At 35.4% G+C, this 72,089-nt stretch overlaps 3 protein-coding genes across 4 annotated transcripts; 1 reads left to right on the plus strand and 2 right to left on the minus strand.

Moving 5' to 3' along the window:
* Positions 1–26,842: 26,842 nt before the first annotated feature.
* LOC115706082 (cell division cycle protein 27 homolog B) lies at positions 26,843–34,814 on the plus strand. 2 transcript variants are annotated; one of them, XM_030633598.2, is made up of 16 exons: positions 26,843–27,107; positions 27,935–28,007; positions 28,116–28,225; positions 28,467–28,513; positions 29,032–29,129; positions 29,832–30,145; positions 30,734–30,901; positions 31,308–31,515; positions 31,713–31,915; positions 31,996–32,061; positions 32,406–32,525; positions 32,849–32,925; positions 33,080–33,199; positions 33,350–33,569; positions 33,659–33,940; positions 34,321–34,814. In XM_030633598.2, the coding sequence occupies exons 1-16, from the start codon at positions 27,003–27,005 to the stop codon at positions 34,369–34,371; spliced, it is 2,262 nt and encodes a 753-aa protein (XP_030489458.2). In that variant the 5' UTR covers positions 26,843–27,002; the 3' UTR covers positions 34,372–34,814. The 2 variants fall into 2 exon arrangements, with proteins under 2 accessions (XP_030489458.2, XP_030489459.2); XM_030633599.2 differs by having other exon boundaries at positions 30,734–30,889.
* A 7,678-nt stretch (positions 34,815–42,492) lies between these two features.
* On the minus strand, positions 42,493–44,850 carry LOC133033670 (formin-like protein 1). Its single transcript, XM_061108695.1, has 2 exons — positions 43,127–44,850; positions 42,493–43,040 (listed from the first exon to the last, which is right to left on the minus strand). The coding sequence occupies exons 1-2, from the start codon at positions 43,396–43,398 to the stop codon at positions 42,872–42,874; spliced, it is 441 nt and encodes a 146-aa protein (XP_060964678.1). The 5' UTR covers positions 43,399–44,850; the 3' UTR covers positions 42,493–42,871.
* A 1,262-nt stretch (positions 44,851–46,112) lies between these two features.
* On the minus strand, positions 46,113–48,504 carry LOC133033669 (uncharacterized). The gene is made up of 2 exons (XM_061108694.1): positions 47,919–48,504; positions 46,113–46,693 (listed from the first exon to the last, which is right to left on the minus strand). Exons 1-2 carry the CDS (start codon positions 48,346–48,348, stop codon positions 46,422–46,424), a joined length of 702 nt encoding a protein of 233 aa, XP_060964677.1. The 5' UTR covers positions 48,349–48,504; the 3' UTR covers positions 46,113–46,421.
* Between the last annotated feature and the right edge of the window lie 23,585 nt (positions 48,505–72,089).

The raw sequence follows: 72,089 nt of genomic DNA on the forward strand, positions 1-72,089 counted from the left end.
TGAGATCATGTTACTCTAAAAATTTTGACAAAACAATTTAAGATTACCCCAGGTACCCAATTTAGATAAACAATTAAGCACGCTTACAAAATAATACATAGAAAATTGATTAGCATACTAAATAAATTAAAGTTAATAAATTTATATAGGAAAAATCAATCAATCAATCAAACAAATTAAAGTTAATTGTTATAAATAGTATTAATTACGTGGATGTCCAAATCTTTTATTTATTACCATTAATGTAATCAACATTCCTTTTTTCTTAGTTTCCCTTTTTTTTAGTTTCTTAATATTTGACTCTTGTATGTGTATAAATAGGAGATCACCTATTGGAATAAAACACTCAGAAAATTCTCATCTCTTCTCTATTTTCTTTCTCTAAATTATAATATTACATAATACAAATATTTCATAATACGTTATCAGCACGAGCCTCTAACCAAGGTATGATAATGTTTTTGTTATGTGATCTCAAATTGCTTAAAAGTCATGATACACTAAATATATATATGTATATATATACTCATCTGACTGAAACACATTCGAGTTAGCCATTTTTTTTAATGAATTAATATTTATACAATATATGTCTATGCTTATATATATCTATATAGATGCTTATATATTATATATGTGTGTTGATTTGTTTATCATATTATATTGTTTAATCTTATTATCTTATTCTATATTGTACTATATTTTGTTGTATTTTTTTCCAAAATTTATGTATATGTCTAATAATTTAAACTTTATATTGATATAGTTTTTTCCATGGCAAACCTTGCAAAACTTGATTTTGTGGCACTTGATATTTCTGGAAAAAACTATTTGTCATGGATTCTTGATGCTGAAATCCATTTAGATGCTATGGTCTTGGAGACACCATCAAAGATCAAAATACTGAAACAAAACAAAATAAGGCCAAGGCTATGATTTTCCTTCGCCATCATCTCCATGAGGGGTTAAAATCTGAATATTTAACCGTAAAAGATCCTCTTGTGCTTTGGCAAAATTTGAAAGAAAGATATGACCATCAAAAAACTGTCATATTGCCAAAGGCTAAGAATGATTGGTTGCACCTGAGGTTGCAAGATTTTAAATCAGTAAGTGATTATAACTCTGCAATGTTTAATATCACTTCTAAATTAATGTTGTGTGGAGAAAAGGTTACTGACTATGAAATGTTAGAAAAAACATATACTACTTTTCATGCCTCTAATGTGCTCCTGCAGCAGCAATCTAGAGAGCGAAATTTTAAAAAATATTCAGAATTGATTTCATGTCTTCTAGTAGCTGAGCAGAATAATGAACTTTTGATGAAAAATCATGAATCTCGCCCAACTGGGTCTGCTCCATTCCCTGAAGTGAATGCTACAATTGCTGACAATCATAATTATAGTCATAGTCGTGATCATAATCAAAGTAATAGACGTGGTCGTGACCATAATCAAAGTCGCGGTCGTGGTCGCGATCGCGGTCGAAGCAATATTTGGCATCGTAATAGTCAAAATAAAAATTCATATACTCCAATCAAAAGCACAACTACTGAGAACAAGGGAAAAGGTCCTCAAAATAATAATCATAGAAATTCTGAAAATTTATGTTCCATATGTGGAATAAAAGGACACTGGGCACGTGCCTGTCGTACAGCAAAACACCTTGCTGATCTTTATCAAGCATCTGTGAAAGGAAAGGAGAAAATAGAAACAAATTTTGCCTATCAAGATGATGGTTTTCTCAAAGAGCCTTTGGATATTACGCACTTAGATGTTGCAGATTTTTTTAATAAAGATCTCATTAATAACAACATGAATATCGATAATGGAGATGGGAATGTCCACAATTAGTCACTTTTCTTTGTTATGTTTTTTTTTATTATTATCATTTATTTACTTTAAGGTATTTATTTTATTTGGCATGTTTACTTATTATGTTTTTTTTTGTTAATGAAGTAATGGACATTTGTCATTCTATACATGATTCTACAAATAATGGTGATGATATATGTTTGGTGGATAGCGCAACCACTCATACAATACTTAGAAGTGATAAATATTTTTCAAATTTATCAAGAATGAAAGCAAATGTTAATACCATATCAGGCACTGCAAATTTAATTGAAGGCTCCGGAAGAGCCATTATATTGATGCCTAGAGGAACAAAAATTATTATAGATGATGCCTTATTATCCACCAAATCAAAAAGGAATCTGTTGAGTTTCAAAGATATACGTCGTAATGGATATCATATTGAGATAATAGATGAAAATAATTTTGAATATCTTTGCATTACATCTATTGTTTCAAGAAAAAAATGCATATTAGAAAAATTACCTGGTTTGTCTTCAGGTTTGTATGTTACACGTATAAGTACAATAGAAACTCATGTTATTGTGAACGAGAAGTTCACAAACCAGAAAAATTTATTTGTTATTTGGCATGACCGGTTAGGCCATCCTGGTTCAACTATGATGCGTAGAATAATAGAGAACTCACATGGTCATCCATTGAAGAACCAAAAGATTCTTTTATCCAGTGAGTTCTCATGTGCTGCTTGTTCTCAAGGAAAGTTAATCATTAAGCCCTCACCGGTAAAGGTTGGAATTGAATCCCCTGGATTTCTTGAATGAATTCAGGGCGACATATGTGGGCCTATTTGCCCACCATGTAGACCATTCAGATATTTTATGGTATTGATAGATGCATCAACTAGATGGTCACATGTTTGCTTATTATCTACTCGTAATGTAGCATTTGCAAGATTGCTTGCTCAAATAATCCGATTACGAGCACAATTCCCAGACTATGCAATCAAGACAATCTGCCTTGATAATGCTGGTGAATTTACATCACAGACTTTTAATGATTATTGTATGTCAATAGGGATAAATGTTGAACATCTTGTTGCTCATGTACATACACAAAATGGTCTAGCAGAATGATTTATTAAGCGCCTCCAATTAATCGCAAGACCATTACTTATGAGAACAAAACTCCCAATTATAGCTTGGGGACATGCTATTTTACATGTTGCGGCACTTGTACGCATTAGGCCAACATCATATCACAAATTCTCCCCACTACAATTGGCTTTTGGTCAGGAGCCAAATATTTCCCATCTAAGAATCTTTGGTTGTACAGTATATGTTCCGATTGCTCCACCACAACGAACAAAGATGGGTCCTCAAAGGAGGCTGGGAATATACGTTGGGTATGAATCTCCATCTATCATTAATATCTCGAACCCACAACTGGAGATGTATTTACAACACGTTTTGCTGATTGTCATTTTGATGAGACAAGTTTCCCAGCTTTAGAGGGAGGGGAAAAGAAACAGCTGGAAAAAGAAATTATATGGAATGCACAATCATTATATCAATTTGATCCTCGTACAAATCAATGTGAACTTGAAGTTCAAAGAATAATTCATTTGCAAAATATTGCAAATCAATTACCAAATGCATTCACTGACCTAAAGAAAATTACAAAATCACATATTCCAGCTGAAAATGCTCCAATTCGAATTGAAGTCCCAGAAGGACAATTAATTAATGATTCTAAAGTACGTTTGAAACGTGGTAGACCATTCGGTTCCAAAGATAGAAATCCTCGAAAAAGAAAGGGAGCAAATAATCAAGATGGTCCTAATGAAGAGGCTGAAAATTTTGAGGAAGATGTTGACATAAACAAATCTCTTGAAGAGATTCAGGTACCTGAAAATATTAGAAATAATGAGATCTCAATAAATTATGTCAATACAGGAAAAGAATGGAACCGACTCGAAGTAATTGTTGACAATATTTTTACTTATAATGTAGCACTAGAAATTATAAATGAAAACGAGGATCTTGAACCTAAATCTATCAAAGAATGTCAAAATAGAAAAGATTGGCCAAAATGGAAAGAAGCAATTCAAGCAGAATTGAATTCACTTGCTAAACGCAAAGTATTTGGACCTATAGTCCAAACACCTGAAGGTGTGAAACCCGTTGGATACAAATGGGTATGTTTACGTAAAAGAAATGAGAAAAATGAAGTTGTGAGATACAAAGCAAGACTTGTAGCTCAAGGTTTTTCTCAAAGGCCAGGTATTGATTATGAGGAGACATATTCTCCTGTGGTGGATGCAATAACATTAAGATATTTGGTTAGCCTGGCTGTGAGTGAAAAACTCGATATGCGATTAATGGATGTAGTCACAGCTTATCTATATGGATCACTAGATAGTGATATTTACATGAAGATTCCTAAAGGATTTAAGATGCCTAATGCATATAATTCAAGCAATCAAGAAATGTGCTCAATTAAATTACAAAGATCATTGTATGGATTAAAACAAGCAGGACGCATGTGGTACAATCGACTTAGTGAATATTTATTAAAAGAAGGATATAAAAATGATCCTATTTGCCCATGTGTTTTTATAAAAAGTTCAAGTCCTGAGTTTGTTATCATTGCTGTATATGTTGATGATTTGAATATTATTGGAACTCCTAAAAAACTTTCAGAAGCTGTGGAATATCTAAAGAAAGAGTTCGAAATGAAAGATTTAAGGAAAACAAAATTTTGTCTTGGTCTACAAATTGAGCATTTAAAATGTGGAATTTTCATTCATCAGTCAACTTATACTGAAAAGATTTTGAGACACTTTTATATGGATAAATCACACCCATTGAGTAGCCCAATGGTAGTTAGGTCACTTGATGTAGAAAAAGATCCTTTTCGACCTAGAGAAGAACATGAAGAGCTCCTTGGTCCAGAAGTACCATTGTTGACCGAGGTTTTCGGCAACCAATAAAATAATATAAGATTAGAGAACTGTAAGAAATTAAGAGAAGGATTTTTACGTGGTTGAGGAGTTAATGAGCCTTAGTCCACGAGTTTGTGTATTTATGAGTGTATTAAATACAGAGAATGTTCTTGGTGAGTATTTACTCTTCTTGCACTTATGCAACCCAAAATTCTCGACCCCCTTTAATGAGCTTTGAGGGGTATTTATAGTGTTTTTGGTGGGGTAATTCCCAGGATTATTGTACATGTGTCTCTGTAAATATCCATAAAGTTGGGTATTCCCAATGAATATACCATGGGTAATGCATGGTCAAATCCCTAGGTGCTGTAGGGCTTTTATGTGGAATGTCCTTATTGTCTTTTGACTTACGTGACTCTTCACAGTGTAGCCGTCAATAGACTTAAATGATCATTACTTCGCAGGTGTAAATTGGGGGTTGTGCAGTCAGACTTTATTGCGTGTAGCAGTCCCAACACGTTTCCTCCCATGCAGCATTAAATGCAAAATGACTGCTCAGGGGAAGCCTGACACCTCGCGGAGATGCTTTGATGTTACTTAGGCTTCCGGGAGCATAGGGGGCTTCGTATGCCTTCTCCGGGAGGCACGTCCCGGATGCTGCCTTCTTTCATAAAGACTTAGCAAATAATTCAAGTATTAAGATGTTTTGATCCACGTGTCCCTGTCCGGTTGGTCCACATATATTGGGCAAAATCAGGGGCAACATTTACCCCCAAGCCTTGTTTATTTGAAAAATAAAACAAGGCTTGTTCAAGTGCCTCCGGTTGACTCCTCGGTTTCCTGGCACGTGCTTTGGGCGCGTGAAGGTGCATTTAATGACCGCCATTAATGCAGTGATTCACTTTTTGCAGACGTCGATTCGTTTCATGCCCATTGATTGATACGGCGCATTAATGGTGTCAGACGGATACTCAAACGTTTCCACCGTCTTAATTACAGATCAATCCAACCGTTGATTCTTGGGAATTCGAATCGTGCGCCTCCCCAGCCGTTCGATTGGTAGGTGATTGCGCATGTTCCTCATGCTCTTTGGCCTATAAAAGCCACCACCTTTTCTTCATTTGGTTACTTTCCTTTTTTTGCCAACTTTCTTCGAGTTTTCCAGAGAGAAAGAAATCCTCAGACCAGAAAACCTTCAAACACTTTGCAGATTTCTCTGCTAACCTTCGCTCATCACTGTTAGTCTACATTTCTTTGTTCGATCAACAGCAAACCCCCAGTTCCAACACTTCATGTAAGTTTCTCGCATCCCTTACTTTACTATTGTGTTCATGGCATGCTTTACTATTTACTTGTTTTTCTGGGTTAGTGTTTGAAGTTTCTGGGAATGTATTCCCTTGAGTTTTCACGTAATTCGTCTAGATTTCCCTTCTCTGGTGTTAGGGTTACTCTTGTTACATATTATTGTTGTTATTTTTTGTAAAGGACCATACACTTTTCGTGTGATGGCCTTCAAGGGCATAGAGAAGACTTTGTTTTTCTCGATTTTCTGCCCTTCCTCTTTCTTTTTCTTTTACGCGCAATGTCACCATCTGTGAGATCTTTGCACCCGACTTCTGTCCAGGAAATCCTTCTAAGGCTTTCTGGTTGACAGTTGTCCGGAGGGGGCCTCTTTCCAGCGGTTAGGGGACCCCCATTCCCTTTTTCGATTTAGGGTTTGGTATGGGGCCTAATTGCTGGAATTTTAACTCTTTTTCAGAATCAAAAATGTCTGCATCCGGTTCAAAATCTTCCAAGAAGGGGGGTAAGCGTCTGCCGCCGAGGAAGATGTCATGCTGGGTCCCGTTGCCCAGGAAGGGTACAAACCGCGTGCCACGGGATGGGAAGCGGCCAAGCTTCACTCCACTCTGACTTGCCCTCACCAGTTGGAGAACATTGTGGAGGTGGCTCGAATTAAGCCCGCGACATCCGAGACGTACCACCGGCCGCCCCGAGATGCGGAGACACCTAACCATAATTACGGAGGCTTCGGGGCTTGGAGCCAGACGCATCTGATGTCCGGGGCCATGCTTCCCCTTCAAGATTATTTTATTAACTTTCTTGTATTTGTCGGCCTTGCGCCATACAAACTAATTCCCCAAGCTTACCACCTGCTTTCAGGCTTATTTATTTTTTACTCCGCCCGGGGATGGGGCTCTCCCAGTCCGGTGGAGATTTTGTATTTTTACGAACTTGTTTCTGTCCCCAAGAAGGGGGAAAAACTTAAGGACGGTTTTTATGGCTTCCGGGCCCACCCTTCGAATGATGGCGTGGTCCCTTACGATCGGCAAACCCATGTCAAGGAATATCGCCATCACTTTTTCTTCTCCTCCGGGTTCCGAGCTGTGGAGCACCCGGAGCTCCTTACGGAGTGGGTCAGGATCCCTCCGTACGAACGAACTGCGCCTACTCAGATCTTTCTTCAGTGGGCACAGGTCTTCGCGACCTACGACAGGGCGGATCTCGACGTCGGGGGCTTGGTCACGACGGAGAACTGCCGGAAGGCCAATTTAATCCTGCCGCACCAGTCAGTGGAGGACTCCAACCTTTCTAAGGTTATCTGCCTGAACGCGAGGGTTCCGGCCGCGGAGAAGACCTTCCGCGATGAGCTTATTGCCACCGCGGAGAAGAAGTACCAGGAGTATCTCTACCGGAAGGCCCAGGAGAAGGCTTATACCAAGGCCCAGGCGGCTTCCGGGAGGCCCCTTCGCGTTGGGAGCCCGGTCGAGAGGAGAGGCCAAATGGTTACCGGGAAATCCCTTCACATTAGGAGCCCAGTTGAGAGGAGGGCTCCCAGGCCAAAGCCTTCGATTCAGGTGTCGAATACAGGGGCTCCTGACGCCAGTACTTCCGGCTCTGGTAAGTCACCTTTAGTAATACATTACGTCCCTTCTGTTAGCGAATATGCTAGCCTTAGGCCTGTAGGGTTCGATGAACGTCTCCTTAGGTTTAGGATGCCCTCGACCCGGTGGGGAGATCATGCCAAGGATTATTATTTTTCCAACTTAGGAGATTTCCTAGGTCGGTCCCAGATGGGTTCTAGTCCTCTGGAGCCCGTTCCCTTGGACCCTTCGGCCTATCTTTCTTCTAGCTGGTTCTGGCCCTCGGACAACTATCTCGGGGATGATGCAGCCAGCATTAAGATTCAGAATTTTGCTAGGGCTGAATTAAAGAGTCAGGGTAGGATTAACTTGCTTGCTTTTTTGAGTGTTTACTGCTTTCACAGATTCTAACACTTGACTCTTTTCTTTTGTTGTAACAGCTAACTCCATGGATGCAATTTTGGCCGCCCTTGCCGGAGCTCACACTCCTGACGCTCCCCTTCCTCTAAGTTCTTCCCAAGTGGCCACTCCCATGAAAGCTTCTTCCAGCGCCCCTCTAGACACTATTGACTTAGTGGATGAGGAGGAGGCGCTTCCTGAGGAAGCTAAAGAAGGTCAAGAAGAGCAATGGGCTCTTCCTGAGGAAGTTGAAGAAGGTGAAGAAGAGCAAGAGGTTGCTCTGATCCGCAAGCGCAAGGGTAAGATGGTAGCCGAGGAGGTGCCTAAACGGCAGCGGAGAGTGGACACTCCGGCCCCTGGCCCTGATTCTAGGATCCCTTCCGAGGCGGAGGAATATACTGTGCCTCCCAACATAGTGCTGACTCCGGTTCCCGGAGATGAGGCGAGGTAGGAGCTCCGGTTAGCCAAGCTTAACTATGCCATGGATGAGTACTCCCGGGGGTATGCCGATGTGGAGGCCTTGAGGAGGGTTTTGCGAGATGAAATGCAAAATACCCTTAACGATCAGAACTACCAGAACCTGTGGGATCTAAACTTGGACCCCATGTCGGACTGGTTCAATCGTTTCCTTGGGCCTACATTGGCTCCTTTCGCCGCGGAGATGACCGACGAGTTTGTGTCTCAGCTAACCCGGTGCGCGCCCAAGCGGTTCGCTGCTTGTGCATCCTTGAACTCCGTCTTTCAAGTTCAGGATCTCTGCCACTCCTTGACTGTGGTAAGTATTTCGTAGTTTACTTTTTTCCTCATTATTTTTCTTAAGGACTTTAGTCACTCTTGCATCCTTTTCCAGATTGCTGCAGAGGCCGACCGCCTTTCCAAGAACCTGATCAACCATGTCTTCGTCTTGTCCGAATTTGGGGGCATAGACAAAGTCATGAAGACCCTGCAGGATCTGTCTGCTAAAAGGCGGACGTTCCAAGAGGATGCTGAGCGGCGGGAGGCCCTTGCCAAGGCCAAGTTCGAGGAAGAGGCCAGGTGGAGGGAAGCCCAAGCGGAGGCGATGATCCGGGAGGAGACCTTTCGGAGGGACAAGCTGGAGGCCAAGCACCGGGAGGAGCTGAGGGTGGAGGGCGAGGCTGTTGCCAAGGCCAAACGCGAGCTCCGGGAGGCTAGGGAAGCCTTAGATGAAATGGCCGCCAAGGTGAAGTCCTTAGAGGAAGTGCACCAGGCAGACTTGGAGTCTAAGTCAAATTTGGCTGTGGAGCTGAAGGAGCTCAAGGACTTTAAAGACCAAGCCTTGAAGAAGGCTAAGAAAGATGAGCTCCTTTCTCCCGTCTCTTGCAGCCGGTGCATTAAGCGCTTCGACGATGGCGTTTACATGGCCTGGTCAACAAATTGCCAGAATATCAAGCTCGACTTCTACCCGAAACCCGCAGAGATGATTGCAAAATTTCGGGAAAAGAAGAAGCTTGACGCCATGCTGGAGGCACGCATTGGTCCTCGCCTTCCTCCTCGAATTAACTAGGCCGTTATGAATTCAACCCAGTTTTTTCTTATCTTTTTTTTTTTATTTACAGCCAATTCTCTTACATTTAAGACAATCTTTATTTACAGCTGTTTTATTTTCTAAGGGGAAACAATGGTTAAGGCCTGTCCCCGGGCCCTTTGTATATATTTATAATTATTTTTGACCTGCCCTTAGGGCTAGGATTTTTATATATATATGATCTTTTTTTATGCACATATATTTCTTTTAGACCTGCCCTTTGGGTCAGGATGTTTATACATATGCTTTTTCTTTTTTGTGCATACTTTTTTTTGGACCTGCCCTTTAGGTCAGGATGTTTTACTTGGCCTGTCTTTTGTCTGTCCGTGTAGTATGCCCTAGTACCCCCCTGAGTGGCATAGAAACTTTGTTTTTAAGGCACTCAGTTTTATTTAAAATATAGAAGCGACATACACTTAGACGGTACAAACCCTTTAAACAAAGCCTAAGTTATACTTTTGAACTATTGGTAATATTTTCTGAGGTGATCGGCGTTCCAGGCCCTTGGCACAATGGTTCCGTCCATCCTTTTTAGCTTATAAGTGCCTGAACCGATTTCATCCTCGATTTCATATGGTCCTTCCCAATTTGGCCCAAGTACCCCCACTCCGGGTTCCTGGGTGGCTGGGAAGACTCTTCTTAAGACCATATCCCTAATAGCAAATTTTTTGTTTTTAACTTTGGAGTTAAAATATTTGGTCACCTTCTTTTGATAAGTTGCCATCCGTATTTGTGACTCGTCCCAGAGCTCTTCAACTTGATCCAGAGCTTCTTGAAGTAAAGCTTGATTTGTAACTGGATCGTAAGTCGTTCTCCTGTGGGACGGGAATACCGTTTCTATCGGGACCATCGCTTCACAACCGTGCGCCATTGAGAAAGGCGAGTGGCCGGTCGTGGTTCTGGGGGTCGTCCGGTAGGCCCATAACACTCTTGGCAACTCTTCGGGCCAATTGTTTTTCTAGGCCAGCAACTTTTTCTTTAGGTAACCTTTAGGATTTTATTGACTGCTTTTGCTTGTCCGTTTGTTTGCGACCTTGCCACCGCGGAGAAGCTTTTTACTACTCCGTGTTGGTTGCAGAAGTCAGTAAATTCTTCGCAATCAAATTGCTTTCCATTGTCAGAGACTATTTTGTGAGGCAAGCCATATCGACACACTATGTTTTTTATAACAAAGTCTAGTGCTTTTTTAGCAGTTATAGTCTTCATAGGCTCAGCCTCCGTCCATTTGGTGAAGTAGTCTACTGCTACTATTGCTTACTTTACTCCTCCCTTTCCTGTTGGCAGGGACCCAATAAGATCTATTCCCCAAACCGCGAACAGCCAGAGACTAGTCATCAGGGTAATTTCATTTGGAGGAGCTCTCGGTATGTTCGCGAACCTTTGGCACGAATCACATTTTTGGACATAGTCTATGCAATCTTTTTTCATTGTTGTCCAGAAGTATCCCTGTCTCAATATTTTCTTTGAGAGACTGGGTCCTCCTGTATGATCTCCACAGAACCCTTTGTGGACCTCTAGCATAATTTGTCAAGCTTCAGGGTCCGATACACACCTTAAATAAGGCATGCTGAGTCCTCTTCGGTAGAGAATTTGATCCATCATTACATAACGATGAGCCTGATACTGAATCTTTCGAGACAGTGCCCTTTCTTGGGGCAACTCACCTTTCGTTATGTATTCTATGATGGGGACCATCCAGCTGGGTTCCTGCCCAACCGTTATTATGGCCTCTTTTACTTTGATGCTTGGCTCTGCCAAGCGTTCCACTGGTACTACCCCCAGCCCTTCAATTTCACTATCTGAAGCTAACTTAGCCAGACAGTCCGCGTGGGCGTTCTTTTCCTGGGGGATTCTTTCTACTTTGTAGTCCTTGAACTCGTGGAGCAGTTCCCGAACTATTGTTACATATGCGGCCATTCGCTCGTCGCGTGTTTGGTACTCTCCCGATATCTGATTTACGACCAGCTGGGAGTCGCTGTAGACTTCTACTCTTTTGGCCCCTACGGCCTTCGCTAGTCTCAGCCCTGCTATCAAGTCCTCATATTCGGCCTCGTTGTTTGAAGCTGAGAAGTCGAACCGTAGGGCTGCCTAGAGTCAAAGTTCGGTCGGGGATATCATTGCCACCCCCGCTCCGGATCCATTTTCATTGGAGGCTCCGTCCACAAACACTTTCCATGTGGGGATCGATGGCATCGGCGCATTCGCAGTTGCCTCGGCTTCATTGCATTCAGTGATGAAGTCTGCCAAGGCTTGGCCTTTTATGGAGATGCGGGGAACGTAGTGTAAGTCGAACTGACTTAACTCCATTGCCCATTTGAGGAGCCTTCCGGACGCTTCTGGTTTTTGTAGGACTTGCCGGAGTGGGTGATTAGTCAGTACCCTGATCGGGTGTGCTTGGAAATATGGCCTTAATTTTCTTGAGGCCATCAGGAGGCAGAAAACCAGTTTTTCGATGATGGGGTACAGTGTCTCCGCTCCTATCATGCGCTTGCTGACATAGTACACGGGATGTTGAGTTTTCTCTTCTTCCCGGACTAGGGCAGCGCTGATCGCGTGCTCAAAGACGGCCAAATATAGGAATAGGTCCTCTCCGAGAATGGGTTTTGATAGGATCAGAGGCTTGGCCATATGTTCTTTCAACTTTTTAAATGCCTCCTCGCACTCGTCCGACCATTCGAACTTTTGTCACTTCTTCAATATGTTGAAGAAGGGGATGCACTTATCTGTAGACCGGGAGATAAAACGGCTCAGGGCCGCAACCTTTCCGATTAGGCTCTGCACGTCTTTATGCTTCTTGGGGGATGGCATGCTCAGGAGAGCTTGGATTTTTTCTGGGTTTGCCTCAATCCCCCTCTGGCTGACGATGAAGCCCAGGAACTTTCCTGATTTGACCCCAAAGGTGCATTTCTTTGGGTTGAGCTTCATGTCGTATCTCCGGACTACCTCAAACACTCTTCTAAGTCGTCTGCATGGCTACTGCATGCTTTTGACTTGACGAGCATATCGTCCACGTACACTTCTATGTTTCGCCCCAAGAGGCTTTTGAACATCCGGTTGACCATTCTTTGGTAGGTCGCTCCGGCGTTCTTCAATCCGAAAGGCATGACCAGGTAGCAATATACCCCCTTATCGGTCCTGAAGCTAGTGCACTCTTGATCCCCCGTGTGCATCTTTATTTGGTTGTACCCGGCGTAGGCGTCCATGAAGGACAGTAGTTTGAATCCGGAAGTGGCATCTACCATCTGGTCGATCCTGGGTAGCGGGAAGCAGTCCTTCGGACAAGCTTTGTTTGGATCAGTGAAATCTATACAAACTCGCCAAGTCCCGTTCGGCTTGGGCACCAGGACCGGATTGGCTAGCCATTCCGGGTAGTATACGTCGCGGATCATGCTGTTTGTCAAAAGCTTGTCCACCTCTTTCTCTAGGGCCTCGGCCTTTACTGAATCGAGGGGGCGTCGCTTTTGTTGGACTGGCGGCATGTCCGGGTTGACGTTGAGGACGTGGGTGATGACATGGGGACTTATGCCAGTCATGTCCTCTTGGCGCCATGCAAAAATGTCGATGGCGCCCTTCAGTGTTTTTATTATTTTTTCTTTTTCCTCCGGATCTAGGCTCTTTCCCAGCCGGAGTACTTTGGTGGAGTCGAGGTCGCACACTGATATTTCCTCGACATCCTCCATTGGTTCTGCAATTTTTTCGGACCCCATTCGGGGATCCAACTCATCTTCTTCAGCCCTTTCTGGCTCAATGGTTTCCCGGACCATCAGTACGGGCAGGTGGGCTGCAATATTGTAACATTGCCTTGCCTCCCCCTGATTTCCTCTCACCGTCCCTATTCCAGCTTCTTGGGTAGGGAACTTTAAGCACAGGTGCCGAATGGATGTGACTACGCCAAAATCTACCAGGGCCAGTCGGCCGAGGATCGCGTTGTAAGCGGTCGGGCAGTCCACCACCACGAAAGTGCAGTATTTGAACGTGCTTTGGGGGGTGTCCGGGCACAAGGTGACGAGAAGTCTCACTTTTCCCATTGGGATAAGCGTTGTTCCGTTAAACCCTGTGAGTTGGGAACCACTGGGTGAGAGGTCTCGGTCCGTCAGGCCTATTGCAGTGAAGGCCTCCTTGAAGAGTAGATTCACGGAACTTTCGTTGTCAATGAAGACTCTGGCCACCACTTTATTGGCAATGGGGGTCTCGATGACCAACGGATCATGGTGCGGGAAGCGCACCGTCTTGGCGTCTTCTTTCGCGAACGTGATGGGTTGATCCATCAGCCGGGGCCTCTGAGCTGGGAGTTGAGTAACCTCCCAAACCTCATCGTGTTTCACGGCCCCTGCATACCGCTTTAATTCTTTGCGGGTGGTTCCTCCAATATGGGGTCCTCCTGAGATCATGGCCACTCTCCCATTGGGTCTGGGTGGCAGACCGGGGATGTGCTGGGCATCTCCGGTGGGAGCAACTGGAGCTAATACTCCTGCTGCACCCCCTGGTGCTCCCTGCGGCACAATTCCTGTCGCCTGGCCCGGATTAAGGTGAGGCAGCCGATTCTTGATCCACTCATAGAGGTGCCCCAATCAGATTAGGTTTTCAATCTCATCCTTGAGATTTTTGCATTCATTGGTGTTGTGCCCAATGTCGTTGTGGTACTCGCATCTTTTGTTGGGATCCCTCCGGGAGCTGTCTTTGTACAAGGGAGGTGGTCTCTGGTAGTGCGTATTTTGCCTAGTAGCAAAGTACACACGCTCTTGGGAGTCCATCAGCTCCGTGTACTGGGTGTACTGTGGAGTGTACCCCCTCTTTTGGCGTTTCTGTTGGAATTTATTTACCAGGATCTTAGATCTACTCACAAGTATGTTTATTAACACCCTAAATATGAACTTTCTAAAACAATGAAATAAACACGTATAAAGTTTACATTGGGTGCTGCGGAATTAAATGACTCCTTCCGTTCAGATCTCTAACCCTTGTATCCTTTCTGTAGCAGAGTATTATCAAGATCTGAACCTGGATCTCTTTCTCTGAATCCTTGATGCTGAAACTCCTTTGCTGATGATCTTTTTTCACGATCTTCCTCACTATGATTGAGGTATTGCTTGCTGTGTGTGGGCACTACTCTAATCACTAAGGTAATTTCGAAATCTGAAGGAAGAAGAGAGAGAGAGGGTGGCGGCCAAGGTAGAGAGAGAAAGGCTCAGGTTTTCTGATTCAGAAGTGTAATTTTCCTGAAGCCTTCACTATCTATTTATAGCATTCCACTAGGGTTAGGTTTGAATTATTTGGCATTAAAATAGTGAAAATATCAGTTTAAAATGCCTACAAAAGTGGTCGGCCATGGCTTGATGGATTTGGGCCTTGCTTTTTGCAATTTTGCAATTTTAACACTTTTGTATCTGATTTTCTCAAAAATACCAATTTTCTAATTCAACCATTTAAATGCCAATTCTAACTATTTAATAACTATAAATAATTATTAAATAATATTGTCATTTATCATATTTATTAATTGAACCATACAAAGTATCATAATTAACAAATATGCTCCTATTAATTCTTTCTTTACAATTTCGCCCTTACTTAGTGAAAATTTCACAAATAGACATAGTCTAATTTGTGAATTATAATTGATTAATCAAAACCAATTACACGAGTCTTACAAACAATATTATCTCAACTAGGGCGGGGACCATGGGTCTATATAACTGAGCTTCCAATAAGTAGATCAAGAATTTAGCACTAAAATTCACTAACTTATTAACTCTTCGTTGAATCCACGCATAGAACTTAGAATTGTACTCTCAGTATATAGAATGCTCTATATGTTCCACCATATAGACGCATCATTAGTTATCCATTGTTATAATCCTAATGTGATTAATGATCCTCTATATGAATGATCTACACTGTAAAGGGATTAGATTACCGTAACACCCTACTTTGTATTTTATCCTTAAAACACTTGACCCCGTATAAATGATATTTCAGCTTATGTGAAATGAGTACTCCACCATTTATGTTCATTTGGTCAAGCTCGAAGGAGATCATCCTTTGCTTACTATTTGCCAGATAGAAGCTATAGATTCCATGTTTATGCTAGCGCTCCCACTCAATTGCACTACCGTGTTCCCAAAATGTACGTATCACCCTGACCTAAAAGTAGGCTTAACTAACAAATCAAAGAACACGAATAGCCTTTCAAGATTGAGCCTAATCATAACAGGATTAAGAACATTTGATCTAGGATCAACTTGGCGATATTGACTTGAATAGATTTTACGGTAAGTTTAATTAAATCTAAGTCAAAGTTCAATATCGGTCCCTTCCGATGCATACGCCATGCATCCAACCTGAGCTTTACTTTAACCAATGTTCTGGAAAGAACATAACATTTCTCCAAATGCAAGTAAACTCTTGTTGTAGATTATCATATCAGTAAAACCCTGTGTCTGATAAATCTAGGAAACTTTATTCACATAGTCATTTTTACTTTCCAATGTGATGACATCACAATAAACATGATCAAGTATGTGAAAAGGGTTTAAGATGAATTTATAAATCAAATAGACAAGCAATTGATAAAGTGAACCAAAACATACACAAATGAATGAAAAATACTTCTGTTACTTTATTGATGTTGAATAAAATAGATTACATTGAAATGGAGTTTTATTTAGGGCATATTCCCAGACTTTGTTCTTTTTCATGGAATCCATTTCTGAATCCATGCCGGCTGACAATCGTTTCCGTTGCGAACTAGCCATTGCCTATTTATAGGTTAATGGATCGTCTTCAATACCGTCACCTACGACCATATTGATTTCACCATCCAAGCCATAACGAGCAGGTTTTGTTGAAACCCTCCCACTACGATGAGGTGCGGTGATCTTCTGAACAGAAACTTTAGTAGTAGATTTCTCAGTTTGTTCAACTAAGGGAGTGGGATTGTCTTCTTCACGAGTGGAAGAGGACGGTATTGGAAGGACTTATATCTGATAGCAATTCCTCTAGAACAACTTTACTTTTCGGTTTGTAGTCTTTAATATAGTTCTCTTCAAGGAAAGTAGCATTTGTAGAAACAAACACTTTGTTATCCTTGTGACTATAAAATAGTCCACCCCTAGTCTCTTTAGAATTTCTGACAAACATGCATACTTCGGTACGTGATTCAAGTTTGCCTTCTTTCTTTCTTAAGACATGAGCAGGGCACCACCAAATTCTATAATGGCGTAAACTAGGTGTTCGACCATTCCAAAGTTCGACGGGTGTCTTAGGGACTGCTTTAGATGGAACAACATTTAAAATGTCATTTGCCATCTGTATAGCATATCCCCAGAAGGACGTAGACAGAGTTGAATAACTCAGCATAGACCTAACCATTTCCAAAAGAGTGCGATTTCTTCTTTCTACAACTCCATTTGTTGTGGAGTGCTTGGGGCAGTGTATTGGGATTCAATTCCAAGTTCAATTAAATGATCTTTGAACTGCATATCCATATATTCTCCACCCCTATCAGTTCGCAAGATCTTTAATGATTTACCTAATTGGTTTTGGGCCAAAGCATGAAACTCCTGAAACTTTTCAAACGTTTCAGATTTCTTTTGCATTAGGTAAAGAAAACTATATCTAGAGAAATCGTCAATGAAAGTGACAAAATAATCATAACCACCTCGGGCTTTGACATTCAAAGGTCCGCAGACATCAGAATGCACTAACCCTAGAGGGATTTTGGCACGCTCTCCCTTTGCAGAGAAAGAACGTTTAGTCATTTTTCCTTCTAGGCAGGACTCGCATACTGGCAGTTCACCTAAGACGACATTTTTCAATGGACCGCCTTTGGTTAGCCTATTGAGTCTATCAAAGCCTATATGACCTAAACGTAAATGCCATAGATATGTTTGATCATCATTATCAATCTCTTTTCTTTTGAGGTTTCTAGGTCTAGCTACACTGAAAAGTTCACTATTTAGTGAGATTTGAGTACTCGGTCTTAAAACATAAAGCCCTTGTTCCATTATAGCAACACATATTTGAAATCCATTACGAGAAATTGTACAATTTGTACTCGAAAAATTCAATATATAAGATTGTGTTTGCAAACATGAGACACTAATCAAGTTTCTACTAAAGTTTGGAATAAATAAAACATTTTCTAAAATTAAAAATCTTTGTTGAAACTTGATGCGGGCTTTTCCTCTAGCTTTGACCGACACTAATTCGCCATTGCCAACTTTAAGCTTTAACTCTCCTGGAAGCAGAGTTTCCCAAGTTTCAAGCAACTGCAGTGAAGAACATACATGGTTAGTATACCCAGAATCAACAATCCAGATGGATTTATCGTTCTCTAAAACACATGATTCAAAGACAAAAGCATTACCTTCGTTTGAATTGTTTAGAAGCCTGGGACATCGTTCTTCATGATGTCCCTTTCATTACAATTCGATCATAGAAGATCATGTCTGATAATTGTACTTGAAGAAGTAGCTTTGCTAGATCCTTCATACCTAGTCCTTTTCCTTCGATTATGGATTGCAAACCCAGGGGGACCCATTGCAATCAAGTTCCGTTCATGGGCTCGTAATTCTGCTTCGAGCTTGTCCATGTCGAAAGAGTTAGAATTGTTGATCATGTAAGAGATAACAAATTCATTATACTCCGGAGGAAGACTATTAAGGATGAGTTGGATCCATTGTTCTTTTGATAAATCAATTCCTAGTAGATTTGCCTTTTGGAACTTCAGATTCATCATCAACAGGTGCGACTTAATGCAACTACCAGGATGCATTTTCACACTATAGAGTTCTTTTGCTAATATAGTAACTAGGAGAGGATCGGGGTGAGGGTTATTCATAATGACACTACAACACATCAATAAAACAGAAGTAAGGTTTTGGCTCATAAATTCATACACAGTTCAGAAAATAACAAGTAATGACATATGTTATAGAAATACTAAATCTAACATAGTTTATTTTCCAAGGTATTTCAACAAACTGATATAGTGTTCCGTTTAGGCGAGAGTCAAAGCATCATCCATTGAATAGAGATGTCAGCTCATCTAAAATGATAACCATTCTAGCAACCTTTTATTCGATCAAGATTGGAATTCAGCGTTGTCCCGTTTAGGCGAGAGTCAAGGCAATTCTATCTTATGAGCTTCCACCATTGTTTCATAATTTGCAAGTCAAGTATGGTCGCCACCATTAGGGTGATCTATACCATACAAAATACTTACAAACTACTTATCATTCGAGATTAAACGGTGCGAAATTGCTAATGAACGTTCCTCCATTAGGGAGGATTACTCACTAAAACAAACGCGGTGTAAAACCCACAATGGAAATCGAATGTCTCTTGATTAAAAGCTCATCATTTGAAAATATTATATGTATTTTGTATAATCATTTTAATTCGATATTATAATAATGAAAAATTACAAACTAAAGTTGGTTTAAATAAAAAATTAACTTTAATTAATTTTCAATTATTATTTAAATTTGAAAAATAAATTCAAATACATATCGAACAAGTTCCATAATATAATAATAAAAAATTACAAATCAAAGTTGGTTTAAATAAAAAATCAACTTTAATTAATTTTCAATTATTAATTAAATTCGAAAAAATAAATTCGAATAATAAATGGAACAAATTTGAAAATATCTTGTTTAAGTTGTTTTAGAAGAATCTAAAAAATCAACTTAAATATCTTTCAAATCAGACTTAATTAAATTTAAAATTAAGTTGTAACCACTTAATTTGAAGATATTCCATTTTAAGTTAATATTCAAAAAGATATTAACCTAAAAAATATCTAAAGAATCTTAATAACCAATGCCTAAAATTCCTCAACTTAATTTTGAAATTTTAAATCCAAAAGATATTCAGATTTAAGTTGGTTAGTTGTAGATAACTAAATATCAACTTAAATAGGAATATTTAATGAAAAATTTAAATTAAGCTTCAGAAAGAATCTAGATGGTTATAATTCTACATTTAATTAAATACAAGAAAATACATATAGTTTAGCTTAGAATATAAAATTCTTTAAACTATGGTTTTCTTAAATTAATTTCAAAATAAATAAAATTAATTATGTTGCTAATCAATTTTATTAGGTTAAACTAGTGTAATTAACCTAGTACAGTTGTTCAAATCAGGCAAATGGGCCTTCACAATTCGGGTGGTTCATGTGAGGGGGTGCTGGGTTCAGTATGTCGTACCCACTTCTATGGCTCCCAACTCTAACACAAGGCCCAAAAGAGAGGAATTTAACCTTAAAATGAACAACTGTTATTAATTGAATAGGCCCAAAAACTAAATGGGCCTAAATAAAATCTATCAAGAACTATGATAATTTATTTAGCAACATTAACCTATATGCATCTATAATGAAATTAAACACATAGGCTCACACAGGCACACTTTGGATGGGTCCTATCATGTTGCTAGGTCATATACAGATGAAAGAAGATTGTAAATATACCTGTTACAAATTATTAACTTGACCAAGGGAGCCATCAGATCATTAGATCTGGCAAAAAGTAACCATGGCTATTTGCAATCAAGTAATAATAGGTTTTGAAAACTTACACACAAGCTAAAACACATACTCCTGCAACAAGGTTAGCTGGATAGTTGGATGTAGGATTTATTTAATTTTAAATTAAATAAAAAAATAATAATTTTCAAAAATTTAAAAAAATTTTGAAATAAAAAAATTTCGAAATTAAATTAAAAATTTAAATTTAAAATTAAACCTACAATTTTGAAAAAATTAGGTTTCAACCAACCTAAATATCATTTCAAAATTTGTTAACTACTTTTAAAAATGAAATGTTATTTTATAAATAAAAATTAAATAAAAAATTAAAAAAGATAAATGAATATCTTTTTCAGATTTTAAATGTAATTTAAATAAATAAAATAACAAAATTTAAAAGTTAGCAAAATATCTTACACCTTTTTAAAATTACATGATTATAGTTATCTTATTTTAAATTTAAATAAGGTCAAATTATTTAAAAAAAAAATAATTTAAAATATTTAAAATCTGACCTTAAATTTAAAAATAAGATAAGATATAATCAAATTTTAAAAATAAGATAGATTATTATGCAAATAAGATAGATACTAACTATTTTTAAATTCAAATTACACTAATATCTTGAATTAAATTTAAAAAATATTAAATTAATTCATAATGATAATTAGAATTGAATTAGGAATAGTAATAGTATAAATACAGAATTACACAAAAAATCAGAAGTTAATTCCATGAAAAAGCATGAAAAAACGAAGAAAAACGAAAAAATTGCGAGCTGTACGGACGGGATGCTGTGCATACCCGTCCGCGCGCGCAGGAGGGTTGCTTGGGCGAGTTTGCTCGGCGGAATCATGTCGTGCATGATTTCCGCGCGCGCATGCAAGTTTCAGCACAACTCCGATTTTTTCGAATCTTCAAAAAATCATAACTAATTCAAATTAAATCGAAATTGAGTTCTGTAAAAAAGTAACTTGCTTAATTTTTTCCATACTATCCAATAAAAATAATTCCAGAAACACATATTCAATTATTTTTCACGAAAATTCACAAACACCAATCAATCATCAAATAACACTCAATACAACATGATACCATCCAAAAACAAACAAACAATCGTTTTAAAGTCCAAATTTCTTGCAGGTAAATCAATTACCATGGCTCTGAGGCCAGTTGTTGGAATTTATTTTACCAGGATCTTAGATCTACTCACAAGTATGTTTATTAACACCCTAAATATGAACTTTCTAAAACGATGAAATAAACACGTATAAAGTTTACATTGGGTGCAGCGGAATTAAATGACTCCTTCCATTCAGATCTCTAACCCTTGTATCCTTTCTGTAGCAGAGTATTATCAAGATCTAAACCTGAATCTCTTTCTCTGAATCCTTGATGCTGAAACTCCTTTGCTGATGATCTTTCTTCACGATCTTCCTCACTATGATTGAGGTATTGCTTGCTGTGTGTGGGCACTACTCTAATCACTAAGGTAATTTCGAAATCTGAAGGAAGAAGATAGAGAGAGGGTGGCGGCCAAGGTAGAGAGAGAAAGGCTCAAGTTTTCTGATTCAGAAGTGTAATTTTCCTGAAGCGTTCACTATCTATTTATAGCATTCCACTAGGGTTAGGTTTGAATTATTTAGCATTAAAGTAATGAAAATATCAGTTTAAAATGCCTACAAAAGTGGTCGGCCATGGCTTGATGGATTTGGGCCTTGCTTTTTGCAATTTTGCAATTTTAACACTTTTGTATCTGATTTTCTCAAAAATACCAATTTTCTAATTCAACCATTTAAATGCCAATTCTAACTATTTAATAACTATAAATAATTATTAAATAATATTGTCATTTATCATATTTATTAATTGAACCATACAAAGTATCATAATTAACAAATATGCCCCTATTAACTCTTTCTTTACAATTTCGCACTTACTTAGTGAAAATTTCACAAATAGACATAGTCTAATTTGTGAATTATAATTGATTAATCAAAACCAATTACATGAGTCTTACAAACAATATTATCTCAACTAGTGCGGGGACCATGGGTCTATATAACCGAGCTTCCAATAAGTAGATCAAGAATTTAGCACTAAAATTCACTAACTTATTAATTCTTCGTTGAATCCACGCATAGAACTTAGACTTGCACTCTCAGTATATAGAATGCTCTATATGTTCCACCATATAGACGCATCATTAGTTATCAATTGTTATAATCCTAATGTGATCAATGATCCTCTATATGAATGATCTACACTGTAAAGGGATTAGATTACCGTAACACCCTACTTTGTATCTTATCCTTAAAACACTTGACCCCGTATAAATGATATTTCAGCTTATGTGAAATGAGTACTCCACCATTTATGTTCGTTTGGTCAAGCTCGAAGGAGCTCATTCTTTGCTTACTATTTGCTAGATAGAAGCTACAGATTCCATGTTTATGCTAGCGCTCCCACTCAATTGCACTACCGTGTTCCCAAAATGTACGTATCACCCTGACCTAAAAGTAGGCTTAACTAACAAATCAAAGAACACGAATAGCCTTTCAAGATTGAGCCTAATCATAACAGGATTAAGAACATTTGATCTAGGATCAACTTGACGATATTGACTTGAATAGATTTTACGGTAAGTTTAATTAAATCTAAGTCAAAGTTCAATATCGGTCCCTTCCGATGCATACTCCATGCATCCAACCTGAGCTTTACTTTAACCAATGTTCTGGAAAGAACATAGCATTTCTCCAAATGCAAGTAAACTCTTGTTGTAGATTATCATATCAGTAAAACCCTGTGCCTGATAAATCTAGGAAACTTTATTCACATAGTCATGTTTACTTTCCAATGTGATGACAACACAATAAACATGATCAAGTATGTGAAAAGGGTTTAAGATGAATTTATAAGCAAATAGACAAGCAATTGATAAAGTGAACCAAAACATACACAAATGAATGAAAAATACTTCTGTTACTTTATTGATGTTGAATAAAATAGATTACATTGAAATGGAGTTTTATTTAGGGCATAAAACCTAATAGTTTCTCCTCCGTCCGGGTGCTGCCTTTGGAGGATCGTTTACTCCTCGAGCCCTGGGAAAGACCTGCCAGGCTGGCGGTTGGAGCAGAGTGCGAGGGAGCTTGTCCATTTATCCCTGAGGGATTTCTAAAATGGGATGATGCGGGGGCCAAGGCCTGGCCCTGACTATATCCGGGAGTAGCAGAAAACTGTATGCCGCTCATAGGTGGAGCCGCGATCGGGACAGTACCCGACGGAGGGGCTCCGGGCATATACCCTGCTATCCCGGTGGGATAGTATCCTCCATAGGCCACTATTTGGGCCTCTTCAAGGTTGATGTACTTTTGGACTCTTTTCTGGAAGTCCTAAAGGCTTGCAGCTCCTTCCTGTTGTAGTTCGTTCCAGAATGGAGTCTTTGTACAGATGCCTGCCTGGAGAAGGGCAAGCTGTTGTCCGTCATCAAATTTCTTGGTCTTCGAGGCTTCTTCTCGGAACCTCTTTATATAGTTTTTCAAGGTCTCTGTGGGCAGCTGCTTGATGTTAGTCAAGGCGCTGACCTCCAGGTTGACCTTTCTTGCGGCGACAAACTTCCTCTTGAAGTTGGTCTGTAACTTATTCCAACAGCCCACGGATCCTGGTTCCAGCTTCTTGCACCATTCCTCCGTGGACCCGCTTAGAGTAAGCGGGAAGCACAGACATTTTGCGTCATTGCTGACTCTCATGACCTTCATGACACGGTTAAACCGCGACAAGTGGTCGCTTGGATCGGAGTTCCCGGTATAAGCTGCCATTTCGGGCATCTTAAAGTTCTTGGGGAGCTTTGCTTCCAGGATGTGCTTAGCATATGGCTCCCGGTCCTCACAGTCTGAGTCGGAGTCGTCCCCTTTCTGTCTCCGGGAGACTCGGGCGATATCTTTTCGGAGTATGGCGAGTTCCGCCATGATTCCTTCATTTAACGTTCCCGTGGAGACCGCGGGCCCGTATTTCTTTTGGTCAAGGTGATCCCGGAGGTCACCTTGATTCCCATTGATTTGATTTCTCAAATCAACGGGAGGACATCTCTGTCCTCTTCTTCCTCTACCTCCGGGCTCTTGGTGCACGGAAACGCTTTTTCGGTCCTCTCGATCCTGAGGGCCAAGACTCCCTTTTTGGAGTTTGCCCCTCTGCGGACCTTTCCCTTTTGGGAAATCTGAGCGGACCTTTCGCGAATCCTGTGCCTTTTTCTTTCTCCCAGGGGTAGAGGTAGGATTTTTCTTTTGGTTCCCTTCAGCGGGATACCTTATGGGGCTAGGTTCCCTAGACTTTTGCTGTTGGGTGTTAGGCGAGGATTCCTCTGGTTCCTTGCCAAGTCCAGCAGTCATTGCCTTGGGATGCACGTGGATGCCAGCCGCCTCCATGGTTTTTTGCATGGCTAGCATTACCTCTTGCATTTTTTGGTTTTGTGCTTTTTGGGCTGCGATCTCAGCTTCATGATCGGCAGCCTTTTGTCTTAGAAGCACCAACTCTGAGTAGCTCCCTTCATCGTAGGCATACTCATCGAGGTTTCCCTCGTAATCATCATCAGGAATTCCTTCTTCTTCCTCAGAGCCCTCAGGTGCTCTTGAGGCAACATCTTCCTCATTTGGATCTTGAGCATCTTCTAGAGGGCGAGGTTGACGAGTGCTTCTAGTCTCCACCATTGTTGTGTTGTAAAGTATATTTGCAGAAGCTTTCTTCAGCTCTCAATGAAAGCACCAAAATGCTGACTGAGGTTTTCGGCAACCAATAAAATAATATAAGATTAGAGAACTGTAAGAAATTAAGAGAAGAATTTTTACGTGGTTGGGGCGTTAATGAGCCTTAGTCCACGAGTCTGTGTATTTATGAGTGTATTAAATACAGAGAATGTTCTTGGTGAGTATTTACTCTTCTTGCACTTATGCAACCCAAAATTCTCGACCCCCTTTAATGAGCTTTGAGGGGGTATTTATAGTGTTTTTGGTGGGGTAATTCCCAGGATTATTGTACATGTGTCTCTGTAAATATCCATAAAGTTGGGTATTCCCAATGAATATACCATGGGTAATGCATGGTCAAATCCCTAGGTGCTGTAGGGCTTTTATGTGGAATGTCCTTATTGTCTTTTGACTTACGTGACTCTTCACAGTGTAGCCGTCAATAGACTTAAATGATCATTACTTCGCAAGTGCAAATTGGGGGTTGTGCCGTCAGACTTTATTGCGTGTAGCAGTCCCAACACGTTTCCTCCCATGCGTCATTAAATGCGAAATGACTGCTCAGGGGAAGCCTGACACCTCGCGGAGATGCTTTGATGTTACTTAGGCTTCCGGGAGCATAGGGGGCTCCGTATGCCTTCTCCGGGAGGCACGTCCCGGATGCTGCCTTCTTTCATAAAGACTTAGCAAATAATTCAAGTATTAAGATGTTTTGATCCACGTGTCCCTGTCCGGTTGGTCCACGTATATTGGGCAAAATCAGGGGCAACAACCATATCATAGTGCAACAGGAGCATTGATGTATCTTGCTAATTGTACAAGACCTGATATAGCTTTCTCTGTCAATTTATTAGCAAGATTTAATTTTGCTCCAACATATAGACATTGGAAAGGGATTAATCACATACTTTGCTATCTCCAGGTTACTATTGATAAAGGATTATTCTATTCTAATAATTGTGGGTCACAACTTATTGGCTACGTAGATGCAGGATATTTATCTGATCCACATAAAGCCAGATCTCAAACTGGCTATTTGTTCACTTGCGGTGACACTGCTATATCCTGGCGGTCAACAAAGCAAACTCTGGTGGCTACTTCCTCAAATCATGCTGAGATACTTGCAATTCACGAGGCAAGTCGAGAATGTGTTTGGTTAAGATCAATGACACAACATATTCGAGGAACATGTGGATTAACATCTAATAAAGAAGTACCAACAATTCTCTATGAAGATAATGCTGCTTGCATCGCTCAACTTAAAGGAGGGTACATTAAAGGAGACAAAACTAAACATATTTCATCAAAATTCTTCTTTACACATAATCTTCAAGAAAATGGTGATATCGATGTTCAACAAATTCGATCAAGCGATAATCTTGCAGACTTATTCACGAAGTCATTACCAACATCAACTTTTGAGAAGATGGTTCACAAGATTGGAATGCGTCGATTAAAGGATCTCCATGAATGCCAAAATGAGGGGGAGTAATTTCATACTGCACTCTTTTTTCCTTGACCGAGTTTTGTCCCACTGGGTTTTCTCGGCGAGGTTTTTAATGAGGCAGTTATTATGGACATCCAAGGGGGAGTGTTATAAATAGTATTAATTATGTGGACGTCCAAATCATTTATTTATTACTATTAATGCAATCAACATTCCATTTTTCTTAGTTTTCTTTTTTCTTAGTTTCTTAATATTTGACTCTTGTGTGTGTATAAATAGGAGATCACCTATTGGAATAAAACACTCAGAAAATTCTCATCTCTTCTCTATTTTCTTTCTCTAAATTATAATATTACATAATACTAATATTTCATAATATTAATAAATTTTTAGCAAATTTTGAATGTATGTATGTATCTTTCATAATTTATAAGACAATACTTATTTTTTCTTTGACAATCTTGGATTATTATTAATTTATTATTAGAGTAATGATAATGATATGTATGTGCACATACAATTTACAAAAATTTGACACAACATATGTGAAGACAGAGGGTGGGAGGAAGGAAGCAGTATCACGTGAGGTTGGATTTCAAACTGAGATTAGCACGTGGCACCTGATTTGATTTTGAACCTAGAAAAGCCCCCAAAAAAAAATCAAAACGCTGCCTGCTCCTCTCTCTTCTTCTCAGTCTGCAAATCGGAAAACAACACCATGGAACCCATACTCATAGACTGTGTTCAACACAGTCTTCGCGATTTCATGTACTCCAACGCCATTTTCATCTGCGAGCGTCTTTGCGCCGAGTTCCCTTCCGAGGTACCTTTCTTTCACCAACCTTACCCTTTCTCTATTTCCTTATTATTTTATTCTTTCCCGGGAAATTTCCAGAAAAGATCGGGGATATCAAATCATTTCTCTTTTTATCCCAAGATGGTGTTTTTTTTTTCTCTGGGTTCTCTCTGGTTTTGCGTTTCTCAGCAATTTCCTAACGGAACGTTTACTAGTGTTAATTATCAAGATCGACGTTCCTTACTATTTAACATTTTTAAATGTTGATTTCACATGTCGGGGTTTATATTTGTTGCCTGTTATATATAAATTGCTATTTTATAGAATTCATGTTGTTCTGTACATGGTTTCAAGTGATTCATTTGTTTCCTCTTCAACTAGTATATTTTTACAAGAAATTAGGTGTGGTTAAAATTCTTATGATTTTTGTTTTTTCTTTCAAAATTTCAATGTTTTTGAGCTCAGAACTGAAAAGGTTTCGATTGGATAGTTAAGTTGTTTTATAGTGAGCTCTAGGTAATTTCATAAATGGGATTTCTTTACCTTGTTTTACTAGTTATACTGCACTGAATTGGTGCACATACACCTACCCAACAGTGTTAATTGAAACTCAATTGATGTATCTTCAAAGATCTCAGTGAAAGATTCAACCAGTGATTATTTAGAGAAATTTATGTTTCTTGAAGCTTTTAGCTTTTAGCTCTACTGCTAGTAGGATTATGGGGCTCCGCTTATTGTCATCTGTTTGTGACATTATTCTTTGCTTATTTTTGCTCAAGAAAACTTCGTTTAATTTATTAAATTGTATGAAAGTTCGGTCCTTTATGTGGAATGTATATTTTCCTTTCCTGCAGACAAATTTGCAATTGTTAGCCAGCTGCTACTTGCGGAACAGTCAGGCATACTCTGCGTACCATATTTTGAAAGGTACATATGTCTTAAAATATATTTCTTTAGCTTACTATGGTTACGGTTTACTATTTTTTCATTTTGCTTGAGTTTGATTATTTTTTTCCTTTACACTATTATCTGAAGGAACACAATTGGCTCAATCCCGCTACTTGTTTGCAATGTCTTGCTTTCGAATGGATCTTCTTAATGAAGCTGAAACAGCATTGTGTCCTCCTAATGAACCCAGTGCCGAGGTAGTGGATGAGTTTTTATTTGGAATTTATTTCACTTATAGACTGTAAAAACCTATGCTTTGTCTATAAGCTTAAACTACTTACAGTCTAGCAGCACCTTCATTGCATGGTTTCCTTTAAATAGAGAAATGAATGGCAGAATATGCTTCTTTATCTCTTATCTTTTGTAAAGTTTAGAGTTTGTTGGTCTTCAGTTGGCAGAAGCAGATAACTAGCTCTATTGTTTGTCTTGCATCTCCAGGTTCCGAATGGTGCAGCTGGTCATTACCTTCTTGGGCTTATTTACAGGTTGCTTAGCTATGATCTTATAATGTTCCGAAGCTTTAAAGGGCTGTAGGGCATGTTACTAAGTTTTATCTTTGAAAGATTATGTGTTTCTTCTAATCATTTCGTCTGAGTTCTTCTCTAGGTTTTTCTAGCTAAATATAATTCGACCTCCTTTCATTCATTATTATTGGCATCAATTTTTAATAAGATACATGCACATGGACTTGGCATCTTCTGATCATTGTTATTCACATCATTCTCGACATCGGTTTTGGCATTTCTCTAAAAGCTCAACTAGACAGACACACAAGCTGTCCTATCTATGAGCACTCACTCTTTGGTTGAACCATCTCTTAGATGCTAGTGCCACAACTAGTGATGCTTTTGATTGAATTTCTTCTTGAACTTTTGATGTCATACATTTAAAAATTGGGTAGTCACTCTGTACAGATTGTCTGATTATGTATTTCTAATGATTTTTTTCTTCTTCTATAGATAGATATGTTTCTTAAAATGAAAATTTTTGGCTTTAATTTTAGGTACACCGACCGAAGGAAAAGCGCCATTCATCACTTCAGAGAGGCTTTGTCAATTGATCCATTAATGTGGGCAGCATATGAGGAGCTTTGTGTGTTAGGTCTGAAATATATATTTAAGGTTTAATTCCCAGTGTTGTTGCACTGGTGGATAATTGATAGTTCCATCTTCACTTTGAAGCCATTAAACTTTTTATTGCTTAATTTATAACCAACAGCGGATCATATTTTTCTGAGAACTTTGCAAGGTTGTGGTCTTAATTTTTGAGTGTAAGATTATCCAACTTATTAGGAATTTATGAAAATGAATGTTACTCATAACTGTAATTTATGGTGGTGGCGGCATGTGCCCTTGATCAATATATCAACGTTTTTTCTGGAATAATAATCTAACATTGGAATAGGGACCAAATATGCGATTAGTTATATTAATTTGAAAAATCCTGACACTTTGTTTAGTTCCTGCATTGTCTTCCTCATTCTACAATTTATTATGTTCATTATCTTTTTTACTTCATAAAGTTTCAAAGATCTTGGTTTCCCAACTTGCAGAGTGAAAGTAGTTTAATGGGGCTCAATTAGTTGGGGTGTTTTTTCTCAAGTTGAAACATAATTGTAAGATGTATTGAATATTATGCTTCTAATTTAGCCATTGCTGGTTCTTCTTGAATTACAACATTTGTTAACTGATTTAGTTTACGTTTAGACTTTTAGAATTATTTTTAAGTGCTTAGTGTCAATGTTTGATTCTCTTTATCCATTTGCACACATGTCCTTCTTGGGCTCATTTTCTTGTTTATTAGGTGCCGCTGAAGAAGCATCTGTAGTCTTTGGTGAAGCAGCTGCTCGTTGCTTACAAAAGCAATACCTACATCATGGTTTAGGTTCCCAAAATTTGCACGTGTCCAATGAGGATCGCAATTTTTCTTCTGCGAGGAGCTTAAGCTTGGAAGATTTCAGTCCCAGGCACTTGAAACACATGCAAGGCAGTAACATAAGAGATATCCCTGGAAATTATCATAATAGTGCTGTTATAGGAGGAGCTTCTGCTCAGTCTCTAACTGGCAGCTCTTCTAACATGCCATTTTATAATACGCCTTCACCAATGGCCACACAGGTAATGATGATAATTTCCTTCTGTTTTAAGCATCAGGTTAAAAACTTTTATTCCTTAGTTTAAAACGAATTGATGTGTTTTGACCTGAAGGGGTGGTCTAGTTGTAAGGAGGAACTTTGGAAAGCTCTGGTAGGCATTTGTTCCAAGGTTTGAATTCCATAGGCTCAAAAAAACCTTGGGGCCAATAATTAAAATAAAGAAAAAAAACAAAACAAAAACGAATTGATGTTGAAGAAATTAAAGATGTGTGAATTTCCAGCTTGAGTAATTAATTTATTTCATTAGAAGTTCATTAAATTTTTTATATTCTCACCAAATTAATGTAGATGTGAGTATATATAAAAGTGGTGCTAGTAGGTTTTAAGTATTTAAGATATATCGTATCGACAGAGCTTGGGGGTCTTTGCATGAATAGGCAGTTGCACTTACCATTGTCTTTGTCTTGTGATTCGCAGAGGAGGAAGGAAAGGAATAAGGATACAGTTTCCATTCTTTCTCCAATCTGCACCATGGACCATGGCCAAAATCACATTTTTTTTAATTGCAATTACTCAATCTGTCTTATTTTATTTCATCAATATTTTGCAGATGTCAGGTGTTGCTCCCCCACCTTTGTGTAGAAATATGCAGCAAAATGGGCCGAACCTGAACACAGTTGGTGCTGATGGCTCACCAAAGTCAACTGTGAATTCTACTGTTCAAGCCCCTCGAAGAAAGGTTGTAGACGAAGGAAAGCTAAGAAAGGTTAGGAAACAGGTCCTGAAATCAGAACATATACTACTGCTCTGTCATAACTCTGTTTTGATTTCATGATTTGTATATACATTTTGGCGTTTTAAATCATTTTACTATTTCCTTGCTGTAGCTGTTTTTACATTGTGTGCTTCCCCTAGATTCCACATTATTCAATTGCTTTTGTTTTTTTTTTTCAGCTTCTTCTTAGATTGTTTTTCTCTTTCATAATTCAAGTCTGTGTTTGCGTTGTGCGACTCTTCTTGGTTCCACATTATGCATCTTCCATCGCTTTTTTTTCATTTGTATTTATTTAGCTCCTTCTTAGATTGTTTTTCTCTTTCATAATTCAAGCTGTAAACCATTTCATCAGTCATTTTTGAGCGATTGTGTAAAACTTGTCCTTAACGATCTGTCCCTTTCCTTCCAGATTTCAAGCAGGTTATTTATTGATTCTGGCACTCGAAGGAGTACAAGACTTTCTGCAGATGCAGGGAGTAATACTTCCACAATGATGCCTGGAAATGGAAATACAAACACATCTAAATACTTAGGTGGGTCCAAGTTAAGTTCTATGGGATTACGTTCCATGGCTAGTCGAAAAGGACAAACATGGTCCAATGAAAATATTGATGAAGGTAATATTTCTTTAATCTTTCTTATTTGATGAGTGAAATTAATTTATAATGATTGGAAACAAAACCACCCTTAGTTTTTTTTGGCTAGAACATCAGTTCAAACCACCCTCATTAAATTTAAAGGTAATAAAAAAGAGAAGAAGCTATTTCTTTCAAAATCTCTTTGCTTATGATGCATGAATTTTGATTTTTTTTAGGAATACGCAATGAAACTTCTGAAGACTCGCGATTAAATGTAACTTCTAGTTCAGCAGTTCCTATTGATAGTAGATCTCTTGAGCATGATGGGGCAAGTGCTCTGTTGAATACCTCAAGAATCATGTTAGGAACTTCCGAAATATTGTCTCTTTTGGGAATACTTGGAGAGGGCTATAGGCTTTCCTGCCTGTACCGATGCCAGGTAGAGCCTTGGTTATTGTTGAGAAAGAGTTCATTTCCTTATTTCTGGGTTTGCATGGGTTATTAATCTTTGTGTTTCAGGATGCCTTGGATGTCTTTCTCAAACTATCACACAAACAATATAATACAAGCTGGGTTCTTTCCCAGGTAACTTGTTTCATAGCTCTTATTACCACTGTTGCATTGGTTTTGACTTAGTCCTTTATTGTGCAACTAATGCATGAAGTGATCCAATCCATCTTTTGTTGTCAGTCTTCCTCCTGTTGCTGGAAAAATGGTTAAGTTTATTTTAAACTGTTGAAAAAAAATCAAATCTAATCACTTTTCTTCTTCTTGCTAATTTTTTATTTTATAAATCAAGCTCTTTTTATTATTATAGTTCCATCTTAATTTTGTGCAGATACGAACCATATTAAATACACGACTTGATATGTGTCTTGTGCTAAAATTGAATACTTGCTTCTGCCAACAATTGGGCGTTTTGAATGCAGGTTGGAAAATCATATTTTGAGTTGGTAGATTACTTAGAAGCTGATCGTGCCTTCAGTCTTGCTCGTCGGGCTTCACCTTACAGTTTAGAAGGAATGGATATATATTCTACAGTTCTATATGTGAGTCACGCTACTTGTATAATGACATAGAAATATTGACATTTGTCTACATCAGATTTAGAGAAGTAGTTTTGTAAAGGCACCTCTTGGGTTAATTAAAAATGTCCTTTATACAAAATTAGTTTGGCTTAATAGTCAATAGCATTTGCTGCTTTTTGGTTATTCAAGGTAAACCATACAATTCACCGCGATACAACAAAAGTGCAAATAAACTGTGACTTTGTTCCTAGCATTGGCAACTTTTATCTGTTAAGTTTTACCATGCACTGATATGCTTAGAAACTTTAGTACCTCTCTGAAAGTTATTGTGATCTATTTTTCAGCATTTAAAGGAAGATATGAAGTTAAGTTATTTGGCACAAGAGCTGGTATCAACAGACCGTTTAGCTCCACAATCATGGTAGCTTTATTTACTTTTTCAATAGTATTATATGGTCAACACAAATTTTTTTCTGTTTTTCACTTGTTTATTTAGCTCTTATGCTTGTCTTTTTTGTTCTAGAAGTAATTTTCTGTTGCTAGTAATGTCCTTATGTCTTTCCTACTGAATGCAGGTGTGCCATGGGAAATTGTTTTAGTTTACAAAAAGACCATGAAACTGCTCTAAAGAATTTTCAGCGAGCTGTTCAACTTAATTCAAGATTTGCATATGCACATACCCTTTGCGGCCATGAGTATAATACATCTTTCATTCTTCTCTCTCTCCCTTTCTCTTAACATTATTTAGTCACTAGTGTCCTAAATTAACTTCTTTTTTTTTAAACTTACGGACATTATATTGTATCGGCTCGTCATTCCTCTCTTCATTGTTTCTTTGTCTGCAGATATGTTTCACTAGAGGATTTCGAAAATGGAATTAAAAGCTATCAGAGTGCTCTACGTGTTGATGCAAGACATTACAACTCCTGGTATGGGCTGGGGATGATTTATCTTCGCCAAGAGAAGTTTGAGTTCTCTGAGCATCACTTTCGAATGGCATTCCAAATTAATCCACGTTCGTCCGTTATCATGTCTTACCTTGGTACAGCATTGCACACATTACAGGTTTGTGTTTGTCTGCGAATTCATTTGTTTATACAAATATAGCTTCCTGGAAAATTGTTGTGGCTAAAGCTTTTTATTGCGCACAACAGAGAAGTGAGGAGGCTTTGTCAATGTTGGAGAAGGCTATTTTAGCAGATAAAAAGAATCCTCTTCCAATGTATCAGAAGGCTAATATACTCATGAACTTGGAAGATTTTGATGAGGCTTTAGAAGTCCTAGAGGAGCTTAAAGAGTATGCCCCACGTGAAAGCAGTGTTTATGCGTTGATGGGAAGGATCTATAAGCGGCGGAATATGCCTGAGAAAGCTGTGTTTCATTATGGTCTTGCCTTGGATTTGAAACCCTCTGCAACCGATGTGGCTACCATCAAGGTGATTTGCTGCTCTCTTTCATTTATTTTTATATATATATATATATATGTATTAGGACTCCTTCTACCTGCAATCTGTCTATGTTTTACCATTCAAGCACATCACATTTCTAAGATTAGACTCTCAGAACATCTCAACTTTTAATGAATGATTTAAACATAACTAACTTTGTTTGCCAGGTCCTTTTGCATTATTCTACTATTTCAGTCCATTCTCATTTATCTGCCATATTCTAGGACATAATACTAAACCTTTAATAAAACTATGCGCACCCAACTATTGCCCCGAGCTTCATTTCTAATATTTGTTTTTCAATAAAGAGCAGAATACATACATACATTTTTATCGCTCGTGTCTTTGCTGATCCCTACTTTGAACAGGCTGCCATCGAAAAGTTGCTTGTACCGGATGAACTACAAGATTACTTGTAGGGATCGACATTCTTCAGAATCCTGTAGATTATGAGTCTCAGATTATTCACCCCCGAAAGGAAATTGGCTTGTGCTTTTGGAGAAGACAGTGATTGAGCTAGCAGGGCTAAATTCGCTTTCTCCAAATACTGCTTTCCATTTGGCAGAGATTGTTTATAAATGATCCTCAGTTTTGTAGGCAATTGACGTACCAGCATGATCTCATGTAGCAAACACATGAAGCTGCCGCAGTCGTACAAATAGAAATAGAAATGATATTGAGAGAAGTTCTTGTACCATTAAACTCTTCTTTTTTTCTTTCTAATATTTCTTCCAGCTTGTATCATTATGTTGAGTTAATACTTGTTCATAATTTTTAGTTTCTTACGTCTTTAAATTTGAAAAGAGTAGTTTTTTTCTTTCTATAAAAGAGTAATAATATGTGACACTTTTAATATCAAAAACATTGCTTCTTCTTCTTTTAATATCAAATGAATCTCTGGTTGGAACTTTGAACGATGTATGGCCCAGGCAGGAGTTATCTGATAAATACAAAAATTACTTGATTAAGAGTACGGGGTTAAGTCTACTTACACACATCGAGTTATGAGCCAATAAATTGTATTGTAATTGTCGTTTTTTTTTTCTTTTTCCAATCAGTCTCAAATTGATGATGCTGATTTTCTGTGAATTGTTAATTAAACAGCAAAAAGCCAATTTATATATTATCTGAAATGAATCATGATCTTCAAAGTTCAAAGTACCCTCAGCTTTCTAAATTAGTTAGGTCATTGACTCAGTCTCATTGTTACATGTGGGGCTCTGGTTTTACATGGGGTTTGTTTTATCAATATTAATTTAGTGCCAATCTGCTTTATTTTTGTGTGATCACTTCACCATTTACGAAATCATTATTATACCAAATGTTTCATACATCGTAATCATAATACTACTATAAAAAATAATGAACATACAATTCGGTTAATAGTGACCAAAAAAAAAATTAAATAATTACATAAGGTATTATTTGGGTGAAGGGAAGGTGGGTTGAGGGGGGTGTGCCTGCTGGTGTGGTTATGGAGGTGGACTCGCTGCTGTTGGTGCGAGCCGTGCAACAGAAAAAGCATTTGTTGTCTCCGGTGGGGCTCTTAATTTCGGATTGTGTTGCTCTTATGCAATCCTCTCTTTTGTTTCCTATTTCAATTAGTTTTGTTAAACGGCCCGGGAACCAGGCGGCTAATTTTTTAGCTCGTTCTTCTGGTTCTATTCCTGGCTATGTTTCCCGCGGGGTATTGTCCCTGTTGGTTTGGAAGCTATCTTGGTAGCTGATTTGATTTAATAAAATTTAATTTTTTGGTTAAAAAAACATAAACACAATAAAAAAACTATATAAAGGTAACATGAAAATAATATCTAAATAATATCAAAACAACAACAAAAAATAACATACAGATAACAAAAAATCAACAACAAATAAATAAGAGTACAACATAAAAAGATCGTGTTAAACTGTATTTTTGTAATTTTTTTATTATTTTTGTGTATTTGTAGAATAATTCCAAATAAAATTATAGTTATAGTTAGAAACATCCAATAAAAACATGAGGAAATTATGTAGAATATGGATTTCTTTTCTAAAGTTTGATAAATATGGAGATATTATAATTTTATTTAATTTATGGCTTTTTTCTAATTTGGGTTAGTTATATGGAATCATATTTCTATATTTTTAAGTTTTTATAAAATAAAGCCATATTTTATTTGTTAACTTATTCTGTAGAGATTTGTATTATTTCTTTAGAAAAATTTATTATTTTATTTTAATTATTAATATTGAGTTTGAAATTTAATATATATATATATATATATTTGTGTTTCACAATTTCATGTTAGTTTTTGTTTTTTTAGTTTGAGAAAAATAAATATTTAACTTATTATTTAAATTATTTTATTGTACTTTAACTTTTTGATACAGACCTTACCAAAAAAAAAAAAAAAAATGACAGAAAGAAAAAATATTTTCATGTTATACTTGTAATTGATAGTTCTTCATATGAATTAAGTATTACTACTAAAATCAAAAGTAAAAGTATCTGTTTACTCTCTAAAGTAAAAACAATGTCTAAAGTTTAACAATCAGGTTACTTTTTTAAATTAACATTTTACTTTATAAAATCATAGCATAACGCACAATACATGTACCAGGTTACTTTAGAAGAAAAATTAAAGCTAAAAATTCAACTACCACTTTACTTTTTCAAAATGATTAATTTATTTTTTAAAAATACAGTCACAACTCAACACACTCAACCATATTTTATGATACATGTATTAGATGACTTACAAACTTATATGTTACTTTATGCAAAAATAAAATCAAAATTAACAAACTATACAAAAATTATAGGTAAAAGTATCAAGTTACAATTTGAAGCAAAAACAAAGTCTAAAATTTAACAACTATGTTACTTTGTGCAAAAATGTAATTAAAACTTAATAAAGTATACCAAAATCAAAAGTAAAAGTATCAGGTTACTTCTTGAATAAAAATAAAGTCTAAAATTTAACAGCTAGGTTACTTTTCAAATTAACACGTTACTCAACTAGGTATATTACTAAAACACATATCATGATTTATATTATATTGTAAATAAATAGATTACTTTCTTCATAAAACTCTATCATAACTCAACAAAATTCAATTTGCAAGGTAGCAAGTTACTTCTATTATTTACAACTTAACTCGTTTACTTTAAAAAGTAAGTAGATAATTATATTTAGCATTTTTATTATGCTTCATAAAGCCAACATTCTCAACCAAATTCAATTTTACAAGGTAACAACTCATATTAAGTTATTTCTACACAAATTCAATTTTGATTGTATCAGGTACTTTATAAAGTGGAATGTAATGTCAACATACATACATTAGGTTACTTTTCTACATAACCAGACTACTTTATAAAGCATAACAAACATAGCAGGTTACTTTTTTTTTTTATTTTTTATCAAATTCTTAAGATTATGTAGTTAGAACATGTACACCAATCACTTTGTAATTTGAGTTACTGTTATTTTCATTCAACTCTCCTCTATAATGAATTAATGCTTTAATGAAACTCATTCTTCAAGAAAATTACAGGTCCCAAGTTGCTTCCTGAAGCAAAAAGAAGGAATCAAATCATTTAACAAGTTACTTCAAGAAAAAAAAAAATAGCAGGATTTCTTTGTTAAAAATTGATGTCACAACACTACACTCAACCTTATCCAAAAGTGAAGTTACTTTTAGAAGTACAATAAAAGCCTAAAATTGAACTACTATGTAACTTTTTCAAAATATGAAGGTTCTTCATTAAAAAATATAATCACAACTCAACATACTCAGCTTTATTTAAAAATGAAAGTACCAAGTTACTTTCAGAAGCATAAGAAAAGCCTAAAATTGAACCATCAGGTGACTTTTTCAAAATATGATGGTTCTTCATTAAAAAATACAGTCACAATTCAACACATTCAGCCTTATTTAAAAGTGAAGGTACCACTTGTCAAAAAAGAAAAAAGTGAAGGTACCATGTTACTTTTTTAGAAGCACAATAAATGCCTACAATCGAACTACTAAGTGACTTTTTCAAGATATGAGGTGTTCTTCATTAAAAAATACAATCACAACTCAATACACTCAACCTTATTCAAAAGTGAAAGTATCAGATTACTTTTACAAGTAAAATAAAAGTCTAAAATTGAACTATCAGGTGACTTTTTCAAGATATGAAGGTTCTTCATTAAAAAAATACAGTCACAGCTCAACACACTCAGCCTTATTCAAAAGTAAAAGTACCAGGTGACATTCAAAAGCAAAATAAAAGCCTAAAAATGAACTACGAGGCGACCTTTTCAAAATATGAGTGTTTTTTTATTAAAAAATACAATCACAACTCAACACACTCAGTCATATTAAAAAATAAAAGTACCAGGTTACTTTTAGAAGCAAAAGAAAAACCTAAAATTGAACTACTAGGTGACTTTTCAAAATATTAGGGTTCTTCTTTAAAAAAATATTGTTACAACTCAATACACCCAACCATATTCAAAAGTGATATACCATGTTACTTTCAAAAGCAAAATAAAAGCTTAAAATTAAACTATCAGGTGACTTTTTCAAAGTATAAGGGGTTTTTATTTAAAAAATACAATCATAACTCAACATATTCATGTGAAGGTACCAGATTACTTTAAAAAGCAAAATAAAAGCTTAAAATTAAAATACCTTGTCATTTTTTTCAAATAACATGTTAATTAAGTCAAGGATATAATCAAAATATATGTATGAGTGTCAATAGTGGAAATAACAATAGAATTTAAAATTACAATTGGTTGAAAAAATCAATCAATAAATTACCTTTCTCTATTTTTCAATGAAATCAATAAATATTTATTAATTTGCTTAGAACATGAAGATGAGGAAGAAGAATGTACAACAACACCAAAGAAAATTAAAGGAGAATGATAATCGTACCAAAGAAATTTGACGAGAATGCCAATCGCACCAAAAGAAATTAGAAGAGAAGTGAGAAAACAAGAAAAAGAGAGAAAATTGTAGATTGTTAAGGTTAACTTAGACTGTTGAATCTAAATATGGAAAAAGTATATTATTATTTCCATTTTTTAAGTTTTTTATTCTTTTTTTTTTTCAGCTTTTAAGTTATTTCTTTAAATATTCATATTTTTCTAATTCACTTTATAAAAATCCAGATTTATAAATAAAACCCTAAAAATATTATTAATTTTAAATAAATCATTTCCCCTTTGATCTCTGAAGAGTCTGAACACAAAAACTATATCAATCAGCCTTATTATGAGTTTTTTGTTTGTTTTTGTATTGATTTTATTTAGTTTTATTGTATTGATTTTGAAGATAAGACTGAATAATGGAAGAAAAATACCGTGTTCCACATGAATTTAAAGAGCCCCACCATGAATAAAGTTTATTAATAATTACTTTTGGTAATGATGAAAAAGATTAACATTTTGGAAGAACAAAGAAAATGACATATATTCATGAATCATAATTCAAAAGCTGATAGTTGTTTAATTACATGTGTTTTTGGCGGACCACCAATAATTTTTGGAGCTCAAATAATATCTCCATAATTTAGCTGCGCTGCCTAGCTAGCTCTTTAATTAATAAAGTAGGTGGAATGATTGTAACATTATATAATTAATGATAAATACAGCACAAAAACTAAATTATTAACTAGATTTTTTCTCTTAGGGTGTTAGGCCGGTACAATATTTGTAGTGTAGAGATCAATTTAATTGATGCATTGGTTTGTAGAATTAATGGTCAGCTCACAATCAACTTGCCTTGATAAATTAATTTCACGATTTCTTTTTTCTTCCAGTCCCTTTCTTCTCAAGAAGTTTGGAAGAATTTTCATTATAAATATTGTGTTATATTTCCAACTCTCCAAGTTAGTAGGATGGTTGTGGTCCATGTGGATTGCGATTTTAATTTAGACATTATAATATTTAGAGACCATTACATTTACACTAATAATTCTCATAATTTTACGCGGTGGGTCATATTTCATATCTCTATTAATTAATTAATGAGAGAGGCACATTGTTTAATTCAATTAACGATCGATGATGAGTATGACATTTCTTCAATTTTGCTTAGAGAGACGTCAAGGAAACCGATTGATTTTGGTTTCATTGTTTTTTATTCTTCCTCTAGTAATATTTGAGGTTATAAGAATTTAAAATTATGTGTATATATATATATATATTTTTTTTTTTTACGTAAACGTTTATATATTATAATACATAATTTGTGACTCAAATTAAGTACTTCTAACACACGCACTTATATATATACTTTCAACTTTTATATATATCTCTTTTGCCTTAATTACTTGTATCACATGGTGTTAATTGTTGTAAGTCTCACGTCGTCTCCTCTATAATTTTATTTCCTCTATGCTATAAAGATCGCAAATCATTTTTAGCATTAAAATTTGGGGAGTTTTCAATATTATACTTAAAATTTATTTTATTTATAAAAATACCTTTAAGAAAATTATTTGCACAAATACCACTGTGCCACGTCAGCATATATACCGAAATTTAAAATAATTACCGAAAATAGAAAAAACTGAAAAAATCTCATTTCCAGATTTTTTTCGCTTTTTAGGAGTTTTGTGAAAAGCAACCATTTAGTTACTTTTGATGTGAATAAGATATCAATTAGTTACTTTTCTATTAAAAATTTATTTTAGAATTTTACACATATAAATAATAAAATAATTATTTTAATATGTGAGAAACATATATTTTTTTATCTCCTAAAAAGACGACTAATATTAAAAGAAACTTTTTTGTTTCTTTTTTATATTTTTAGGCTATATTATGTTATTTTATTCTTAAAGATACATTGAGGTTGCCTTTTTTTTTTAATGTAACTCATATGATGTTTTAGATACTATTCAATTTATTATTAAAATAGTTTTATAAAAATAAATTTATATTGTAATGTTTAAATATAAATAAAAAAATATATTTTTTAGTAACTTATTAAATTGTTTGATACATTAAATTTTATTTAAATTAAAATATTGTTTATTCATTTATTAACAAAATATAAAAAATAAAATACTTTAAGTAACTTATGAAGTTGTTTGATGTATACTGATTTAAACATTGTTTACTTATTAGTTAACTAAATATTAATGAGTAACTAAAGATTAAGAAAGTAAAATGTTACTTTTGATTTTGGTTATCTTCTTCGATAATGGTAAAAAAATATATGCTTCCCGCATATTAAAATGATCGCATTAAAGAGTAGATTGCAGTGATGTAATTTTTAGACCAAAAAATTAGACGTGTAGCCAAAAAAAAAAACTTTTTAAATTAAAAAAATAAAATAAAAAAGAGAAATCTTTAAAAATAAATTGTTTTTTAATAATATTATTTGTTTTATTACATATGTGTGGAAAAAAAAAAGAAATAATTTGATGGCATGAGAAAATAAGAGTATAATTGTATATATGATGATATGTCATATATATATTGAGAGAGAAAAAATGGTCAGTACACATGCATTGAGAAAAAGAAAATTAGTATTAAAAAAAAAAAAGAAAGCAAAAGTAAAGAATATGGGTCAGTGTAATTGGAAAGAAAACATATGCATTTTTATAGGTATATACGTATTACAATAAAATTAATTGAAGAAACGGTATATGTGCAAATTAATTGAATAACAATATTATGGCAATAAATTTCAAATTTTAGTTGTTAGATGCAATTTTTTCTTAAAATTTTGTGATTTTTTTTTTACTTTCAAACATTTACATTAATTTTTTGGAAATTTTCAAAAATACTTTCTTTTTATATTATATTTACAATTTCACGATCTGAACTTTTTATTCACAAAAATATATTTTTAAAGTTTTAAAATTACAAAAATACAATTTGCTCGGTAAAAAATAAGAAAACAACTAAAAAAAATTAAAAATTAACCCCACGACAACTATAAATCAACTATAAAACAATCAGAAAAATAACTTTATTATGACAACTATAATACAATTATATATATAAAAAATAATTTATTATTTTTACTGAATATGTATTTTTGTAAATGAAAAAGTTCACAGAGTAAAAATTAAATTTTTTTCGTATTGAAGTATTTTTGTAATTTATTTTTAAACTTTTAGTCTATCTTGTAAATTTTTTTCCTTTTCATGTTACTTTGTAAATTGTACTGTTGATATTTCTTTTCTTCACTATTTTAAAAAATTTGTGTTTACCAATTTTTTTTAGAACCGATTAAGAAATAGATTAAGCTAAAAAATGATTAGAAGATAGAGAAGACAAATTTTTTTACGTGGGGTGTTAATGAGCCTTAGAACATCTCCAATAAAGATGCTATTAAAAATACTCGATGATATGAATATATTTTTAGTATTTTTTAATTGATGCTTACTATTGAAATGAAAAAAAAAATATCATACTATAGCATCCTTTATATCTTCTCTTTCTTATTTTTTTTATTATTTTATTATAAAATAAGAAAAATTATTTATTTAATATTTATTAAATAATAATATAATATTATTTTAACAATTTTTAGAAATGCTTACCATTGGATTATTTTAAAATAAAAAGTACCAAAAATAATGTAGAAGATAGATAAAATAAAATAATGAGTAATTTGCGGCATAACCTTTTTAAGTGGCCAGGCTTTTACAACTAACCCCCAATTCTAAAATTTTGGGGGTAAAACCTCCTAAACTTGTGTTCTGTTAGAAAATTAACACTTCCATCCATTTTTAGCTGTTAACTGCCATGGTGGAATGTCCACGTGTACACAGTGTACACGTGGCACAATTTTATTGGTACACGTAAATAAATATTTAAAAAAATAAAAAAATTTATTATTTTAAAAATAATAAAAAAAATTTCTTTAAAAATTAAAAAACAATTTTAAAAAAATAAAAATTAAAAAAAAACCCTAATAACCCTAACCCATTCCCACTCTTCTTCTCATTCTCTCTCTGTCAAGCCTTCTTCTTCTTCTTCTTCTTCTTCTTCTTCTTCTTCTTCTTCGAATCAATCTCAAGCTTCCCTCCTTTGGTCTTGAATTAGGGGTGTTCACAGCAAACAATGTCTCAATCATTTCTTCATTCAACCTAAAACCAAATAAGAAAATTGAAGCAAAAATGGAAACCAAATAAAAGAAAATCTACCAAGTTATATATACATATATATATCTTACTTAAATGGGCTTGATCTTAGTTGATCCCGCACCATTTCACGATCAGAGTTAGGTCTAACTTTCTCCCAATGTAAAGGCTTCAACTTTGGTTTTGGGGTGTCTTCTTCATTGTCCACTGAGCTAGAAATTGGTGGCAACTGCAGTGGAGAAATGGAAACATTTGATGTGTTTTGAAACACGAAAGGCCTTGAAGGTGGTGTAAGAACATATGGTTTAGAGATAGGTTGGCCAGTTGGGGTTGCAAGAATCGGATTCGTCTGCATCGACGTCATTGTTGTCTAAGGCAATGGGGTTTAAATAGTTAGGGAGGCTCGTAGTGGTCTCTATTTTGGTCAGCGTCACTGGAGGTGGCTCATCGACGTTGAGCCGAGAGCAGTGAGGGAGAAAGAGACAGATCTAAGGAGAGGGGTGCGGAGAGAGAGGGTTGGGGTTTTTGGGTCTTCGCTGGGTTTATGCGGTGGTGCTGCTGGGTTGAGATGGTGGTACTAGGTTGCGATGGTGGTGAGTTGCCATGGGTGGTGCGGTGGTGAGTTGCCATGGGTGGTGGTGGTGGTCTTGTCTGCAAATGAAGATAGAGGAAGAAGAAGAAGAAAGGAGCGGAAGAGAAAGAGTAATTAAGGAATTTAGGTTTTTTTTTTAATTTTTATTTTTTTAAAATTGTTTTTTTAATTTTTAAAGAAAAAAAAATTATTTTTTTTAAATTTTTTATTTTTAAAATAATTAATTTTATTATAATTTTAAATATTTATTACGTGGACTAATTAAACTGTACCACGTGTATACTGTGTACACGTAGACATGCCAACCTGGCAGTTAACACCCAAAAATGGACGGAAAGGGCTAATTGCTAACAGATGTTGAGTTTAGGAGGTTTTACCACCAAAATTTTAGAATTGGGGGTTAGTTGCAAAAACTTGACCACTTAAGGAGGTTATACCGCAAATATATTTTTAAGTGATGTAGAAGTTTTTGACACTCTTAAAGAATGTCACTATTGGAGATGCTCTTAGTCCATAAGTTAATATCATTAAACTCTTCGGTTATGTTGTATTTTTCACAAGAGTGTTCTTGCCAAAATTTTAACCATTATTTTCTGCCAGAAATTGTAACCCTTGGCATGAAGGGTTACCCTTATTTATCGGGGTTTTGGGTAAATCCAGACCTGCTAGGGTTTTGCATGTGAAATAAGCACATTGATGAGGTAAAATATATTATAATATTGATATTGAGACCCAATTTGGCAGGTTTTTGTTGTCTATATGGGATCGTATTGCCTGACATTGATAGTGGCATCCACGCTTATTCTTCTCGAGGTTGACTCTACTCTTTTTGTTGAACCAACGAGTGCCGCTAAGACTAAGAGTGATGATGAAAGCTTTCCCCTGACTTGCGATATAAACAAGAATACTCATCTGAGTTCCGCATTTCATCTCAAAGAGGATCTAAGCCTAAACCCAAGTTAGCCTGACGGTCAGCTAAATGAGTCGCTTCCCTCTTCACTTGAGTGTGCTCCGCCGATCATGAATAATGGGTGTTGAGAAAAATGTGATTTGCTTTTTGTCGTGTGCCTTTTCCAAGTCTAACACAGGGGACATGCTCTTGATTCTTCGTGATTTGGTGTCAGAGGGGTGCCATGTAGTATTTCTCTTGGACACCTTTCTATTCTTGGATGTCTCATCAACTATACTATTTTGCAATTTATTTTTTAGAGTATTTGATTTCCTTTTTTGAGTCTTCACTTCTTTGAACGAGAGTCATCATTTCAAAACTAAAATGTCTAATTTTGCTAAGGTAATTAAGATTACAGTTAAACCCAGAACCTCTGTCTAACTCTACTTGTGGGCCAATCCATTGATTAGTTTGGGTCTAGCGAGTGGTCGTGAATTGACCATTTCTAATAATAATATAAAAATATATTTAGCAAGTGTGCCTTTTTTTTATGAAGAATGCATATGTGTGTCTAATTAACATTTGATATATATAAATATTCATACTTTATATTTTCTCAAATTAATGGAGATAAATTAAGTTTACTTTTCTTAATTAAAAGAAATTAAATTGGATATATACTAAAAATAAATTATTCTATAGTGATAAATTTTTATTCACACCAAAATTTTAAGTGATTAAAAAAATTAATATTTTGATGTATACAAGTTGTCTAATATTATTTATATTTTCTTCCTAAGAGTGGCTTGTTTATGAAAAAATTTAGCGTTTTTATCTCCAGCTTTAAGCCACCTCACCCGAGCCCTTTGTTTCTAATAGACTTCTTCTTTGTAGAGAAGAGCGTCCAGCATTGAATTCAATCTACTCAGTTGAAGTCTATCAGCTTGAGTAAGCACATCTTGGTTTTGAAGATTCTCTATTTCCTGAGTTAATTGCTGAATTCTAGATTTAAAAAGATGATTATGAATCCTATTCCAATCTTTCAAATGGCTAACACAGTGGGCTTGTTTATCTAAAAAATAACTAAAATGATTGGAAGGTGAACTATGAGTTAGAAAATCATTCCATTTATTCTTCACAAGGTGATAGAAATCAGGGTCCTCTAACCAACTATTTTCAAAACGAAACCGTCTATTAACAAAATTAATGGGCCTACTAAGATCATTAGTAAGAACAAGCTTTAAAGCACGATGATCAGATCCATAATAACCTAAATGATGAAGACTATTTTCAGGGAAAAGATCACACCAAGATTCAGATGCTACTGCCCAATCTAAGCGTTCACTTATAGTTTTATTAGTCCAAGTATATTTACAACCTACATAAGGAAGGGGAAACATAGAAAATTTATTAACAAAATCTGAGAAAAAAGACATAACAGCCTAATCAGAGACCTGACCCCCAAGTTTATCAGTACTAAAAAGATAGCTATTAAAATCCCCCATTATTAACCAAGGCAAATGAGAAGCATTATAATATATATCATGCAAAAGTTTCCAAGTAAAATGCTTCTGAGAATGAACAGGAGAACCATAAAAACAAGTAAAATGCCATAATTCATTAGTATTAAAACAAACAGTACAATCTATATGATTAGAGGAATAGTTTATAATATTTACAGAAATATCAGCCTTCCACAACAAAAGTAAACCCCCTCCAAAATACTGCCTAGGGATTTCAAGACCAAAATCAAAACCTAAACAAGCTTTAAACCTATCAACTGAATTCGGTTTAAGCCTAGTTTCCATCAAAAAAATAAGAACAGGTTTGTGAGACTTGATCATGTGCGAAAGCCGATTGAATGCTCGAGGGTTCCCCAATCCTCGAGCATTCCAACATATAAGGCTCATTTTTCCGGGCGGGTGTGCTCAGCATCACCCGCCTGTTCATCTTGAGGAATTGAAGAGGAGCCAGTAACATCAACATCACCAGCTCTGGCTCGCTTAAGCATCGAGCGCATTGAACCACCTACACTAGCTTGACATGCTTGAAAAGTAGGCCTTTTGACCCCAGAAGCACACGCCAAACCTTTACCTCGCACCTGAGAATCAGGCAATGGGGTTTCCACCACAGAGGCAGGGGAGGCCTGACATGAGTTGAGGATCAAGGAGGGCAAAGCTTCAGCAAGAGAGCGAGCAACAGAGGTCAGTTCAGGGTTTGTAAAACCCGGGGTATCATTGACAACAACAGAGTCAGTATGCAACAGTACAAACAAAGATGAACCCGTCATAGAAAATCCCAAAGAGTAATTGGGATTCACTGGAGTAGGGATCATGACATTATAGGATTGACAAGAACCAGTCAGACCAGTGACCGAAGTTACATTAGAGTTCAGCAAAGGAGTAAAACTAAATAGATAGTTCAGAAAAGGATTAGGGAATTGATTTCCATGAGGAAAGTCAGTAAGATCCATGTCATTGATGGTGATAGCTGGAGGATGAGGATATTGAAAAGGAGATTGCTTTTCAGTAGGTTTTTCTTTCCCCCTAAGAGGGAGATCATAAGGACAAGGAGGTGGGGTAATAGATTCATCACACTTGTGAAGGTATGCATGGCAATACTTTCTGGTATGATCAAGTTTGCCACAATAAAGGCAATAATCAGGCAGCCTTTCATACTTAAAATCCAGACATTTGATAAATTCCCTACCCATCTTAAAGAAACGAACATTAATGCCTCGCCTAATAGGCTTGTTGGCATCAATAAGCAGTCTGATACGAAGATAGGGCCCAGTCCCCTCCTTTACAGTGGTATTATCCACTTGGATTAGATCACCCCAAACCCGAAGCAATGATTTTGGCTAAATCAAAGGACTTACAACGGAAAGGAATACCATACACCTGAACCCAGAAAGGAACATAGTGAAGCTGATCAGGAGTAATGGGAAAAGAGGCATCAGGAGCAGCAAAAATGGTGAGACTCTGGGCAAAATGCCACGACTGTCCATCAAGAATTCTCCTCTTATCACCTTCACAACCAAAAGTGACCAGAAAAAGCCCATCAGAGTGCTCAGAAACGACTACAGGAAACCTACATTGGGAAGTCCAGACCTGAGACAGAGTTTTGATCAAGGAGGGTCGATTATAGTGTTTGATGGTGAAAAGCTTTAGAAGAAGATTGATATTATCAGTGGACTCATCAAGGACATCAGCAAGGGTATAAACAGTGTTTTCATCAGGGGTAAGGGTCAAAGATTGAGAAGGGAAAGGGTTAAGAGCATCCATCATAAAATTAAAACCCAGAACGATTACAGAGAGAGGGAAAAAGCAGAAGAAATATGGTGAAAACCAAAATAACCTAAATCTATCTTTATATAAGGAATAAAATAGGCTATTAAGGGTACCTCTTGGCTTGCCTCTGGTCATAGCTTGGCCTCTAACCTGAGTAGACATCATGATTATTCTATTCTCCCAAGCATCATCAAGTCTTTCGATTCTCTTCGCCGCCATCTTGATGAAGGAAAATGGGATTAAGAGATATCTGATGATTTGATAGTGAGAGGCTTTGTAGAAGAAAATGGAAGACAATAAATGCAAATGCAATCTAAGAGTGAAACGAGAGGCCAGAAGATAATGAATGCTAAGAAAAATTTGGTCTGAAGAAAGATTTTGGAGATAATAATTGTCAGGACCATTAATGCTGTAATTAATGAAGTGAAAAAAGAAATGATGAGGATTAGAACCCCAAAAGAGGAACCAGATACCACCACAATACCGATTTGGGTGGACCAAAAACCCAGTTTGGGTACTGGAGGGAAAACAGAGAGCATGCATCCTGAAGGCTCTAGAGAACTCTTGATTGTCTCTATGAAGTGTTTTTAACCAAAATTGTGCAGTGAGTTCATTTAGGATGCCTTGTTAATTGGTCTTTATTGAATATGTGTAATTCAAAATAATAACGTATTTACCTCACTGTGTAATCAAACAGTATAACTAATATATTATTTAATACTAGAAGAATTATAATAATTTTTAATTTTATTTTTATAGCTTAGCTACAAACACCTTATAATCTAACTTCAGCTAGTTTCGAAATGTGCAATATGTTAAGTGCTAGCTCAAGAGAATCTTATATTATAAATTATAGGCAACATTCAATTCAATTGAATGTTAGGTTATTTTTAGTATTAATTTTAGATTAAGTTTAGTATATTTTTAATTGAGTTTTAATCGTATTTGGAGCATTTTTACGCTTGTTATCTTTTATTTGTGCAGATTTAAAATAGAAGAAGATTAGAAAAATATCAGAGAAAAAAATGGGAAAAAGATAAAAATACCATGATATTTAAAATAGAGAAAATTATGCAAGAAAATAAAGCTGAAACTTCAAGCCTGAATTCGACGATGTTCTGATTAGATTTTGGAAAAAGTCAAAACATAAAAGTTCTAGATCTCTCTTTTATCTTTCTGGAACATCTTGAATCGTCTAATTCCAAGTAATATGGACAGAGTTATGACCAAAATACTATCAGTCGACGCAGCAGAAAAAATATCTCGTTTGAGGTTTCCCAAAAATTTAAATTCGAATTGGAATTTAAACATGTGCGTTTTTTTCATCTTTTTAGGCCTTCAATGCCTATATAAAGGGAACAAGGGAGTTGATTTCAGCAAGCAATTTTAGAGAGAAAAGGAGTACGAATTTCAGAAACAGGAGTCAATACTGGAGACATTCTACAGAGGGTTTTCAACATTATTTTATTCTCTATCTTCTTCTCTTTCTTAAAGTTAATATGTGTAATTGTGCTTCCATGAACATGTGTAGCTAAACACTTTATTAGGGTTTATATGGAGATTTTTTAACATTGTTTTATGGTTTTAATATGATTTATTTTCCCCCTAATTTCTATGTATTCTATTTTATTTGTGCTTAATTACTTTTAATTGCCTGATCACCAATCATCTGTCTATGAGTTTGATGCGAGATCTGAAAAGTGAGTGTCGAATATGCTATAGTAAAATAGAACTGAATTTCGATATAGGACGAGAGTACCTATTGGTTTAGATAGCTTATAGGGTTTCTGTGTTTAATGCCTGTTGCATGTTAAATTTATCACGAGAGTAGAAAGTTTGCATGTAATTGAGATTTATATATCTGAGAAGACTATAAATTACCTTAGTAAACCTGCTATTGCATAGAAATTAATATTAGGAAAATAATCATATTAGGCCATATTCAATAGAAACAATTGAAATCGAAGCCCTAGTTTTTATTAACTTTCAATTTTCTTGTATAATTGTTTCTTACTAGTTTCTTATTCTTAATTCTTTCTTTATTTTTTATTTAACCAAATAGAAGTAAGTTTAATTTTAACGTACTTAACTACACTCCCTGTGGGATCGACCTCACTCCTAGTGAGTCTACTACTTTAAACGATACGTACACTTGCATGTGCAAAAATATCGCAACATTGAACCGAACCGATCCAATCTAATTCAATTATAAAAAATTATATATTCAATTACAATTAGATTAGATTGGATGCTAAAAGTTGGATTCTAATTGGATTGGATCGGTTATTTATTAGGATCAGGTGGTTAGTTATGTTAGTTAAAGAGATTAATTTGGTTGTTATCTTTATAACTAATTCTTGATTAGTTAGACTTACTGTTTTACCCTTATTGCTGAGTATATAAACTCAGCCCTTTCTTGTATCAAAACAGAACAATACATTTTTCTCAATAACAGAGTTTCTTTCTCGTTTTTCTCTGCAAAACCTCTCAAGGTTTATCAAATCCTCATATGGTATCAGAAGAAAACCTTGCCCAATCTTCAATGGCAAGGCCCTCCACTCGCTCGCAAGATGGTCTTCCGCCGTCTACAGCAGAGCAGAACACATCGAAATCCAATCCTGATTCCACTTCCGCACCAATCGCCAATCCGTCCATGGCTTCTCGTCGACCTCCATCTTCCAGATCTCGACCTCCCCAAGAAGAAGACACCATTGACCCAGACCTGTCGTCCCCTGCTCAACCCGCTCCTAACCTCAATCGACCTACTGCCTCTACTCGCAGACTCGATCAACAAGCTCATGAGGACGTGTCCAGCCCCTATTTTCCCAGTACGGCAGACCACCCAGGACTTGTTCTTGTCTCCACTGTGCTCAATGGTGCGAATTATCAATCTTGGAAACGAGGTATAACAATGGCGTTGACAGCGAAGAACAAGTCTGCCTTCATCGATGGAACCCTTCCTCAGCCGATTTCTAGTAATCACTTACTCAATTCTTGGAATAGATGTAATAACATGGTAATGTCTTGGTTGATAAACTCTATGTCTCCTGAGATTGCACAGAGCATTATGTACTTTGATCTCGCCACCGACATGTGGCGTGATCTTCAAGAAAGATTCAATGAGGCCAATGGCCCTAGAATTTTTCAGCTGCAAACTCAACTCACCCGTTTGCAGTAAGGTGATCAATCCGTCACCACATATTTCACAAAGCTCAAGTCCATATGGGATGAGCTTAAGGAATTCCAACCGAACACCACATGTTCTTGTGGTGGAATGAAATTGTTTCTTGATTACTACAATTAAAATCAAGTCCTACAATTCCTAACGGGTCTTAATGAGTCTTACTCCTCTGTTCGGGCTCAAATTTTACTCATTGAACCCATTCCCAATCTCTCTCGGGTTTTCTCCATGATTGTTCAAGAAGAGAGACAAAGAACCCTTGGTTCCTCATCCTCAGATCTGTCTTCTATGGCTGCCTCAGCTCGTCCTTCATCCTCTACTAATCCCAACTGCCCCAAGAAACCAAGACCCTCTTGCACAAACTGTGGCAAACCAGGGCACTATGGTTACAAGTGTTATTTCCTTCATGGTTTCCCTCCGGGATATGGAGATAAAAAGAAATCTGAGAAAAACAAAGTCTCTGCCAATCATGCTACTGTCAATACAGCCGAAAACACCTCAAGTAACACCACAATTGATCTTTCCACACAATGCCAACAACTCTTATCTCTTCTCAGCCAACAACTAAGTCAAGGACAGCCCCGTGAGGACTCAACTACTGCTGATGCCACCTCTAATTTGGCTGGTAAAAAGTCTTTTTTTCATTCTCATTCATGGATAATTGATAGTGGAGCAACTCACCACATGTGTTTTACAAAATCTTATTTTTTTTTTATCTTTTTCTAACAAAGATTTTTCCCCACATGTGACTCTCCCTGATGGAAATCAAATATTTGTTAAAGGAATTGGTACAGTTCAAATAAATCCACATCTTATTCTTTATGATGTATTATTTGTTCCAACCTTTAACATCAATCTATTGTTCATTCCAACATTCCTCCTTAGTGACACGGCTAACATGGTCTACTTTCACCATGATTTTTGTATATTACAGGCTCATTCTCCAAGTGTGGTGATTGGGACAGCTAAAAGACTTGGAAAGCTATATGTTCTTCTCCAAGATTTCATACCTATTGCAAGTTTTCATTGCTCTTTACTTTCTTGTAATAATGGAGACATGGCACAAACGCCTTGGTCATCCCTCCATGTACATTTCCAATACAATCAATAAAAAGTTCTTTTCTTGTTCAAATATTTCAAAAAACCAGCATTGTCACATATGTCATATGGCCAAATAAAAAAAGGTTGCCATTCATATCAAACCATAATTTTGTTGATGATATATTTGACCTTATTCACATGGATATTTGGGGACCCTTCAATGTCATTAGCATTGAAGGATATAAATATTTTCTCACCATTGTTGATGACAAATCTCGATTCACATGGACCTTTATGCTTAAAAATAAATCCGTTGTGCAATCTATCCTTCCCATGTTCTATCACATGATTTGCACACAATACTCAAAACCCATAAAAGCTATTCGCTCCGACAATGCTAAAGAACTCAACATGCATTCTTTCTATGCCTCTAAAGGTATTGTTCATTAATATTCTTGTGTTGAGAGACCACAACAAAATTCTGTTGTGGAAAGAAAACATCAACACATTTTGAACATTGCTAGAGCTCTTTGCTTTCAATCCAATTTACCCCTCCCTTATTGGCCATATCTGTAACGTCCCCGTTTCAAGCCTCCATTGGGCCCTTACACCCACGTGATGAATGGCTCTTATACACGAGTACGTCACTCTGGCTGCTTCATGGACTGATGACTGACCCTACAGTCCAACACGAGTGTTTTCAACATGCTTTGTCCTCACTCGCACGCTTCCTGGGAAAACTTCCCATGAGGTCACCCATCCTGAAATTGCCCCAAGTCAAGCACGCTTAACTATGGAGTTCTTTCGAGATGGGCTACCGAAAAACAAGATGCACCTTGTTGATATAGGTAGTACCAATCAATCCATTTAAGCTCTCTTGAACTGTCCAGTCTCATACATACACAGTCTCAGAATCATCCCACTTGACCTTCCCCAGGCCGTGTGGGATTGCACAGCTTACCCGGTGTTTCCCCTTACAGATCACAGGACTACTAACTGTCACAATATCTTATTCATACCGCCACATACTTGATGAATAGAACTCCCTCTATTTTACTTCAAGGTAGCACTTCATATGAGACACTTCACAAAAAACCCCCTCATTATGAACACTTAAGGTGTTTTGGATGCCTAGCTTATGCTTCTACTCTACGATCTACTAGGCACAAATTTTCACCTCGAAGTCGTGCTTCAATCTTCATTGGCTACCCCCAAGGTATGAAAGCCTATACTCTATTTGATATTGAAACAAAGCAAATCTACCAATCTCGAGATGTCATTTTTTATGAGACTATTTTTCCCCTCACTGCCAACATCTCTCATTCTAACATCAATACTTTTTTTCAAGATCCATCTCTACCTGCTTTTCAACCCATCTCTCGGGTCAACACACACCCAACACCAACTGGTGTATATCCCCAAATTGCACCAGTAAACAACAAAAAAAAACCAGAATTCTGGTCTATCCACCACACCAGCAGCAATTCAGCGTGCTGAAACTCCTTCTAGCATCACATCTGATGCCACCAATCTCACAACAGCCCCTACTGTTGTTGATAACACATTGAGTAATATCTCAAATGCTCCCCTCATTCCTACATTTCTTACTGATGACACCAACTCTACAACATCCCATTCTGCTTAACAAAAAACACTAGCAGCAGACATTCCTAATTACAGCCATCAGAATAAAGAAATTCCTACATCAGATACCCATCCACTACCACAATCGAAAAGTGGCAGAACTATCATCAAACCTACACACCTTAAAGATTATGTTTTCCATACAACATCCACTGCCTTTCCAATTGAAAAATTTATTTCCTACACCAAACTCAGCCCACAATTTAGGGTTGCTGTTCTTGCAGCATATTCACATGTCGAACCTCGCTCTTATTTCGAGGCTTCACAATTTAAACATTGGCTTAAGGCTTTGGATGATGAAACTGAGGCCTTAGAAAAAAAAATCACACATGGATTATTACCAAATTACCCCATGGACACAAAGTCATTGGATGTAAATGGGTTTACAAAGTCAAATACAATCAACAAGGAGAAGCCATTCGTTTTAAGGCTCGCCTTGTAGCCAAAGGATTCAATCAAAAACAAGGCATATATTATGATCAAACTTATGCTCCTGTAGCTAAGTTTAACACACTAAAAAATTTTCTTGCCCTTGCTGCAATGTACAATTGGGATATCCACCAAGTTGACATCAACAATGCATTTCTCCATGGTGATCTCCATGAAGAAGTGTATATGAAAATACCACCTAGTTATAAAGCCCCTCCCAACAGTGTGTGTAAACTCAACAAGAGTATATACGGTCTTAAACAAGCCTCTCTACAATGGTACGAAAAGTTGAGTACCACTTTAAAGTCTGAAGGTTTCCAACAATCTCTTTCTGACAATTCCCTATTCATAAAAAGAGCTTCAACTTTCCAAATTGCCATTCTCATATATGTGGTTGACATCATCATCGCTAGCAACAACAAGGCTGCCATCATTCAATTCAAATCCTTCTTGGACAAAAATTTTTCCCTCAAAGACATTGGGCCACTTCGGTTCTTTCTTGGTTTAGAGATAGCAAGAACCAACAAAGGAATATCAATATCTCAAAGGCCCTTCACCTTGCAACTTCTAACTGACACAGGTTACCTAGGAGCAAAGCCCGCTTCAACTCCCATGGAACCTAATCTAAAGCTTAGCAAGGACAAGGGTAACCTCTTACCCGATTCTACCACTTATAGGAGCCTAATTGGCAAACTAATCTACCTAACAACTACTCGGCCTGACATAGCTTATGCCGTCAATCACTTAAGCCAATTTCTTACATCTCCAAGGGTACCTCACCTTCAAGCCACTCATGGTGTGCTCCAATATCTTAAACGCACCCCCGGTCAAGGACTTTTTTTCCCTTCTAACACAAGTCCAAACATTTCAGCCTTTGCTGAAACAAGCTTATCACCTTCGAATGTTCAACTCTCCTTTTTTGCAGATGCGGATTGGGGCGCTTGCCAAGACACACGTCGATCCATTTTCGGATATTGTGTCTTTCTTGGCCAAGCCCTTGTCTCTTAGAAATCAAAAAAACAGCAAGTCGTCTCTCGATCCTCAGCTGAAGCCGAGTATCGTGCCATGACAAATGCAACCTCCAAAGTAACTTGGATCATTGCTCTCCTCAAGGATTTTGGAATCTCCCTCAACCGACCTGGTTCTCTCTATTGTGACAACACAGCAGCCATTCACATTAGTGAAAATCTAGTCTATCACGAACGCATCTTCGGGAAAAAATCCAGCAAGGCACTCACAAGTTACTTCACGTTTCATCTCAACAAAATGTAGCTGACATTTTCACCAAGGCCTTACTTCCCTCTCACTTTAACAACATTGTATCCAAGATGTGTGTGTCTATTATTTACACTCCATCTTGACAGGGGCTATTAGGATTAGGTGGTTAGTTATGTTAGTTAAAGAGATTAATTTGGTTGTTATCTTTGTAACTAATTCTTGATTAGTTAGACTTACAGTTTTACCCTTATTGCTGAGTATATAAACTCAGCCCTTTCTTGTATCAAAACAAAACAATACATTTTTCTCAATAACAGAGTTTCTTTCTCGTTTTTCTCTGCAAAACCTCTCAAGGTTTCTCAAATCCTCATATTATTGGATGTCAATCTCAAAATCTAATTAAAATCCGATCCAATCGAATTACATTTATATATGTTAAAAAATTATTTATATTATTTATATAATAAAAAACAATAAAAAAATATAATATATATTAATTCTATTTTTATTGGATTTTTTTTTATTTTGAATTTGTAACAGTTTGTTGTTTTGTGTATTTATTTTCATGATGTTTTATTCTATTTTATTACTTCAAATATTGTTGTTTTAATTATTTGAAAATTTTAGTTGCATTACATTGTAACGATAATGGAGTATTAAACTTAAATAAAAGATAATATTTAATTTTTACTTTTTTTTTCTTCATATTTTTATGTTAATATTAAAATTTAGGTGAGTAATTTGATATCCAATTAAAAAACCGATCCAATCCAATTAGTTTTTGGATTGGATTGTGAGGTCTAATCGGATTGGATTGGATAATAATTTTTCAAATCTAATTACTAATTTGATTGAATCGGATGAGAAAAAAAAAAGATTGGATTGGATCCGATGCCTACCCATAAATGCATACAAAAATTACATATTGTAACAATGTTGGATCATTGAATTACATTTTTTTTTAATATGGAATTTCATTAACAACTAGTATAAATTACAAATAAATAAGCAATTCTGTATGAAAAACAGAACTCACAACATAGAGAACAATCCCATTCCAAGAAGCACTCACTTTACAATCTAAAACTAATTTGGGTAATACATGGATAACACAGTTAACCTTGCACACAACGTTCTTTATTACTAGCTAGCTAGTTTCGGTTTAAATAAATATCATTGGTTTAAAATACTGTTTTTATGACATTTTGCACAATAATATTAGGGTGCACATATATATCATTATATTCTGAATAAATAGATCAAATATTTTGTTTTCATTCAAAAGATTAATAAACTCCATAAAAAATTAATAATTTAATATAAGAAACTCAAACAATAATCCATGTTGGGTGATTCCGTGACAAGTTATACAAAGAATAAGCACATTTAATTAATTGTGAGAATAACAATGCAAGTAATGAACTTATTATATACATAAATAAAACCCATGATTTCCATATTTATATATAAACAATATTAATTAAGATTTAAGAGTTCCATATTTGAATAGAACACGCTTTGTTCTACTCTTCTAGTCGAAGCAAAAGAAAAGACCCTATTAAAGTGAGTCATACATTTAATCATATAATATATATGTATATGGTTTTATTAAAAGAATACTAAAACATGCAGTGCCCCACTGCCATGGGCACTTACTTTAATTTTCGTGTATTTGTAACATAATAATTAATTATGATAATTAAAGTAACCAAAAGGAGATATTAATATATGTTATTATATTTTCAATTAACAAACTATATTATATATGGTCCCATATATCCCAATACTTTAATTTTTGTTTTGTATAATAACAAAAGAAAAGGTTGAACTTTGTTACTTTAGCCAATCACGAGAAGACATGATATGCAGATAAATGGTCAGATAGTCCATTAGTACTTTTTCTCTATCTAAACAAATTAGTTCAATCAAGGCCACCCAAAAAGCCACCACTAGTATCTATAATACTATACCCCTCCTCGATTATATTAAAAAAAAATAAATTATAATTTAAATGTACTTAATTATAAATTATAATCCCTTTCAAAAAATAAAAATTTATAATGCGAATACACATAGTTATGATAATCTGTATATATGATCATGTGATCCATGTTTACCATTCAAATCATGCGCCCAATTGATCATGGCCTTTTTTTTAACCTTATAAGACACGTTGAGCAATGCACTACTGCAATTGGTATTTATTACACATTCACAAAATTAAGTCAAGTTAAAATAATTAATCACCACGCGACGCGTGAGTGAATTAACTAATTAACTATACAGTTTGGAAAAAAAATTAATATTCGATCACTAAAAGAAAAAGAAAACCAAAAAATTTGTGGTGACTGTATAGTGGAAGTGATTTTATTATTTTAATTGATATAAATATATTAACTGAAGATTACACAATCATTAATTTTTGGAAAATTTACACTAATTACTATTTTTTTCTATTTTATTTCAATTTTACTGTTATAATGAAAATATTACATTTTTACTGTATTTTTTATACTGTTTATGTGTATAGTTTTTTATTTATTTTTTATTTTTTACTTTTTTACTTGTTACAATCTACTTATTACATTAAATATATATATTATATAAACTGTACAAAACGTGTGGGAGTGGTTTTTTTTTAATTAAAATTATATTATATTTTAAATGACATAAAAGTGTGATGTGACTTGTGTTGTCACTTTAGTGACATATATATTTTTTTAATTAAAATTGATGATAAAAATATATTACCCTAAATATATAATACTCATTTCTTTCACTTTAATCTCACTTCCTCATTAATCTATCTTACTATTCATCATCTTCTTCATTTTTTTCACTCTCTATTTCTTCAAGTTCTCTCTATTTTTCTCCATCAACATATAAATTTTTTATTTTTTTTTCTTGTTCAGTTCTTCTTCTTCATCTTCTTTTCCTTTTTTATTTTTATTTTTTGAAGTTCTTAGTTACGTTTTTGGAAAATGTAAGAGTTAGTGTATTTTTTTTATTCTAACTTTCCAGAACTTTCTTGCAAATATAGTGCATTTAGTATTGAGGATGTGCACAAGATATTTAATTTTTAATCATTTTTTTTCTTTTATTTTTTTTATTTGTTTTAGTGTTGTTTTTCATGATTTATTTATTTGATGTCAATTTCACTGTTCTTGCTCCATCTCGCTGGAATTAAAAGTTATTTTCTGGGTGTTCTCGCGTTGTTGTGGTGGTTCCGTCCGTAGGTGTGGAAGATGGAGGCTATAAATACATTTCTTCTTTGTTCTCTTTGGCTATTTTTGTGGTTTTTTTATTCTGGTTCTCCTATAAATACATTTGACGAGCTCATTCACAAGAGAGTTTTGAGGTGTGTGTTTCTTTTATATTTTTCTAAGTAGTTATATTTGCTTCATTTGTTTTTGTGTTGTTTCAGTGTTGTTTTAGTAGTTTTTTTTATTATAATTTTCTAAGAATAGACTTGCAAATATAGTTGATTTTGCATCTGGTGTTGAGGTTGTGCAGCAGATTGTTTATTTTTTATAATCATTTTTTTCTTTTGTTTTGTTTGATTGTTTTAGTGTTGTTTTACCGTTGTTTTGCCATGATTATTTATTGACGTCAATTTTACTGCTTTTGCTCAATCTTGTCGGAATTAATGGTTATTTTCCGGTTGTCCTGGTGTTGTTGTGGTGGTTATGTCTGTGATTGTGAAAGATGGAGGCCTCATACTTTTGTTTTGGTATTGATAGTATAAAAGAAAAAAAAAGGGGGAGGACAGTATAAATGTAAATTCTGCCGTGTGGAAGTAAAATTAAAAAGTATTACTCCAAGTCCAGTATTTTTGTAAAATGTCCTTAATTTTTTAGCTAGCCATTCTCATTCTTGTTCTTATTATTTTAGAGTTTTTAATAACGTAATTTTTAGTTAATTATATTTTTACTATTATCAAAATAAGTAATATTATGTTTATAAATATTACCTTTTATAATAAATATATGTTATATAACTAATTAAAATATATATATATTTTATTTAATTTTAATAGGAGCAACCGTTCCACTTGGCTTCTATCCAGGTCCACCCTTCATGTATACACATAACATTACTCTTATTTAAAATCTACCTAAATTGTTAAACAATAAGTATTATCTTAACATTGCAGATATGTGATGGTTCATTGTCTTCTATTCTCTTTAAGTTTTAGAACAAGTTGACTTAGTTAGTTAGGATTAGTTTTGGTTGTTAGAGACTTGGATATTTTAGCTGATTTTTCTGTTACAGTTGGTTATTTTCCAACTGCTCCTTTCTTGTTGAACCGAGCTATATAAGCTACTCTCTTCATTTGTAAAATCAAGTTGAGCCATAATAAAATTTCTGCTCTGTTTCCTCTCTTTTCTCATATGGTATCAGACGTTATATAGCCCACAGCTTCAATGGCACGGCCTTCGACTCGATCTCAGGATGGTGCTCCTCTATCGTCGATCGACAACCAAGCTGCAGAGGTTACTTCCGATCCTGTTCCAGCTCCAAATCCCTCAACAATTCCTCCTCACAATCCACAAATTTGGGTTCAAACTCAGAACACAGATCCTCTTCCTCAAGATCATTCCACCATTGTTGATGACAACACAAATCAGGCACTCACTTCTCGATCCGTGGCTGACGATCACTCCAGCCCCTTCTTCCTCAACACCGGTGATCACCACGGCCTTGTGCTTGTCTCCACCATCCTCAACGACACCAATTACCAGCCATGGAAGCGAGGAATAACCATGGCGCTCACTGCCAAGAACAAGATCGCATTCATCAATGGATCCCTTCCTCGCCCAGAACCTGGTAACATCTATCTCAATTCTTGGTTAAGGTGTAACAATATGGTCATGTCTTGGTTGATTAATGTAACGCCCCAATTCCCCGAGACATCACACTAGCTAGTCCATTTAAAACCATTTAAGATAAAGACAATAAAAGACTTCTTTAATGAAAAATAACTAAGCATGAGATCTCATTATTTTCAAAACAAAACATTTATTTATTCATAACCTTAAAATATAAAGCTTTACAAAAATTATTTGAATCATAATCTTTAATGAAATATTTTTAAACCAAAATATCGTGACAATCTCCTAACATGTAATCCATGCCTCAAGCTCGCCATCCTCACTGTTTAGATTTGTCATTACCTGCACGCAGAGTACCCGTGAGCTAACGCACAGTAAGAAAAGCTATGTAGGACATAACACCCCCCAACTAGATAAGATAGTCATAAGTATAACAATATCACAACATCAAATCAATTTATACCATACTTGCATACATATAACAACATGTCATATCACATATTATTCTCACATACAATACAATATCATATCACAGTGTAATCTTAATGCATGCTATACTCACACACATAACATATAGAATCTTATCGCACATTGTCCTCACATACGATAATCTACTCCCACTCATGTTGATCAGACATGAAGTGTAACTTGCCATGCCTTGTGCTGTTCTCACACTCGGCATCCAATAGGGCAATCCCTTATCACAAGTTGCACTCACCCATGATAGGATAACCTGCAAGTAAACCCATACAAGAAGCCAAAAATATATCCTCCAGTGCTATACTCACACCAGCAGCAGAACCTATCCTGTAAGTGCTATCCTCACACAAACAGTCAAAAGCCTTATCACTATCACACACTAACAACATTAGCATAAACCAACAATCTACCATAGAGTAAAACATGTAAATACAAACCCATAATACAGTTGTATGTTTCAACATACACCCTGTGCACAGATGTCCACTCTTCTTACCTCAATTGTTAAGAACACCTTCTTGCTACTCCAAGCACCTTAATGAATTTCCTTGTTGAGAACAAGATCCTAAATATTCATTAACACACCAATACACTCAAAATACATTCAAGTATGAATCTTTGTACTCATACAGAAACTTACGTAAAAATACATAACACATAAATCAATTTTAATACATAAAGAATTTAAATTTATGCAGATTAACACATACAAAACTAATTTCTTTATCTCAAATTCTGCTGCTTAAGACTTGTTATCTCGTCACTACTACCTACAACAAGACATGGGTCAAGGCCCTAATATTAAAATTCTTACTCTTACAGTACAGCAGAAAGATTACTATTTTTGACCAACAACTATACTAATTCAGTGAAAGTTATCTTCATAAAAATTATATGAAATTTTATTATCTTTCCAATGATATAAAGATCATTAAAAATGGATTAAAACTGAGGGAGTTATGATTGTTTTACTGAAACTATTTTTGAGAAAGAATATGGAGTAACGAATTACACGACTTAGCAAAAATACAAACTTTTGACATTAAATGGTCCAGAACTAGAAGATAACATCTGCATCAAAGTTTTAGAAAATTAAATTCCCTTTCCAATGATACTAAAATCTTTAAAATTAGAATTATATTTTAAAAGAGATATTACAATTTTACCAAAATAATTTTGCAAGAACAAGATTCAAGAAACGAATCACGTGATATTGAAGAAAACTAACTTTTTGACATAGTATAACTTCGAATTAATAAAAAGTTTCTTCATAAAACTTATGGGAAATCGAATAAGCTTTTCAACGATACAAAAATCTCTAAAAACGGATCAATATCAAGAGAGATATTATCACTTTACTGAAACTTGTTTTTTTTTTTTCTGAAAACGAAAAATATAATAGGTCCGAACCCTAGATAACATTTAGCATTATTGAGGAAGAAAATATTTCATACCTCTTCACAACTTTCTATTTGATGTCTCAAGCCCGCAAGCCTTGATTATATATCTAAAACTTTAAGAATGAAGGTAGAAAAATAAGAAGAAGTGTGGAAGGTTTGAGAGGAGCAACCATGAAGAAGAATGAAGCTTTGACTAATTGGTTTGGAAAGGACAACTAAAACTATGATAGTTTAGGGTTTGATAAAAACATGTACTGAAGATTATGAGATACAGTATTCTAATAGGTTTAGGTTAACTAAAAATAATAATACATAATAAAATGCTAAAATATTATTAAATCAACAAATATCTAATTTTTAAATTTTAAAAGTAAGCCCTATCTTCGTAACTTTAGGTTCAGTTTTTACCTAGAAAACTTCCGAATTATGATAACTATTTCTATAAAATTTATACATCTTTGAATTATCTTTCCAATGCCACTGGAATCACCTCAATCGGAGCTCTAAAACTCTAAATATGATCATTTTACTAAAACAGTTTTTAATCCTGCGAATTTATCCAAACCTACGAATTATTTTAACATTAATTCCATTATAATTTTATTTAATGCACTGATACAATAAGTTAAACCCACTAAATAATTTATAAAACTCTAATAGACTTTCATATTGGGCTTTAATTTGGTAATTATCCTAATTCGTAAAACACTACAATTTTACCTTGACACTTACTATAATTTCAACTATGTTTAGAAATTTATCAATACTATTCTAAGCAATTATCTCTATTCACTATTAGTAGAATAAATAAAATACTTATTCTCACACAAATTGTATAACAAATAAAATTTAAAATATATGTATACTTTTACCGGGTATTACAATTAATTCTGTTTCTTCTGAGATTGCACAAAGCATAATGTACTTCGATTTGGCTACCGAAATGTGGAACGATCTTGCTGAGCGTTTCAATGAAGGCAATGGCTCTCGGGTCTTCCAATTGCAGACTCAATTAACCCGTCTTCAAGAGGGTGACAATTCTGTCCCTGCATATTTCACGAAATTGAAATCTTTATGGGATGAATTGAAATAATTTCAACCCATAACCACTTGCACTTGTGGTGCAATGAAAATATTCTTGGATTACTACAACCAGAATCAAGTGCTTCAATTCTTGACTGGTTTAAACGAATCCTATGCCTCGGTTCGAGCTCAAATCTTGCTCAATAAACCCATACCTAACCTGTCCCGTGTTTTTGCTATGATCGTTTAAGAAGAACGTCAAAGATCACTTGGTTCTACTGATGTGGTTTCTCTAGCTGCTGCTACTGCCAGTTCTACAAACCTCTCAAGAGCCAAGAAATCAAGGCCATCTTGCTCCAATTGTGGCAAACCACGCCACTTAGTCGATAAGTGTTACTTCCTACACGGCTTCCCACCTGGTTATGGAGACAAAAAGAAACAAGAAAAGGGCAAAGCTATGGCAAACCATGCCTCTTCCAGCAACCCCAAACCAGACTCGGATGGACTCACTGTCAATGCTGATTTATCTACTCAATGCCAGCATTTGATCTCCCTCCTAAGTCAACAACTAAGTCACAATACTCATACTGAACCCAACATCACACCTGCTGCTGCTTCTAATCTTGCAGGTTACAATTATAATTCAAATACTATACCTTGGATAATTGATAGTGGTGCTACACACCACATGTGTTCTAATCTAGCATGCTTTTCCACATTTACATCCAATTCCTTTCCTAAGTATGTTTAACTACCTAATGGACAACTGGTTCCTGTCCAAAACATTGGAACCGTCCACATTAATTCCAAAATTACTCTCCATAAGGTGTTGTACATACCAAGTTTTGAACTGAATCTTTTTTTTTGTTTCTGAGTACATGGCTCTCACTCCTAACTCCATTTTATTTCATCATAATTCTTGTGTAATCCAGGATCCTACTCTAAATGTGGTGATTGGGACAGCTGAAAAATATGGAAAATTGTACTTGCTTCAACAAGACAATCTTCCCACTGCAGCAGCTACTGTTCCCTTTCTTTCTTTCAATAAAACCAGTGTAAGCCAATGGCACAATTGCCTTGGACACCCCTCTATGTGTATTTCAAATTTCTTCAATAAAGAAAATAAGATTTCACATAAGAATTTGATTTTACATTGCCACATTTGTCATTTGGCTAAACAAATCGTTTACCGTTCATTTCCAATAATAATTTTTCCAAGAATGTGTTTGATTTACTTCATATGGATATTTGGGGTCCCTTTCACATAATTAGTGTGGAAGGTTACAAGTACTTTCTTACTATAGTTGATGACAAATCTAGGTTTACTTGGCTTTACTTGCTCAAGAACAAATCCGATGTCCAACATATAATTCTCACTTTTTTCAACATGGTTTGCACCCAGTTTTCAAAAAATATTAAGGCCATCCGATCAGACAATGCCAAGGAACTGAATTTACAATCTTTCTTTGCTTCTAAAGGCATAATCAACTACCACTCATGCGTGGAAAGACCACAACAAAATTCAGTTTTTGAAAGGAAGCATCAACACATATTAAATGTTGCTCGTGCTCTAGGTTTCCAATCCAATCTACCATTAGTTTATTGGCCTTACCTAGTTCAAACGACTACTTATCTCATAAATAGAACTCCCTCAAAATTATTCAAAGGTATGACATCATATCAAGTACTACATGGTACTAAACCCAAATATGACCATTTAAGAAGTTTTGGGTGTCTTGCCTATGGCTCCACCTTTACCTCTAAACGACATAAATTTACATCAAGAAGTAGAGCTTCTGTTTTCATTGGTTATCCCCAAGGCATGAAAGCCTACATACTTCTTGATATTGAAACAAAGAAAATTTACATCTCACGGGATGTTGTTTTCTATGAAACAATTTTTCCATTGTCTTTAACAACATCTCCTCATGAGATCAACAAATTATTTCCTGATATTGTACTCCCTACAATTAAACTAGTACAACAGCTAAATCGTGTTCACCAATCTATGAACATGCCTCACATTGTACCTGGTTCTACACCAGCACCAAACTCTGGTGCACATAATCATGCTGCATCAAGAAGCCCAAATAGCCCAACAACTATTGTTGCTCCAGGCATCTTAAACTCTACACCAACTGCCTGCATACCAGCAACAATATCACAGAATTCACCTGTTCCTGGCACTCATTCAACAACTAAATCTACTACAGAACCAGAAAATACTTCAAACAGAACCCCCACACCAGCGATTTCTAAACCAAAAAATCAATCTGGTTCTACTGAACTACTGCCAGCAGCACCTATACCCAAAAAACCCCATCTAGTTCCTCACTCATCATCTACCACATCTACAAGAATTCGCAGAACTATCACAAAACCAAAGCATTTGACAGATTACATCTGTCATGCCTTTTCCACAGCTCACCCAATTGAGCCCTTTCTTTCATATATCAAATTACATCCTCAATTCTGAGCAGCTGTACTTGCAGCTTACTCTGAAATTGAACCACAAAGCTATGTCGAAGCATCTCAGTTTTGACACTGGGTCCTTGCCATGGACAAAGAAACGGATGCTCTTGACAAAAATAACACTTGGATTGTCACCAAGTTACCACCTGGTCATAAGGCCATTGGGTGCAAATGGGTCTACAAAGTAAAATACAATGAAAGTGGGGCTGTTGAAAGATTTAAAGCCCGCCTAGTAACAAAAGGCTTCACTCAATGGCATGGCATTGATTACTCTAAAACTTATGCTCTTGTGGCCAAGTTCAACACACTAAAGATTTTTTTGGCCCTTGCTGCCATGTACAACTGGAATGTCCACCAATTGGACATTAATAATACATTTCTTCATGGAGATCTCCATGAAGAAGTCTATATGAAAATTCCTCCAGGTTACAAAGCACCCCCCAACACTGTGTGCAAACTAAAAAAAAAACATTTATGGCCTCAAACAAGCCTCTAGGAAATGGTTTAGTAAACTCAGTCAAACCCTCATTTCAGATGGTTTCACTCAATCTCTTTCTAACAATTCTCTATTCATCAAGAGAACCACAAACATTTTCTTAGCCATCCTCATATATGTGGATGACATTATTGTTGCAAGTAACAATGATCTTGCCATATCTCACTTTAAGACATATCTTCATGATAAATTCAAACTCAAAGACCTTGGAACCATTCGGTTCTTCCTTGGTCTTGAAGTTGGTCGAACAAAACAAGGTATTTCGGTCTCTCAAAGACCCTTTACAATACAACTTCTCAAAGACAAGGGTTACATAGGAGCCAAACCTACCTCCACTCCCATGGAGACTAACCTCAAGTTAAGCAACTCAAAAGGGAATCTCCTACCCGATCCCACTGTTTTTAGAAGCCTCAGTGGCAAACTAATATACTTGACCATAACAAGACCTGACATCTCATTTGCTGTCAATCACTTGACACAATTTTTAACCAGCCCCCGGGTTCCCCATCTTCATGCTGCACATCGCATCCTACAATACTTAAAAATAACTCTTGAACAAGGTTTATTTTTTTCATCTACCACAACTCCAACCATATCAGCTCATGCTGAGACTAGTCTATCCACTTCCAATGTCCAAATATCCTTTTTTTCGGATGCTGATTGGGGAACTTGTCAAGACACAAGGCACTCAGTTTCGGGTTATTGTCTCTTCCTAGGCAGCTCTCTTGTGTCATGGAAATCAAAAAAACAACAAATTGTTTCTCTATCCTCTGCTGAAGCAGAATATCGAGCTATGGCAAATGCTACCTCTGAACTTACTTGGGTTATTGCTGTTGGAAATATTTTACCAGGATCTTAGATTTACTAACAAGCATATTGTTTAACATCCTAAATATGAACTTCTAAAATGATATTAAATAAACACATATAAAGTATGAGAAACCTGTTGGGTTTTGTGCCCTAAATAAAACTCATTTCAATATAATCAGATTTACTTATTAAAAAGATCAGAAATAACATTTTATGTTGCATGGTTCACATGATTTATTTCATGATTATATACATATAATGTATGAATTCTATTTAAGTCCAGAACATATGAATTTGTTAATGATTATAGTGTTGTCAGCACAGTGGAATATAATCTTAATTATATGTTCGAAAGTTTATTCCCTGATTTGTCAGTTCACTGGATTTAGACTGACATGATAATCAGCGATAGGTATTCTTACACCTTGGATAAGTGGTATGTCCTTTCCATGGCATTGGCAAAATTTACCAGCATCGGATGTATGGAGTATACATCGGAAGGGACCGATATTGAACTTTGATTAGATATATTAAAATTTACCGTAATATCTATTCAATTCAATATCACCCGTTGATCCTAGATCAAATGATCTTAATCCTGATATGGTTAGGTTTGATCTCAAGAGTATTATACATGTTCTTTGATTTGTTAGTTAAGCTTACTTTCTAGTCAGGGTGATACGTACATTTTGGGAACATGATAGTATAATTAGTGGGACCGCTAACATAAATATGGAGTCTATAACTTCTATAGGAATTTAGAAGTGAAACGATGATATCCTTCGAGCTTGGCTAAACAGAGATAAATGGTTGAGATCTCATTTCACTTCGCTGAAATATCATTTATACGGAGCTAAGTGTTTTAAGGATAAAATACATTGAAGGTGTAACGGTAATTTAGTCCCTATTCAATGTAGATCATCTATTAGAGGGTCATTGATCAAATTAGAATTATAACAATGGATAATTAATAACGTATCTATATCGTGAAACATATAGAGCGTTCTATATGACTGAGAGTGCAATTCTAAGTTCTAAGTGCGGATTCAATAAGGAATTAATAAGTTAGGAAAATTACTTGGTAAATTCGGTTCGGCTTATTGGAAGCTCGGTTATATAGGGCCATGGTCCCCATACTAGTTGAGACCATACTGCTTGTAAGACTAAGTTAATTGATTTTAATTAATCAATTATAATTCTAAAGTTAGACTATGTCTACTTTATGAATTTTCACTAAGTAAGGGAAAAATTGTAAGAAAAGAGATTCTAGGTTTTATTTGTTAATTAAGAGACTTTATATGTCTAATTAATAAATATATTAAATGACAATATTATTTAATAATTAATTTTTAGTTATTAAATAATTATAATTGGCATTTAAATGGTTGAATTGGAAAATTGGCGTTTTTGAGAAAATGAGATGCAGAAATGATAAAACAGCAAAATTGCATAAGTGAGGCCCAATATCCAAAGCCCATGGCCGGCCACACTTAATGGGTTTTATCATTTATTTTTTCTATTATTTTAATACCAAATAATTCTAAATTAAACCTAGGTGGTTACCTATAAATAGATAGTGATGGCTCTCATTCACACTTAACTTTGTCAGATGAAATTTGAGCCTCCTATTCTTTCTCTATAGCCACCACTTCCCTTCTCTTTTCCTCTTCAATTTCGAACCTTGAGTGAATGAGTGAGTGCCCAAACACATCAAGTGGTATCTCAATCATAGTGTGGAAGATTGTGTAGAATCCAATCAACAAGAAGGAGAATTAGCATCAAAGAAGGAGAGAAAGAGATCTAGGTTTAGATCTTGGTGATGCTCTGCTACAGAAAGGAATCAAGGGCTAGAGATCTGAACGGAAGGAGTCATTATATTCCGCTGCACCCAATGTAAGGTTTCCTAAACTTTATATGTGTTTATTTCATTGTTTTAGAATTCATATTAGGATTTTAATGAAACATACATGGTAGTAAATCTAGATCCTGGTAAAATATTTCCAACAAAACCTTACAGTGATTGCAGCGGAATATAATGTCTCCTTCCACTCAGATCTCTAACCCTTGTATCCTTTCTGTCACAAAGTATCACCAAGATCTGAGCCCGAATGTCCTTCTGTTGAATCTGGATTCTTCACGATCTTCCACAATATGATTGAGGTACCACTTGATGTGTGTGGGCACTCACTCTATCACTCAAGGGTTCGGTTCAAGAATTGAAGAAGAGGAAGAGAGGGTGGCGGCTAGGTTAAGGTAGAAGGCACTCAGTTTTCTCTGAAGGAATAAGATGCATCATCTTTTTCTTGAAGCCATCACTACCTATTTATAGTCAACCACCTAGGGTTAGGTTAGATTTATTTGGCATTAAAATAATGAAAAAATAAATGATAAATACCCTACATAAGTGGCCGGCCATGGTTAAGGATAATGGGCCCCACTTTTGGAATTTTGTTATTTTATCATTTCTACATCTCATTTTCTCAAAAACGCCAATTTTTTAATTTAACAATTTAAATGCCAATTTCAATCATTTAATAACTAAAAATTAATTATTAAATAATATTTTCATTCAATATATTTATTAATTAGACTAACCAAAGTCTCTTAATTAACAAATGTACCCTAGAAACTCTTTCTTCACAATTTTGCCCTTGCTTAGTGAAAATTCACAAACTAGACATAGTCTAATTTTAGAATTATAATTGATAAATCAAAATCAATTAACTGAGTCTAACAAGTAGTATTTTCTCAACTAGTATGGGGACCATGGGCAATATATCCAAGCTTCCAATAAGCAGACCAAGAACTTACCAAGTAAATTCACTTACTTATTAATTCCTTGTTGCATCCACGCATAGAACTTAGAATTGCACTCTCAATTATATAGAACGCTCTATATGTTCGACCATACAGATACGCTATCAATTATCCATTGTTATAATCCCAACTTGATCAATGATCCTCTATAGATGATTTACATTGTATAGGGATTAAATTACCGTTACACCCTTCAATGTATTTTATCCTTAAAACACTTAGCCCCGTATAAATGATATTTCAGCAAAATGAAATGAGTACTCAACCATTTATCTCTGTTTAGCCAAGCTCGAAGGAAATCATCATTTCACTTACTATTTGCTAGATAGAAGCTATAGATTCCATATCTATGTTTAGCGTTCCTACTCAATTGCACTACCATGTTCCCAAAATGTACATATTGTTGGAAAATTATTGTGCTCCAATAGAAATATCAAACCAACAAGATTACAACTCAATGACAAATAATACAAAGGACAAAATCACGGATTAAATAATGTTACAACACTAAATAAAATATACACATAAAATAGAGAATAGAGATGAAGAGAGGGATTACAACTCAAACCAATAAGCTACACATGAAATACAATATATAAATAGCATACATATAGAAGAGATGTGAGAGCAATCTCAACACCACATACACCACAAGTGTATAATAGGAGAATCACAAAACTTGAACAAGGTCTTACTGTTGGATTTTGTGCCCTAAATAAAACCCTTTACAATCTGATTAGTTATCAATATAAGAAATTTGAAGTGATTTATGTTTGCATGAGTTTTACATGCTAATGGTTTAATATGTTTATTACATTTACACACAAAATCAGTTAAGTCCAGATCATATGTTTATTCACAATTACAGTATCGTCAACACAGTGGAATGTGATTGTGATCATATGAATCAAAAGACTAAGTCCCTGTTTCATCAGTGTTTTGGATTTACACTAATGTGATAATCAACAATGATGTGTACTTACACTTGGAGTAAGTGTTATGTTCTTTCCAGAACATTAGTAAAGTATACTAGTTTCGAATGTATGGAGTATACATTGGACTGGACCGATATTGCAACTTAGTTAAGATATTATAAACTTACCGTCATATCTTTCCAAGTCAATATCAGTAGTTGATCTTAAGATTAAAAGAATCTAAATCCTGATATGCTTAGGCTCAACTCAAGAGTGTTATTCATGTTCTTTGATTTATTAGTTAAGCTTACTTTTGGGTCAGGGTGATACGTATATTTTGGGAACGTGATAGTATGATTGAGTGGGAGTGTTGAACATAAATATGGAATCTATAGCTTCTACTGGTGTATAGAAGTCAAGTGATGATTCCCTTCGAGCTTAGCTAAATAGAAGTAAATGGATGAGCTCTTGTTTAAGTGACTAATTCTTAGATCACTAAACATCATTTAAAGGTAGCTAAGTGTTTTAAGGGGCAAAATACGTTGAGGGGTGAGAACGGTAAAATTATCCCATCTCGATGTAAATCATCTATATAGAGGATCTTTGATCACAATAAGATTATAACAATGGTTAAATGAGATAGCATATCTGTATTGTGGAACATATAATATGCTCTATATAAGTCTGAGAGTGCAATTCTAAGTTCTAAGAGTGGATTCAACGAAGAATTAATAAGTAGGAATTTACTTAGTAAATTCGGTTCACTTATTGGAAGCTCAGCATATAGATCCATGGTCCCCATTCTAGTTGAGACTATATTGCTTGTAAGACTCAATAATTGATTTGTGATTAATCAATTATAATTTAAAAATTAGACTATGTCTGATTTGTGAATTTTCACTAAGCAGGGGCAAAATTGTAAAGAAAAGAGATTCTAGGTTTATTTATTTATTAATAGACTTTATATGTCTTATTAATAATTAAATTAAATGACAATATTATTTAATAATCTATTTTAGTTATTAAATAATTAGTTTTGGCATTTAAAAGGTTAGAATTGGAAAATTGGCGTTTTTGAAAAAGTAGAAATAAAATTTGTGAAAACTGCAAAAACCAAGTGAGGCCCATTACACACCATGGCCGGCCACTTAAGCAGGTTTTTCAAATTGATATTTTCATTATTTTAATGCCAAATAATTACTAACCTAAACCTAGTAGTTGCCTATAAATAGAAAGTGATGGCTCAGTCAAATCATAAGTTTTTCACAAGTTTTCAATAAGCTTTTGGTCAGAAAATTCTCTCTTCAGAAAACTGAGCCTTCCCTCTCTCTCTATAGCCGAACCATATTCTCTCTCTTTTCTTCTTCATAAATTTCGAACCTTAGTGATAGAGTAAGTGCCCACACACAGCAAATGGTACCTCAATCATAGATTGGAAGACTGTGAAGGATCACACACAAAAAGAGAAGGACATTCGGGCTCAGATCTTGATAATACTCTGCGACAGAAAGGATACAAGGGTTAGAG

Source organism: Cannabis sativa, chromosome 1 (assembly GCF_029168945.1).
Source record: "Cannabis sativa cultivar Pink pepper isolate KNU-18-1 chromosome 1, ASM2916894v1, whole genome shotgun sequence".
Lineage (NCBI taxonomy): Eukaryota > Viridiplantae > Streptophyta > Magnoliopsida > Rosales > Cannabaceae > Cannabis > Cannabis sativa.

Bases quoted from the DNA above. Each gene is read 5' to 3' on its own strand.
- LOC115706082 (XM_030633598.2), top strand. From the start codon at position 27,003: ATGGAACCCATACTCATAGACTGTGTTCAACACAGTCTTCGCGATTTC. The intron at 28,226-28,466 runs GTAGTGGATGAG...TTGCATCTCCAG, and splicing joins CTAATGAACCCAGTGCCGAG to GTTCCGAATGGTGCAGCTGG. The intron at 32,062-32,405 runs GTAACTTGTTTC...TTTTGAATGCAG, and splicing joins CAAGCTGGGTTCTTTCCCAG to GTTGGAAAATCATATTTTGA.
- LOC133033670 (XM_061108695.1), bottom strand. From the start codon at position 43,398: ATGACGTCGATGCAGACGAATCCGATTCTTGCAACCCCAACTGGCCAA. The intron at 43,041-43,126 runs GTAAGATATATA...ATTTGGTTTTAG, and splicing joins CTAAGATCAAGCCCATTTAA to GTTGAATGAAGAAATGATTG.
- LOC133033669 (XM_061108694.1), bottom strand. From the start codon at position 48,348: ATGCATGCTCTCTGTTTTCCCTCCAGTACCCAAACTGGGTTTTTGGTC. The intron at 46,694-47,918 runs GTACCCTTAATA...CTCTTGCTGAAG, and splicing joins GACCAGAGGCAAGCCAAGAG to CTTTGCCCTCCTTGATCCTC.